The sequence below is a fragment of the Pelodiscus sinensis genome, chromosome 4 (genome assembly GCF_049634645.1).
Source record: "Pelodiscus sinensis isolate JC-2024 chromosome 4, ASM4963464v1, whole genome shotgun sequence".
NCBI classification, from domain to species: Eukaryota; Metazoa; Chordata; order Testudines; family Trionychidae; genus Pelodiscus; species Pelodiscus sinensis.
In genome coordinates this window covers 78,012,252-78,084,340 of record NC_134714.1, presented here as the reverse complement: position 1 = coordinate 78,084,340, position 72,089 = coordinate 78,012,252, and the positions used below count along the sequence as shown (strand labels likewise).

At 41.6% G+C, this 72,089-nt stretch overlaps 2 long non-coding RNA genes across 3 annotated transcripts; both read left to right on the top strand.

Annotated features, from left to right (window-relative positions):
- Positions 1 to 26,140: 26,140 nt before the first annotated feature.
- Positions 26,141 to 37,234, top strand: LOC142828991 (uncharacterized). Of its 2 annotated transcripts, XR_012903202.1 has the most exons (5): positions 26,141 to 26,548; positions 27,709 to 27,775; positions 28,828 to 28,973; positions 31,058 to 31,170; positions 36,652 to 37,234. It is a non-coding gene; the product is annotated as an uncharacterized LOC142828991 (long non-coding RNA). The 2 variants fall into 2 exon arrangements; XR_012903203.1 differs by lacking the exon at positions 31,058 to 31,170.
- Positions 37,235 to 56,257: 19,023 nt separating this feature from the next.
- On the top strand, positions 56,258 to 64,489 carry LOC142828990 (uncharacterized). Its single transcript, XR_012903201.1, has 3 exons — positions 56,258 to 56,538; positions 57,221 to 57,314; positions 61,133 to 64,489. It is a non-coding gene; the product is annotated as an uncharacterized LOC142828990 (long non-coding RNA).
- The last annotated feature ends 7,600 nt before the right edge of the window (positions 64,490 to 72,089 follow it).

Here is a 72,089-nt window from a genome sequence, read left to right as displayed (position 1 = left end):
TCATTTCCCTTTGCTGAACAAACAAATCTACATGGCTTCGTCAATGGAGCCATGTAGTCTAGACGTACCCATACATATTATCATATATATATATATAGAGAGAGAGAGAGAGAGAGTTTAATACACACCCATCACAACAGCATCTGAACTGGGGTTGGCTAGAACACAAGAATTCCATTTCAAGAAATAATATGAGGATTCCGAATTTGCTTTCATTCTGCATTGGGGTGAAACTACATTTTGTTTATTTTATACACACACAGACTTTCCTTCCTACCTGTATCCATCAACTCTCCAGAGTATATAGACAATAATCCAGTGATTAGTGCACCTGAGTTGAAGGCCCTGATCCTAATAAGTCTATTGTCTTAAACACAAGATCTTCCTTCTTCCATTTCTTCAAGATATCTGGAAAAGGCCAAGCATCAGCTGTGCAGGACTTCTCCACCAAATTGGGCCAGTTTTGCTTTTGGATAGATAGGATGTCATATGTATCAAAGTTGAAACTGGGAGATTCAACATACCTCCCATATGCTTTGTTCCTACTCGCTCTTCAGTAAGCCTTCCAAAGCAAGGACTGTGATCACCTTACCTTGCCAAACCACCCTTTCCAAGCTGATGTCTGACAGCAGCCATTTTGCAATTGGAGTCACGTTCTCTTTACACAGGTGATGATATTGTGAAAATACCACATTTCCGGTCATCAGTGGCATTTAACATCTATAATCTACTTTTTGATATTAGCATTAGAACAGTCTCGGACTATGACTTTGGAGAATTAACACAATGGATCTGAATCTTTCTCTCATAGCTTTTACTCTTGTAGAACTCCGCTGGTGTCAATGAAGCTACTTCTGACTTGCACCAGAATCAAAAAGAACAAAAACGGACTCGTTATATCCAGTATGTAGCCCCTGAAATTGAAAGGTTGATAAAGAATGAGAGTTCTTTTGGAATCTGGACCAAATTTAGAAGATCCTTTCCTCCACTTTTCCTTCCACTGTGAAATGAAAATTATCTTACCCTACTCTGAAGGATAGGAGACTACGCGTGTTCTGCACTGTTATTTTGGTTTTGTTTCTATTAATAATCCTACTCTTTGCAGGTAATGGGATGAAGTGTAATTACAGTCTTCTAAGACTCAGATGGCTTTCAAATATGGTTTGATGCAAACAGTGCCTAAACATACTCCTTACACAAATATGTAGAACACCTGATGTGGCTAGTGCCTTGCAAGACTATATCCATTGTCTACACAGGATTTGGAAATAAAAGCTAGATAGCTGAGGGTCATTTTATGACTTTTCAGGCTCTATAGGCAGGATGGACAAAACAACCAGAAAAACGGTATCAGATGACATTAATACCCTCAGTAGCATGAGTGCACCTGCCATTTGCAATTTAGGGGTGTTCTCTTATCATGATTGATTTTGGCCATTCAAAGAGCAGTTACAGTCAATACATGCTTTCTATCTTTCTGCACTTAGTAAGAAGAATGAAGATATTTCTTTTGGGTGTGGACCTTGAAACTGGTGGATGTTTTTATCCAATCAAGACCAGTTCACTATTTTGTACTTTACAATATAGTTCTCTACCACTCAGAAGTGGAAGACACAGTAGAATGCTATTGCCCACATATTAAGTGATATGTCATGAATGGAGCACGTATCCTTACTCACTCTAACTACAAAATATTGTGCATTACAGTATACGGACACCAAATTGAGATTCCCCATTAGTGTATCTGACAACTCAAAGAAAACAGGAAAGTGAAAATCTACAAGCGCCAACACTGTGTTCTCACATGACTCTGTCTCTCTGAAGTCCAAAGGAATGACCCCTCTCCCCCCAGCAGAATATGTTCTTGAAATGTATCTGATCTAAATACCTCTGAAGTTAATGCTAGTCTTTCTTTTGGCTTCAGTGAAAGTATCTTACTCAGGTATCCTCAGTAGGAAAGAGGTACTTTTGCATAAAATAGTCCTATATAAACAGCTCCTTTTAGCATGCTGAAAATTGATTTTAAATTTCAATGGCTGGTTTGTGTGGACTTGCTTTTAATATAAAAGATCCTGAAACAACAGATGTGTTTCTAATTGCATTCTTAAAATGAAATGTTTTTATTCACGTTCTGCAGCTCAGGAACAATTCTTCAGCAAAGGGCACCAGCTGCAAAACAATAAAATGAGCTTTAAACATTTATCCAGTGATTGGCAGTTTTTTTGCCCCCTTAGACTTTTTAAAGTTCATATTTATTCATGCAATAGGGGAAGTTTAGACATTTAAAGTCCTTCTGAAGTAAATTGAACAAAACTATTTTGGGCAAGATTTAGGCCCCTAAAGAAGTGCCTTGCATGAAAGCCTACTATATATCTGCAGCTCACAGTGAAGTCATTAAGAACTACAGGCACTTTGTGCATTTAAAAACTAGGCCCTAGGTATTTCAGGTTGGGCATTTATATATTTAGCCACCCAAAATTAGGGGCCACATTTGAAAACAATAGAAACATAACAATATAGTCACATGCCATTAGCTAAAGTAGTGTGTTGTGTTCAGTGTTGGGAAATGCTTCTTGGGCAGAACTCAAAGAGAAGAGTGTATTTTTCATTTGAAATGATCTTTCTATAAAGTTTCACACAAATATCTAAATTTAGAGGGAAACTGTGGGGAGTAGTTAGGATGTTGGGTGGAGAATTAGGGAATTCGGGTTTTCTTCCAAGCTTTACTGCTATATAACTATGGAAATATTACTTTCCATCTTTGTGCCTCATTTCCCCACCCTCCTCACTATCTTAGCCTTGTCTATATAGCCTGTAATGTCTTCAAGTCGGGAACTACCTACTTTTGTACTGTACCTAGTACAACAGTCACTAAATCTCACTTGCAGCCTCTAAGCCCTACTGTAGTATAACTAATGCCTGTACACTGAAATATTGAACCCAAATTCACACTTCCTCAGGCACAGTGAAAGGAAGAGAAGTCTGTATTGTGTCAACATGTCTGGGGAAGCATGTGATGAGAAATCCATTTCTGATAATAAACCACACAAGGAATACTGGGAAGCAACACGATTCTTAGCACCATCATGTTACCCCAGAAAAAATTTCAGTGCAAAGTTTTTCGCTCAATGGCCTTATATTTTCTTTGCATCATCAAGCATTTGCCAAGGTGGTTGTCAGTTTTCCATGTTCATGGAACTGAAAGGGACCTCAAGCGGTCATCAAGTTCCGTCCGTTGCCCACAAAGTGTAATATACTGGGTCAGTCTGGGCACTGATGAAAGCATCAGATCAGGGAACATTGCTTAAAACCAGGGCTACTTAGAGTACGTCTACACTGCAAAGCTATTTTGGGATACCGGAGAATCTCAAAATAGCTATCCCGTTTCTTCTCCCTGATATCTGAGGGTACGTCCCGGGCCGGACGAAGGCATGGGCGAGCCGGGAAGCTGCCCAGGGCGCCAACCGATGGGGGGTGTCCGATGGCAGCTGTAAGGGGCACGCGGTGCCTCTTATAGCTGCCATCAGACACCGCGCGCCCGGCTCCCCCAGTGCCGGCCAGCAATGCCCTTCCCCCCATGGCTACGGGGCCCTACACAGCCCGGCGTGTGTGCCAGCAGTGACAGCTGGGCCGTGCTTGCGCCATGTGCCCTAGGGGCGGGCCCCGGGCTGCGCGCCAGTGGCCATAGCTGGGCCACGCCCTGGGCTGCGCGCCAGCGGCTGTATCCGGGCCATGCATGCATTCCCAGGTCACCAGAATACGTTGGGCCAGCCCTGGGTATGTCTACACCTCAGAGAAGATCAAAGCTGCCGCTGTCGATCTTCTAGGGTTCAAATTAGCAGGTCTAGTGAAGACATGCTAATTGAAATGAGAGGGACACTCTGGTTGCCACTGCTGGAGCTCCACAACTGCTGCTGCAGTCCTCAAGCTCTGTGGCCAGGTCCAGAGTTATGTGGCTTCTGCTGTTGGGCCTCTGCTACCATGTGGCCATGGGGGCCAGAGCTCTCTGCTGCACTGCCCACCCTTCAGTGCTTTGCCCAATGGCTCCTGGCTGAATCTCCATACCCCCTTGCTACTCCTGCCCCACAGCTTGACCTCCCTGTTCTTGGGCTCTGTGGTCCAGGAACATCCATGGTCCTGCCTGACCACAGAAGTTGCTGGACCAGAGAGTCCCGGTTAAGGGAGGTACAACCTGTACTATGTTTACATCGCCCACATTTTCCTTGTATACTCCTTTGCCCCACAGTTAAACTTCAATTTGCTGGTATCCTTAGAGCCATACATGTTATCCTTTATCATAGCAATATCAGCAGTATGTTGTTTACGACAGTTATGGGCTATGTGGATTTTGTCTGCCTAGTTTGTATGACAGGCTTTGTGTGAAGATAAATGCCAAATAGGTGTCTAAGCATATGCCAAACAACATCCTAGCCTTAGAAAATGGCTTTATACAGTGCAGAAAGCTACTGATTTCTATCACTGTTGGACAACAGCTGTTCTGTCTGCTCTTTCAGTAATGGCATAGGAAGCATGACAAGTGAATTTATTAGTGCTAGAACTACGTGAATATCTCCCAACTACCCCTCATTATAACTCCAGTACGCTAGACAACGTAATCCCAAATTTACCTTCATTTTACATAAAGCAGCTGTAATTTCCTTCATTTCTGTATATTCCCAACCCCAGAAATGTGGTATCATTAAAATTAGAGAAAATGTTTATATCTTAAAGAAACTAAATTATGCAATTATACCACATTATTTTAATCTTCTGCCTCTGCTCTTCAGTGTTGCTTCTTTTTTTTTTTTTTTTTGGTGTGTGTGTGTGTGTGTGTGTGTGTGTGTGCCAGTTTCAGCATATTTTTTTAATGCTAATGCTGAAATTCTGAGCTAGGTTTGTGTGGCAGTAAATTGCCATAGTGCTGCATTTACCTTCTATGTCTTCTGAGGATCTCAAAGCATTTTACAAATATTTATTTTTTTAAGCTTAACTGTAATTCTGTGAGTTGGGATGCTTCACACGTTGTGAAAATGAGTCAGGACATTAAGTGACTTGCCTGTGGTCACATAGTGAGACAAAAGAGAACATTAATAGCTGAAGAAAAGTTCATGGTGGATAGGTCTACCAATGGCTATTAGGCAGAATGGCATCCTTAGCCTCTGCTTGCCAGAAGCAGGGAACGGGTCACTTGATAATTACCTGTTCGGTTTATTATTTCTGAGGCACCTGGCATTGACCACTGTCGGCAGACAGGATACTGGGCTAGTCAGACCTTTGTTCTGACTGAGTATGACCGTTCATATGTACCTAAGAATTCTGAGTCCTAAGGTGAAATTGTGGCTATGCTGAAGTTGATAGCAAATTTCCAACTGATTTCAGTGATTTACAATGTTGCCTCCAGCCCACCTTCTGAACGTTAGATTACGTCAGACGCAAAACGGTTCCGAGAAAGTTGTTTTGTTATCCCCGAGTAAGCCTAAGTTTATGCAGTGCTGAGAACTGCTGTGGTTCTAGTAGTGCCGCCCCAAGTACAAGAAGAAAGTTGTATTGCGTCTGGACTTAAGGCACCTAAGTTTATGCAGTGCTAGGAACTGCTGTGGTTCTGAAGGGAAACGTGTTGTTTGCTGCCCCTAAAGAGAACAGTGTTGTTTGCTGCCCCAAATATGGACGAGGTCCATAATGAGAGATGCATCTAAAAGTAAGAAAATTTCTGTGTGAAAAGCATGCTGAGTGTGAATGTAATGAGTAGAGTGTGAATGCCGCTGCCCAAGTCTCTGAAAAGTAAGCTGATTCCAGCCGCACCAGGGCTCTCCCACGAGGGAGTTCTGAACGCAAGGGGGGTCAGCCGAACCTCAAGACTGAGCAGATATGTAAAAGAGTAACGATTCCCCTTATTTCATGAGCTGCTGATAAAGTCTGACACTCTAGACCCAGCAGACCCCTTCTTTGGAGTGTGTAGATTTAGTTTCCTATAAGCCACTGAACAGACGGGGAGTGAACAAGATGCTCCCCTTGAATGACTAAAATAGATAAAGTCAGTCTAAGCATACCCCCCCAGACTGCTAAAAAGCACCCCTGCATACTACATGTACGTGCATTATAGTCCAAAAACCTGTAAGCATTTGACAGATTGACAGAGAAAGAAATTAAAGCCCTGAAAGATAAGATTGAAGCTCAGAAAAGCAAAAATCCACCCTGCAGTGAGAAATGTAACTTACACGTAAGTGCACAGCATCTCCCAAGCTTAGAGGGGAATTTAGCCCAACATTACCCCCTCTACTCCTCTCTATGCCCAGCCCTATATGGACCCTTACCACACATTACTGAAGATAGAGAGGAGGCACAGAAGATAATTGAAAAGTGTCAGATCTTCCCTTTAGAAGAACGGGCTCTAGTTACAAATCTGTCCGATCCAAAGCAAAACACTGAGTTTTAGAAAAGACTTAACAGCTTGTAAGAAGTATTCCTCCAAATTCTCAAAGAAAGAATGCCTGCCGACCATCAAGCCATATTAGCCCTAGGCATTTTAGTTAGAAACATATACACAGAACACAACGCAGGAGTAGGAAAAAGCTGCCAAGCAACTTTAAGAGATTTTCAAACCCTTGTTAGCAAATAGATAACTACAGCCTCTCTAGCTAGAATCGCAAGCTACCCAAGGATGTTTCACAATGCACAAGTGGGGGCTGTCCAGAACAAAAAAAAAACAGTTAAAACCTTTCCCTCACACACTGTTATAATTAGCTTAAAGGCGTGGGAGGACATAACCTAAAACCCACCCTAAAAGCCAACTAGTGAGAATTGAATTTAAAGATGTAATCACTAGAAGCTAAATCTGCCCTAACAAAGAGACACATTCTGCAACATAAATCTCCTTACAGAGCATGGTCAAGTGATCCACCCCAGAGTCAGCAGCATAGATCAACTGCTGCAGCATAGATGTTATGAAAACCCTATACTGAGAAGTTTAAAATTAGTAATAGCTGACTGCAATAATACACATATAGATTTACCTATTGAAAAAAATTAAGAAGTGAAGAAGATAATAAAAAAGCCCACCCTCCTTACCAAATTAATACTAGACAAACATGTGTCATTAAGAAAAGTTATTTAGCAAGAATCAGGACAGATCATAAGAAAGAATTAAGCGATTATTGTAATATATGAAAAGAAACCTGCTTTAAAAAGTGGCTCCTTGTTTTTTGCAGCCTTTTTCAATAATCCAAGCAAAGAAACAATCAAATGTAACAATTTAGCTACGGACACTTTTGATAAATCTGCAAAAGGAAAATAAAGAATTCTATTGACACTTAACTAGTTAACTGTATAAAAGAATAAAATCTATACATTCAATCCTTAAAGTTAAATTTACTCTTTAAGAAAACAATCTTTGTTTTAAGAATCCAAGCCCTGAAACTTCACTGTGTCTCTGTTCAAAGCTGAGTTGATAACACTTTTGACTTGCTTTCAAATCCAACATTATATGTGAATACAAGCTACCTAGCTATTTAAAAAGAATATAAAACACCTGTCCCCTCAAGTAAATTGTCCAAATACAAACAAAATATTTATAAGCGCCCATTTAACAAAATTTAATGTCAATATTATTATTACTATAGTCTTAATAAGTAACACTGTATATGATTCTTTTCAAGAAAAGAAAAGCTTTTTGCTTGCTAGAACAATAACTGACCAACACCTTGTGCTAAAGAAAAGCATTATAGCTTCACACATTAAGCCTGATCTGTAGTACAAGAAGGAAACTGAAGCATGCCACTGTTGGGGAGAGCTAGCAACTCTAGAAGTAATTCGAAAGAGTAGAAAGTCATGAGTACCGATGAAGCGCTCTTGTTCTCGTAAAGTTATAGCTCATTCGCCCATGGAAGTGGAAAAGAACTAGCTGTAACAGGTTCCCCTAGCAGATCTTAAGCAGTATTTTAAGTTATAATAAGCCACTCCGACGAAAGTAGAAATATTTTCTTGTCTTTCAGATCATCAGAAAGCGCTAGTGCCAGCTGAAGAAAAACAACAAACAACAACAACAACAACAAAAAACCATGGTTCTGTGTCATGACATAATAAGTTTGTGTTCTGCCCAAGTTTGTCTTGTGTGTCTTAATTGTAATACGTATTGCAAATATTGTTGTGTGTAAGATATTGTTTTAATGAAAAGATAATTTGAGTAAAGCAAAAGCATTAATTTAAACCATCAAAATTAATAATTAAGCCCAATCAATTAGCAATCAATTGGCAACTTTAAAATTCAGTGAAAAGATAATAGTTTAGTAATTGTTTAAGCTAGGAGAATGTTAACAAAGTCTCCACAAGTAAACAAAAAAAAAAAACTAGAAAGAAGCAAAGAGTGCATCACGTGAACAGAAGGACTGAAAGTAAAGTACCAGCCCTCTCCCCCACCGGATTAGTTTTGCTTTAATAGCTACACAAATGAAATATTTAGCTTCTGCAAATTTGCACACCAACCATAAAAGTAGTTTAGCCAGAAATAATAAGAAATCTATAAGTAACAACACAAGCAAGTGAGACATCAGCATATTTAAGTAAAGATGCCCACAACAATGAAGAAACTAGTAACCTCACCATTGCAATAACAGCTACTTGCCCTGCTACTCATTAGTGCCTGTTGCCTTAAAAGGCCTCAAGAATTATAGAATTGCATAAGTTCCTATTAACAATTAAACATCTGTGAACCATGCTTAGTCCTATAAGAGAAACAGTGACTAGTCAATGTAACCTCCTTCAAGTCACATACATAGAACAAATAGTGATAGAAATGTAGCCGTGTTAGTCTGGGGTAGCTGAAGCAAAATGCAGGACAATGTAGCACTTTAAAGACTAACAAGATGGTTTATTAGATGATGAGCTTTCGTGGGCCAGACCCACTTCCTCAGATCAAATAGTGGAAGAAAATAGTCACAACCATATATACCAAAGGATACAATTTAAAAAAATGAACACATATGAAAAGGACAAATCACATTTCAGAACAGAAGGGGGATGCGAGGGGGGGGGGGGGGGAAGGAAGGAAGGTAAGTGTCCGTGAATTGATGATATTAGTAGTGGGGAGAGTGGGATGTTTGTGAGTTAATGGTATTAGAGGTGATAATTGGGGAAGCTATCTTGATAATGGGTAAGATAGTTCAAGTGTTTGTTCATTCCTCTTTGGAGAGTATGGAATTTTAACATGAATGACAGTTCAGAGGATTCCCTTTCAAGTGCAGATGTAAAAGGTCTTTGTAGCAGAATGCAGGTGGTTAAGTCATTGAGAGAGTATCCTTTCTGGTTAAAATGACAAGAAACTGTTTTTTCTTTGTGATCTTGTCTGATATCTGTTTTGTGGGCATTAATCCTTTGGCGAAGTGTCTGAGATGTTTGTCCAATGTACATAGCAGACGGACACTTTCGGCACATGATAGCATAGATTATATTTCTGGATGCGCAGGAATGTGTGTTCTTGATCTTATAACTCACTTGGTTAGGTCCAATAATGGTATCAGCAGAATGAATATGTGGACAAAGCTGGCAACGGGGTTTGTTGCAAGGGAAGGTACCAGGGTTGGTATTAGTGTGGTATGTCCTGTGGTTGTTGGTAGAACAAATACACACTAATAGCAATAAAGAATACACGGCCTTAGGCCTCCCCTCATTCACACATAATCATTTTGTTTATTGTAACAACATGAACACTACGAAGACAAAGAATACACAGTCCTCCAAGTTAAAGTTTGTATAGAATATTTTAAGAAAGAAGCTAAACACTAACATTAAGCCACTGAAGTTAGACCTACTGACTCCCACTAAAGCTTACCACTTAAAGCCCAGACAAAAGTAACCCCTGAAGCATGGCTGTCATTTGTTAAACAATAGCCATTGCTAACTTGCCCTCATTTAGATATTATTAACCAGGTCCTTAAGGACAAAATAGAGCCTCCCAATTGTGCATCATGCCCTGAACAGACCTGTCCCAGAACCAGGACAACGGTCACTGGTCCTTACCTTAGTGATATTCCACACTGGTATAGACCAGCTGTGTGCTAGACTAGCTAATCAAATTAGCAAGTGCCTGATTAAGCAACGAAAAAGCTTAGCAGATACCATCGCAGATTAGTTTAAGCCTGAAAACTCTGTCAGCAATACTTATGTCATAGTCCAGAAATTATATAAAATCCAAGCTAATAGATGCAGTAATATCCAGAGCCCGTAAAGGCCTAGACACCAGCCAAGCCAATCAATTGATCCTAAATAGTTTGAAGGATCTGTCCAGCTCTGTGTCCATTTCACTAAACCTAACCAGATATTTAGACCAGAGGTTAATTAGATTGTTAATTAATGGAACTAAATTAAAAGAATTAGAAAGCCAGTATTGAAGAATAAGATAGCTTTGACCACCCTTATAGTGGTAAGTCCCCATCTCCCCTGTGCCTACCCATAGGAGTAAAGAAGTAGAGAATCCATAAGGACCCAAAGGCCCACCTAGACAAAGCATAGTATAACAGTTTGTTTTTAGCCCCTCTAAAGATTCCTCACTCAGATCAGATCAGAATAGTAACCTCCCTGCCTGTACCAAAGCAAGAGCATATAGATAGATCAAAGGCATCGCTTATTCTGAAAGTGTAAGAGCCTTCCTATACCCAAAGATTGTTGCACCCACTTTGATAAGGAAATTTTATGTACCTGCCCATTTAACATCATGACGAATCTGCCTAAGTTTACTGTGGTTGTCTCAAAGAAACAAAAACATTGAGCTAGTCCAAATAAACGGTACGTACTAGTGTTTGACTACCCAGACAGATCACTCCATCCTGCCCCTCTATATATCCGTCTGTGTGTATAACAGCCCCTCGCCGGATGATCCTGACCATTAATAGAATGCAGCTCTATCGCACTTCGGCAGTGATAAGTAACCCAACATGAAATTCTGAGTAACACAGCGGAAGTAAGTACCTAGAGGAGGGTTTACTGGCCCTGCAAGCGAAGATCGAAGAGTTAGTAGCCAATGCCCAAAGATATGTCGAGGCTAGCCGTCTGAAGTACACACAGATAGGGAAACACCGTAGACCATGCCAAACACCTACCTCTGCAGCACTCAACCAAGCAATAGAGGTCAAACCTATAATCATGGGCAGCGCCAGTAAAGCGATGAAATATCTTGAAGATAGAGTTGAATAGTGTTTGTCAAATTATGTAAGAAGTTTCGATTATAACATTTATAACAGTGCTGGTGCTGTACTCGTACTTCCAGAGTAAATTAAAACCCCTTAAATTGTATTTAACCTTGTAGGTTAAAGAAAACCCCAAAGTCAAGAGAAAGGAACTATAAGAGTAAACTGAGGCTGTCCATAGTATCTTGCTGAGAACTGACAAACTCAAAGTATTAGGCCAGCTTAAGAAGTAAAACAGTTCAACAGTTACTGTGACCCTGGTTCCCCTGGCAACCACATTCCAAAAAAGCCTCACTTTGATAAAGCTAGTACCAAACAACCAAACAACCACGCGAGATTGTTTTTACAATTTGCTTTATTCCTAGGAAATAACCTTGGTTCCAAAAGAGCTAGCTAGCTTTTAGCTCAGAGAATAAAGACTCGTATGTCCATCAGCGAAAGACTGCTCTAGAAAGACCTTTACCAAGTTTTGCTAACCACCAACACCGCTGTGAAGTGCCAAGAACTGACTGTTAGCCAATGCTTCTCACTGCAAAAAGATCCCTCCATCTCGAAATGATCCTACCCCGATTGCTGATAAGCCTCTCTTTTCTGGTCCTGCTTTCCTACATGCTGGACACCAGAAGAACCAAAATATTACAAAGTGATGTGCTGGTAACCTCTCCCCTACATGATGCTGAACCACGACTGTTTCAAAAAAAAAAAGAAGAAGAAAATAGTGTTTCCGCTCTCTTACATACAATATATTAAAGAGTCCACTCCTCTGACACTGCCAAAGCCCAAAGATTTCTGACTAAAAAAAGACATTAAGAACTGACCTTAGTGAAAGAGGCGAAGTATTGTATATTGCCAAGGAGAAACTTGTAAGAGTAGTTTAGGTTTCTCTCTTTGATCTAGACTCTGTGCTTATAGACAGGTACCATCAGCACGTACCTGCCCTCCCTAATTTAGTTACTAATTATGATATGTTGTATGATGTTACTAAAATTATAGAACAGTCCCATCATAGAATTATATTGAAAATATTAATGATTATATTGCTTTTGCTTATTAAAAGTTTCATATTTGATTGTTGTTGTAAAAGATGTAGTAATAAAAATAGCTTTTATGTTTGTACTAATTATGTAATATTTAATGAAAATAAAAGTTTAAAAAGATAGTTGTGCTGTAAGCACAAAAGGGGGGATTGTGGAAGCAAGAAAAAGGAATAAAGGAATTTGTGTGCAGCCATCTTAGTCTTGTTAACAAGAGAGCAAGAGTCAGGCTAAGTCTGTGGCCTGACAACGCGAGATCTGTAATTAGACGCTGCCTTTGCCTCTCGCCTCCATACGGAGATAAAGATAGAATGCTGACTCTGGCAGAGACCTTGAGATAAAGAGCATCTAGGTGGAACTAAACAACTGTTAGCCATTGGTGTTTGTAATAGGAAGGAGACTAATTGTTATTGTTATTATATCTAATAGACAGTATATAAACTGCTTCATAATTGCTTGTATTCGAAGATCTGCCTCGGAGGGGGGGAGCTTCCCCCCCTGTCCGAATCAGTTTTTCCCTTGCTGCAGCTCGTAATAAAACTGCCTCTGGCTACTTGTTGCTTACAAACTCAGAGTGAGGACAATGTTTTCTTCCACAAAACCATACCTCTGATTTAAAAATAATCCCTTGCTCAGATGTGTAATTTGAGGGCAAGAGTACCACATTGTCCCTGGTATGAAATATTCTTCTACTGTAGAAGCAGAAATAGAAATGTTTTATTTCCCAAATGCAGTCAGAAGCACATCTGTCATTCCCAGGTACCTATTTTTGTAAGTGTTCATAAACCAAATCATTCTATTATAATGTACCCGACCTTCTTCCCCTCCCCCCACAAGCTATATTCAGAGTCTATAGCAGAAAATCTCTCATTAACTTTACAGCACTATCTTTTATTTCAAATCCTTGTCAATCATATTACAATCCTGAAAACTGAAATATCTTAGAGAACTCTCTCACACTGGAAAAATCTATTTGGTGTACTTATTAGACTATAATTGTCAACTGAGAAGTGCTGGATCAAAAGTATTTGTTTTTTTAAGTCACTTTTAATACCAAAAGCTAAAATCGGAGACAAATTCAGTCTAAGGTCATGAAAATTTCCAACTCCGATTGGGGCAAGCAAATAAAATAAAAACCTGGCAAAATAAAAACCCGTAGAAAGCATGTAGAGAAAACAGAAAAAAATAAGCCCTCCTTTGGTTCATAAATGTAAAAGGAATTGATGAGCCAGCCAGTGAATTTCATGAGACATGCAGTGTAATCTCCACATCAAAAGATTTTCACATAGGTTTGAAACATTTGCTCAAATTCCTAGGTCCTGATCAGGCCCCACCTGCTCCATGGCAGTATCTCCCCGCAAAGAAGAAGTTACTCACCTTGTGCAGTAACGATGGTTCTTCAAGATGTGTGTCCCGTGGGTGCTCCACTGAAGGTGTCGGGCTTGTCCCGGCGCCGCAGATTGGAGATCTTTTCTAGCTGTAGTTTGCTGGACCGTGCATGCGCGAAGTGCAGCTCATGGCTTTTTGCGCCGTTTGAGCGTGAGCGGTCTGGCTCCTGCCAGTTCCTCCTGCCTCTTGATCTGAAAGATATAAAATAGAGAAACTCCAAAGAGGGGAGGAGGGCAGGTCGTGGAGCACCCACGGGGCACACATCTCGAAGAACCATCATTACTGTACAAGGTGAGTAACTTCTTCAAGCAGTGTCCCATGGGTGCTCCACTGTCAGTGAATGTATAGCAGAAGCTCGCGAATGGAGGAGGGTTCGGAGCTAGTATGCCGTAGTCGTGGATAACACTGCTGATGCCACTGCTGAATCCAGTATTAAGATATTGGGGATGGCGTAATGTGTAGTGAAGGTTAAGTTGGAAGACCATGTAGCAGCTCTACAAATCTCTCTCAAAGGAACTCCCTTGAGGAAAGCAGTGGATGTTGCAACAGCCCGAGTCAAATGGGCCCTCAATGTCGATGGCAGTGGTTTGCTCCACAGGTTATAGCAACTCCTTATACATTGCACAATAATGGAGGAGATGCATTGCACTGATAATGGGCGGCCTTTAGAATGGTCCGCTATTGATATTAGTAGTGTGTCTGCCCTTCGAAAAGGTCTGGTTCTCTCGATATAGAAGGCCAGTGCGCGTCTGACATCCAAAGTGTGTAGACACGCATGCTCGGGCAAAGGGTGTGGTTGGGGGTGGAAGATAGCCAGAACTATAGGTTCGTTGATGTGAAAACGAGAGATCACTTTGGGGAGAAAACGCGGTTGCGGTTGCAATATCACCCCTTGGTGAGTGAATATCGTATAGGGAGGAGAGGCTGATAGAGCAGCTAGTTCCTGACTCTTCTCATGGAAGTAATTGCTAGCAAGAAAAAGACCTTCATGGACAGGTTACGAAGACTGCATGTTGCTAGTGGTTCAAAGGGTTTGCCTGTCAAAGTATTCAGGACCATTTCAAGATCCCAAGGATCTGCAGGTTGGGTATAATGTGGGTACAAGCTGGCCATTCCTTTCAGGAACCTTTTCATTGTCGGATGGGAGAATACTGAACATCCCTCGAAAGGTTGGTGAAAGGCAGTTATTGCAGCGACATGTACCTTAATGGAAGCGCAGGTAAGGCCAGAATTTTTGAGGTGCACGAGGTAGTCTAGGATGAACCGTATGGATGCAGAATTCGGATCCAGGTCCATTTGGAAACACCATGATGAGAAGCAGGACCATTTTGAGAGGTAAGTAGTTCACGTAGATAATTTTCTACTGTTTAGTAATATGTGTTTGACAGATTGTGAACATGCTACTTCTGTTGGCTCGTGTGGCCTATACGGGGGAGGTTGCCAGAGAAAAGGTCTTTGTTTTTGGTAGGGGGTGTATCATTTCCGACGGTATGGTGGTGTGTACATGCCCAGCATTTTTAAAGTGGTCCTGGAGTCTTTCCCCGAGTGGAGGAGTTGGTCCATCTTATCGGAGAAGAGATTGTCTGTCGAAGGGTAAATCCTTGACTTTCGATAAAAGGTCCTTGGGGGCAGACGACTGCTGCAGCCAAGATACTCTGCGCATAATGACCGATGTAGCAGTCATGCACGCTGCAATGTCGGCTGTATCCCGGGCAATATGTAGAGCCGTTCTGGAGGCTGAGGAGCTCTCTTGTATTACTGACTTCAAGATGTCCTCTTTGGCCTCTGGAAGGTGCTGAAGCAGTGGTACAAGTTTGGTGTAATTGTCGAAACTGATTCGCCAACAGTGCTGAATAATTGGCCATACGCAGAGTGAGTGTTGCAGAAAAATATACTTTGTGGCCAAATAAGTCAAGGCGCTTACTATCCCTGTCTGTGGTGGTAGGCTTATATTGGGGCATCTTTGCTTTTTGCTGTAGTGCATCCACAACCAACGAATTGGGCTGTGGATGAGTAAAAAGGAATTCCATTCCCTTAGCGGGGATGAAATACTTTTTATCTGCCTTTTTATGTGTGGGTGGGACGGATGCAGGCAGCTGTCAAATATTGTCAGCTATTTCAAGAATTGCTTAATCTAACAGCAGTGAGATCTTGGGCTGGTGAGACTGCTTAATATTACGGAGGAGGTGGTGTTGTTTCTGTTGCACATCCCCCATCTGCATGTTTTGGCTCTCTGCCACTCTCTTAAAAAGCTCTTGAAACTGGTGAGGTCAACCAAGGGTGAGGTGTCTCCTTGAAAAACAGTGTTGTCTGGGGACGATGAAGATTGGTCTGTAGGCGATCAATCAGGTTTGGGACCTCGAGTGGGAAGAGGTTGTTGAGTGTGAGAAGGAGACCCGGACAGAGCTAGTGGTCTTGAAGATGTGGGAAGAGCAGAATGTTCCCGGGTAAGGGAGGAAAGGGAGTGTATCTGAGGGAACCGGTGATGAAGAGACGACGATCTATAGTGATAATAGGGCAACGTGGAGTGACAGTACCTTTTGGAATAGTCAGAATGAGTTGAAAACGTGGGTGATCTTGGAGACCGTGACCTCTCTCTATAATAGGTGTTGTAGCTGGATGACCGACAATCATGACGGTAGAAATGTCCTGATCGTGGAGAAACATGGCCAGTACGAGAGTACCCAGAGTACGCTGGGGATGGTGACCGTACTTCAGGAGAGAATTCTGGACCTGGGGACAGAGAAGGTAGTTTCCTGGTTCTGTGAGTACGTAATGCCAACAACTGTTCCGGTGGAGAGGAAGTTGGAGTGGAGAGTACTGTTTGAGGGATTATCTCCACTGGTATTGAAGAAGATAGTGACAAAGTTCCCTCTGGCACCGAGGGGTGTGCCTATTTAGAGCGTGTTGGCACTGACGATTGTGATAGGCCAGAGTGATGTTTGGAAGGAGGGGATCACCTCGTTTCTGAAGAGCATCTCAAAGGGGAAGGCCATCTCGGTGCTGGTGAGTGCCTTGCTAGAGAAGGAAGCTTCTGTACCGACAATTGGCCCAGTGCAGAAAGGCAACCTGGTGCCGGCAAATGTTCCAGTTGGGAGGGACGCTCCGATGCTGGTGAGTGCCTCACCGATGATCAGTGTCTTGGTGCCCGCGAGTGTGAAGGAGGCAAAGGACTCCTCGGTGTCGATGATTGACTTGGTGCCAGCAAACTTGTAGGAGAGGAAGGGTGCTCAGGTGTCACAGAGCATTTCTGCACTGGGGGTCGCGGTGCTGGTTGTCTTGGAGGCGCCGCATGTGCCTGGGGCTCTGAGCGGCTCTGAGCTGGTGATCATGCCAGAGAATGAGTCGGTGCCGAGGAGTGGCTCTGTGCCGCAGGCCGCTTCGATGAGCGGGTTGGTACCGGGGAGCGTCCTGCACCGAGAAAGGTTCTCAAAGCCACGGAGGTCCCTGGAGGCAGTTTGGAGACTGAGGAGCCTGATATAGAGGGGCTCGGAGCTGACTTACTCTGGCTGTCTTTCGGCTCTACAGCGGCACGTGAGGCATCTGCCACTGATGTCCCTGGCTTATCACTGACGCTCGTCCACAAAGGCGGGAGGGATCGCACTGGAGACGGTCTCCTCTTCATCTTCTTTGTTTGTTCTCTATACCACTTTGGTTGTTGGGTTTGGGGCTGCAGGGCTTTGTGAAATAAGAGGATCTTCAATTGCATGGGCCCTGTCTCTTCTTGCTCTGGCTGTGAGCTTAGAGCAACGGGGACATTTTTGGGGTATGTGGCCTTCCCCGAGGCACCTGATATACAGGGACTGTCTGTCAGAGGTAGGCATTGCCTCGCAACACTCACCACATTTCTTAAACCCAGGCATTGGCTATTTACAGTATAACTATTGAAGAATTTTTTTTAACAGCTAGAACTATTAACTATAACTAAGAAAGAACTATAACTTTTGACTATATATAACAACTAATAATAAGCTCTCTCTGTCTTTGTGAAACAGGAGTTCATGAGAGAGCAGTCAGTCCGTCCACGGCTGAGGACGGTCAGGAGGAACTGGTGGGAGCCGGACTGCCCACGCTCAAATGGCGCAAAAAATCACGAGCTTCACTTCGCGCATGTGCGGTCCAGCAGACTATGGCTAGAAAAGATCTCCAATCTGCAGCGCCGGGTGCAAGCCCAACACCTTCAGTGGAGCATCCATGGGACACTGCTCAAAGAAGAACTTTGCTTCATATATAGAGGTAATGACTTTTGACATGGCTGGCAATACAGTGAGATGGGTCATGTTATGGTAGTTTTGCCATTTCAGATGTAAGGCAAATCATTTTCATGGGACATTTTAGGACAGGAATGTAGGTACCTCATGCTCATATTCCGTGGAGAAGGATGAGATATAAAAGAGGCTAGCTATAGACAAAGAAAGATGGTGCTCATATGAGCTCCTTACACCACATTTGATCCCCGCCCCCCCAACCGCCCTTGAGGATCATTATTGCAGCTGTGTGTTCCATTGGAGATTTGGGTGCAGTGGATGCCAATGGAGCAAAGAACATGAAGTGCCTGGCAACAAAGAATGTAATAGGGAACTGGTGATAAAACCCCACTGATACTCTCTTCCCTCTGTAGCTGATCTGATTCTGCCACTGGTTGTCATTTAAGCTGGTGAAGACTCTTTTATGTGCAATTTTGTTTCTTCTCTCCTCTCCACCCTTTTACTGGCTGATTATTTTAAATTTAATCTTTAAGTTCAGGTGGCATCACACTAGAAATACGTTCTGAAATACAGGCCTGAGCTTCCTCTGTCGGAATTCTAGAATAAAGTATGTTTAATTAGTAGTTATTACACTTAAAGGTCAGAATAAGCAGACCCTTTGTAAACAGAAAACTATTCAATTCTCTCTGATCATGAGACAAAAGTCTAGTGGCTTCAATTTAATGCCATTACCTGGCAATCCAATAAAGAAAAATAATCAAAGGAGCACAACTCTATCTAGAAAAAAAATCACTGTAGTTGAAACACATTTTAAATTGTTGGGCTTTTTTGCCACTTTAATCCAAAAGACAGACTTATTGAGAATGTTTTTAACATATAGCATGTTTCATTTGTCATAAAAATGATTTTTTATATTTGAACACTTTCTCTCATGTTGTGAATTGCATGCCAGCATTATTTGCAGAAAATTGTTTACTTAAGAGCACTGCAAGATCTTGTGTCCTGTTGGTTCATGCCACTAGAATGAGCAGATATCAGGACAGTTACTATAAAAAGTAGCATATTTGGGGCTTTGTCTTATATAGATACCTATTACCCAGCACCTTAATCCCAATTTTCACACTTGCTGTCACACTATGCAGTGAATAAAACAGAGCAGAGACATGGGCAGAGAGCCAACATACATACTATGCTTTATGGGATTAGGCAAAGTGGCAAAACTTGTTGCTGTAATGCACTAGATTAGCTATGAATTTAAGTGATGGCCACAGCTTCCAACAGAATTGTTGGGCCTTAGAGTGATTTAGGGCGGGGGGGAGGGGAGGGTGAGACGGCACTTAACGCAGAAGGGGTGAAGCTGAGAGCTAACTTCCCCCAGCCAGGTCTTCAGCACTTCTATGGCCATGTTCTGAGGGTGTTGGAAGTGATTTAAACAGCCAGGTCTCCAGCCACTGCCATAGTAGCAGCATTGGTGCCAGGAGACTTGTGTCCTTTTAAATCACTGGGTCTTGGAGCAGCTGCCCTGGTGATAATCCATGGGAACTAGTTGCTAGCATGAAAGAAACAGAATATAGAGGAATAGGGCAGAAGATAGTAGCAGAATAAATATCTTCAGCTACACCACAGATTTTTAAAATACATAAATATTTAGAATTAGCCTAATAAAACCAATAACCATTTCTTAAATTATATATAAAGGCTCATTATATGTCAGAGAACAATATTATTAATAGAAGTCTATAATAAAATCTCTTGTTCTTCATAAGTTATCTGAATTTTTCAGGATAGAAGCATTTTGGAGAGTTTTACAGATCAAAACTGTTTTTGCTATATGAAAAATTGACTTGATTAGGTACAGTTAATTTCTGTACCTTACTGCCTGAAGTGGAGAACAATTAGAGATATTAATTTGTTTCCCTTTACGCTTCATTTAATACATCTCAAATATAAGACCTTACCAGGGTTTTCATCCACTGGTTATTAGGAGATTACATGTATACAGTGATAACTCAGTTTTAATTAGGCTAGAGATAAAATGGGAAATATAACTTATTTTGAACTTCAAACAGAAATATTAAATATTTCAATACAAGTTCTGCCAACAAAGTCTGGGATATTAAGGTACTTATGAAGCAAGAACTTCTGATGACAATCTTGCAGTAGTGTGATTATTTAGAGGAGAAGCATTAGCCCGTGTGTAAGGCATTGGATTGAGGATCAGGAGCGATGAGGTTTATTCCTGGATCTGCCACTATCCTGCTACATGACCATGGGCAAATCATCCATCTGGGGCCCCTGGATACTACAGTAATACACAGAAAAGTGGTTATTACTATTTATATATCCTCGCACCCTTATTTATTTAGACAGTAAACTCTTTGGGCAAGGGCCATCTCTCACTCTGTGCCTAATACAGAGGGTTCCTGAGCTTAGTTGGAGTTTCCATGTAAGATGAATAATAATTTTGGCTACCTACACACCATCAAAATGAGTACATTCTGTCAGATTGTTAATACTAGATGCAAGAATAATTATTTTGGGAAGCAACACACAAGGGGCTCGTCTACACTGGCCCCTTTTCCGGAAGGGGCATGTTAATTTCACCTATCGTAGTAGGGAAATCCGCGGGGGATTTAAATATCCCCCGCGGCATTTAAATAAAAATGTCCGCCGCTTTTTTCCGGCTTTTAAAAAAGCCGGAAAAGAGCGTCTACACTGGCCCCGATCCTCCGGAAAAAGCGCCCTTTTCCGGAGGCTCTTATTCCTACTTCAAAGTAGGGGCCAGTGTAGACGCTCTTTTCCGGCTTTTTTAAAAGCCGGAAAAAAGCGGTGGACATTTTTATTTAAATGCCGCGGGGGATATTTAAATCCCCCGCGGATTTCCCTACTACGATAGGTGAAATTAACATGCCCCTTCCGGAAAAGGGGCCAGTGTAGACGTAGCCAAGGTGGTATCAGAAAAAATTCTGAGAAATGTTGGGGAAAGAAATTTCAGGAAACTTCACAACTAGAGCAGGTTGGATTATGAATATTTCTTCTGAATTGAAAATCAATTTATTTTCCCTTTATGGTTCTTTGATATTAGAAAAAAAAAGAGGTGGGAGTGAAAGTTTATTCTTGTTTTAGCCAGAAAAGTCTTAAAGCCTTGGAGCACGCCCACAGGGCACACCTGGTAGGGCACACCTGGTCTGCAGGAAGATGGGGAGCAAAGCCTTGGAGCACGCCGCAGCGGGACAGCCCAGGCGCGCTTGGGCTGTCCTGCTGCGGGCGTGCTCCAAGGCTTTGCTCCCCGTCTCCCTGGTCTGCTGGTCGGGAGATGGGGAGCAAAGCCCCCGAGCACGCCCGCAGGGGGACAGCTCAAGCTCACCCAGGCTGTCCCGCTGCGGGCGTGCTCCAAGGCTTTGCTCCCTGTCTCTCTGCAGACCAGGGAGACAGGGAGCATCTTTTTTCGCCCCGGAGGACGGGGGCGGCGGACCGCGGCGCATCTGGGCGTCCCGTCGGTCCTGTCCTCCGGGGCGAGAAAAGCCCCGTTCGTAACTGCGGATCCGACATAAGTCGGATCCGCGTAACTCGGGGACTGCCTGTAGTCTTACTTATGTTTACCCCATGTTATAAAGGAGGGGTGGCCAAACTGTGGTTCATGAGCCACATGTGGCTCATTTACCTTTAAAGTGCAGCTCAACCCGCCCACTCCACCCAGCCTCCTCCATTACCTACCAACCAGATAGGGTGGAGGGTTCAGGATCTCTGTCTTGCAGCAGGATAGTGTGGTAGGTGTTACTGCCCAGGGAGGGGGTGGGTTCTCATCTCATGGTTCTCCCCGGTAGGGCACACCTGACAGGGTTCAGGGCTTCAGCAAGTGTGGGGCCAAAGTGCCAAGCCCCATCAGATGTCTCCTGTGGGATCACAGCCTCAGGCTCCAGCAGGTGAGCCTCATCTCTCCAACTTCTGAAGATGTCATATGTGGCTTGGCAGGCCAACAAGTTTGGCTGCCAGATTATAAGGCAATAGCAATGATTTGCATTGTCAACCTCTGTAACTGTGTAACTCAAAAAGGAAAGAAACATTCTCTAATGCAAATGCTGGCTTTCTACATAAAATGTTAGGTCCTGCTCAAGGAGAAGGCCTTTGAAACCAAATGAGACATTGTGAGATATCAAAAGAACAAAGACTTTGTTAATTGCACTCCTCAATCTTTCCAGGAAGAGGAGAACTGTGCTTGATCTAATCCTATCCTTGGGCTCTGGATACAAGGAGATAAAAATACCTGAGAAATTGGTTCTTTTTGCTCCTTGGCTGCTAAAGGGTCAAGAATCACTAAGCATAAGCATGAGCTCCCTAGCTGTTTTTTTCTGAATTTGCCATAAAGGACAGAAATTTCTTATTATAAAAAGTTTCTATCATCTTTCAGAATCTAAGACTAACTCATTTTTGTGTGTTACCTACTTAACCTTGTAAATAACACGTTTCCTATCTTAGTTAAAAATTGACTATAGATTTTTTACAAGATTGTCTGCAAGCATCATTTGAGAGATCTAGGGTACAATTGACCTAGAGTAAGTGACTGTTCCTGAGACTGGAGTAACCTGAATATTATTTGCTTCAGGGGGTAGCTGAGTTAGTCTGTACAGAAAAAAAACAACAAATGGTCTGGTAGCACTTCATAGACTAACAAAACATATAGGCTGTGTCTACACTGGGCCACTTATTCTGGAAAAGCAGCCGCTTTTCCGGAATAAGCTGCGAGCTGTCTACACTGGCCGCTTGCTTTTCCGGAAAAGCAATGATGATCTAATGTAAAATCATCATTGTTTTTCTGGAAAAACTATGCTGCTCCCATTCAGGCAAAAGTACTTTTCCGGAAAAACTGTTCCGGAAAAGGGCCAGTGTAGACAGCACAGTAGTCTTTTCCGCAAAAAAGCCCCGATCGCGAAAATGCTTTTCCGGAAAATCATCCTGTCAATGTAGACGCACTTTTCCGGAAATACTTATAACAGAAAAACTGTTCCGTTTTAAGCATTTCCGGAAAAAGGTGCCAGTGTAGACGTAGCCATAGAGTTTTATTAGTCTATAAAGTGCTACCAGACCATTTGGTTTTTTTTCTGAATATTATTGTAATTTTTAATCTATCACGAAAACAAACTTTCCTGAGTGACAAAATAGACTGAGTATTTAAATGGACTATCTGTGACTCCATGCTAAGGCTGACGTGATACTTTAGAACTTCATACTTTTACTTAATTGGTGAAATCTAATTATAGAACATACAATTCATTTGAGGTCATTCTGTTCTGATAATGACACTCATGCTCATGAGCCAAACACATAACATGATATTAACACACAGTTTAATAAAAAATGCTGTGCTCTTATATAGCAGATTTCATCCAGAGATCTGAAAACACTTTACAAATGAAGCTGACATAATTATTCTATTTTACAGATAGTTAAACTGAGGCACTGGGTTGGGAAAATGACTCACTAAACCAGTAGTAGAGGTGGATATTGAATCCATATCCATATCTGGGCCAGAGAATATTTTGCAAGTTACAGTACAGACATGAACTTGCTTGAATCCACCAGCCACTTAACTCTAGAAGATCTCCATCTTGCACTACTCAACCTGCTCTGTTCTTTGTTTTCCTTGACCAGAAAGGAAGAATAAGATTCCCTTTAAAGACTAGCATAGCAGTATAAGCTTTTACACTCTGCATGTTCCATTTGTAGACATACAACCTTCCCATACCAGAGTTAAGAATGATGTTCATGAGCCCAAAGGCATTTTGGGGGTTCATCAATATCACAGGAGTAACCATATTGTGGAGTCAGTCAATACAACTTTCTATCTTGTACGGCAGATGTATTCTAAGCCTTGCTATGGGCTCTCTCTTTCCAAGGCTTTGATAGAATTCAGGAACATATGAACACAATCAACTCTCATCTAGATTGTAATTTACACCTATGGTTTAAAAAGTTTAAAAACATATTTTTTCAAATCCCACCCTTGGAAAAATCTACAAAAAATCCTACAAAAATCATTAAAAACCTCATATATTCAAATGTTCCAAATAGATTGCTAATGGAACAATAGTATGATGAAATGAAATTAATGACTTTTACCAAATGGAATCTTGAAGTTTCAAAGGAAAATATTATTTAATTTGTGAACTTCAAAAAAAATCTTTGGCCAGCTTTAAGAGAGTAAGGGAAAGAAATGTGTTCTAATACGGTCCTCTGAAATGACCGTGCTTGACACTATAGAGCTAAAATGACGTAAAGTCAGGCAGGCAACCTGTGAGAGCAGATAAAGTATGTCTCTGAGGAATGAATATATAGGAAGATAGTCAACAGAAGAATAAATGTAAGCATTCATTTAACAGATTTGCATGTTTTCCTCCACTAAAATGAAACTATTCTTTTGACTTTCCAATGGGCTTAAACTCATCTGGAAGATGCTGACCCATTTCTAAGTACCTAGAGGATAACAGAGCTATAAACAATAGTCAAGATGGATTACTCAAGAACAAATCATGACAAACCAACCTAGTTTTCTTCCCTTATGGGATTACTAGCAAGATAGCAGGAAGTGGTAGCCATGGCATCTCTTTATTGAAGTAAGGATTTTGACTGTCAAACATGACATTCTCATAAGCAAACTAGGAAAATGTGGTCTAGATGAAATAACTGTAAGGTGGTACAAAACTGCTTGACAGAATATACTCAAAGACTAATTCTCAATGGTTCACTGTTGTACTGAGGGGGAAGGGTGTATCTAGTAGGGTCTGCTCTGAATCCATCAGTTCCCTTTTTGACTTGGATAATGTAATGGAGAATACTTACAAATTACATCAATCTGGGAGAGGTGGCAAGAACCCGAGAGGAAAGGACTAGAATTGATCTTAAATTAGAGAATTGGTCTGACATCCACAAAAATAAATACAAAGTACTATACTTGGGAAGGAAAAATCAAATGCACAACTACAAAATGGAAAGTAACTTGCTAGACAGCAGTACTGCTGGAAAGAATCTGGGCATTACAGAACTTCACAAATTGAAGACTAGTCAACAGGTTAGACCTGTGGAACTCCTTGCCAGAGGAGGCTGTGAAGGCTAGGACTATAATAGAGTTTAAAGAGAAGCTAGATAATTTCAAGGAGGTTAGGTCAATAAAAGGCTATTAGCCAGGGGATAAAATGGTGTCCTTGGCCTCTGTTTGTCAGAGGCTGGAGAGGGATGGCAGGAGACAAATCACTTGATCATTGTCTTCGGTCCACCCTCTCTGGGGCACCTGGTGCTAGCCACTGTCGGCAGACAGGGTACTGGGGTAGAAGGACCTTTGGTCTGACCCAGTACGGCCGTTATGTTCTTATGTTATGTTCTAGACAAAATATGCATCAAAGGATGGCGTGGGCATACTTGGGTATGCACTAGATGGTTCCTCCAGATCCCTTCATCATCCATTTCTATGACTCTGAACTAAAAATAAAATCCCCCAAAACCAAAAAACCAACAAAACAAACAAAACCTTTTTTTAAGCTTCTCAGGAAGTTTCTCTTTTTGGCTAGAATGAGGTGTCCTGTGATACGTAGGATGAAGTTTTAAACACAACTTGTCACTTTTAAATTTGGAAGCAACTTTGCTGTTGTGTTACAGTATTTAGAAAAGTGTGGTAGAAGGGTTTCTGTGTAATTCAGGTTTTGAAATATCAGAATAATTAGAGAAAGCCATGAGACTGAAATCTTCAAGTCTCTCTCTTGTGTGTTCATCTGTGTGTCTATATTTAGCCGATTCTCAGCTGGTGAAAATTGTCAGTTTCCTTTGGCTTAAAGCAGAACTTGCAGCTTTGCTGATTTACACCATCTGATAATCTAGCCCATTTTGTATGTGATATACAGTAATCTCTTTTGATGCATAGGCTATACTCCTGCTGAGTAGTTCTTAATTTATATTTCCCTGCTTGTCTCTGTCTCCTCCAGCACAGGTCCCTCCTTTTTGCATTTTTCCAGCTTATTTTACACTGTTACCCTAGAAAAGGGGGGCTATATTATAGTTTGGTTCAGTGGGTTCCATTTTGAAAGAGACAGTTCCTTTTTCTCTACATGATGGAGGTTTTCCCGCTCAAACTGTTAATTTGCACACGGTACTACCTTGTGCATCCCTCTCAAACAGGCTGTGCACCCGTTAATATCTGGTGCACTCAGCACCAAAAGAGGTGCACTCAGCACCAAAACCGCTGCCCACAGCCCCTAGGAAGCTGCACTCAACACCTAGGTTCATTAGCATACTTTTCCTGCCTCTGGGCCAATAAAAGCCCTGAGCTATCAAGGGCTTGGGTCCTTGGATATTGCCCAGCCTTGGATCTACTCATTTGTTGCTCCTCTGTATTGTTTGCCTGAAGCTTGGATACCATCTATGTAATCAGAGGCCTGGACTTTTGAACTGTGCTACCCTTGTGTGGTAAATACTCACAAGGTTTTCCTGTTTGCATTGGTCACTGGAACCGGGACTCTCTTTTCCTATCATCTTCATTGGATTACCCGCCTACTGGATCAGACGGTGTTGTCGAAGGACGGATCAGACTGTGTCCAGAGGGGATTCCTTTCCAGATCAAGGATCCATATCGGGGTCGTCTCTTCACAGAGGACTCACTACCATGGGATCTCCCTGCTTGTCCTCCCCAGAGGCTTACAAATAGCCCGAGGGTTGAAGGTCGCAGGCATCAATCGTCTGAGGCTTTGTATATACCTTATGTATCTAGGGAACTGTTCTATCTCCTTTCTTCGGGTTAGGGAGGGTTGGTTTGTTGAAACTTGCTGTTAACTGTATATCTGTTCCACTATTCTACTCAATACATGGTTTGGCCCTAAAATTGTGTATGCCTGATTTGTGGCTAGTGATCCACCGGTGATTAGATACGGCTCTCAGATCAGATCTGTCTTCTGCGTAGGGACTCCTTCTCCCTGTTTTTATATCCACATCATTGGCCACCTTTATTCTAAATTGCTTGTCCACGTCCCTAGGGCAACAACACCAAGTCATACAGCTGATGCTAGGCACATAAACTTGCTCAACTCCTTCCTCCTCACCACAGCTGGCTTTGGCATTGCTCCAGGTTTTAAGATCCTCATTGCTTCTAACATTGCTGATCTGGATTTCTTTCTCTTCAAGGGCCCAGAGTGTGCTTTTCATTGATTCAAAAGTTCTAAAAGCTTACTTCTCTCTTTTCCTCCTTCACACAGTCACTATATCTGAACCTTAACATCATGTGAAGTATTCTGCAACAAACACTGCACATTGACTAGCAAACAAGTCACAGAGCATGTCCACAGAGGGACACTGAAAATGTTTTTCCCCCTTTCCAAAAATACTTATTTATAAAACCACTTTGCAGAAGAGAAAAGAAAAAACACCTCTGTTTATGTCATTCAGATTCCCAGATGGCTAAATTTCTCACAGATTTTGATATTTTCTTACACTCAGGCATGGGAGGGGAGTGTATGTGTGAGAGAGGTGGAATCTTTTTTTCCCTTTTAATGAACAGATAAATGTGGTTCAACCATACCGATTTCAATAGCAGGCCTTTATTTTCCTGGCATAAATATACAGGCCCTAGGGTATTCTGTCACTGTGAAAACTCTTAAGTGCTCCCTTCTCCCAAGACTTCTCTGAAAGCCTCATCAGGCTGTCTTGTACCTACACTAATATTAATAATACATTATATCAAAACGGGTCTAGGAGGGAAATGTGCTAAGAGAGAGCGAGAGAGAGCAGAAGGATACATCTTAAAGATGGCACCATACTTAACACAACTGTTTGAATCCTCTTGACTCTTTGAAAGACATTGCTTTACTTTATCATACCTCTCTGTTTAAAGTATGTGTCTTTTTTTTAAATTAGTATGTGACAGTCTCAGAAGCAAATTAATCCACACACCTGTGTGTGTCTGAGTTATCTCAAGGAATGGGTGAGTCATTTCCTGGCTCAGGCCTCCTCTCCCTTGCTGGTACTGATACTCCCTATTGCCACTGTTCATCAGGAAAAGTTATTCATTAAACAACTGTCAGATGATAATAGTATTGAGGGCCACCACATCTAGTAGGGATTTAGATAGATAAATAGAACTTAGAGTAACTTCTGCTTTGGGAGGAATTTCAGTAAATGGCCTAGAAGACAGACTTGTAAAGTTGGAAAAGAAAACTACTAGTTTGAGCACAAGACTGCCCCACCCTCAGTTCTATCACTCACTCTGGTCTTGGCAACTGATGTGATTTTGATAGGTTTCCATTTACTTATTTGTAATGATTTGTGATAGGACTGCAAAAAACAAATTTCAAACTATGCACAACCAACCTGATTTGTGGTTATGTTGCCAAGTCCAAAATGAAACCAAAGTGGACATGAGGTTTGAAACTAGAGGGGACTTGATCTAGTAGTATGATGTATGGATTGTCACTGAAAATGGTGGGTCTGCATTGTATTGACCAGAAACTAGATTGAATAGGAAAGGTTTTTTCCATTAAGTTTGAGATTTTGGGTACATTTGGTTTGAGATTTTGGGAAACCCACATTTTCCACAGCTGTAATAATGCTTCCCAGTCTCCTAAAATTATTATAATGCTCAGTTACTCCAAGTTTGTAAAGTTCTTTGAGATCATTGGATAAAAACAGTGCACTGTGTTACTGTTTTCTCCTAATTAGTTCCTTGAACCATCTATTGCACCAAATTAATGAACATGCTAATGATTATTAACTTTGCCAGAATTTAATGAAATCTCAGGCTTTAGAAAAGCTTCACAATCATCCAGAATTTGGCGCGCACTCTGGTCTCAGATGGAATTAGCAGCCAAAAGATTTTCCAAGAGCTGTAATTTCATTCCTTCATTTTAGAAAGTCTTCTACCTTTATTAAGATTAAAGAGTCTTTAATATTTACTCTATTTGCCCCCCACCCCTGTCTTCCCATCCCCCACACGTAAGGAGGCTCCTAGTATAACAGATATGTTTCCTTTTACGTTAGTCTTGCCAGGAAATCTATTTGGCATGATTTTGAGGACAGCAAAGATGGCAGAAATCTCTCTTCCTTTTGCAACATATGTCTCTGCATCATCCCACCGCCAAGAAGTCTGCTGCTGCCAACCCATCCATCACCATCTTACTCATAAGGTTCAGTTTTCTTTTGGTTCTCGGTATATCAGCTCAGTCAAATGGTTTTTCTTACCTGTAGTTCTTCCACAAACTAGGCAAATGGGATAAATGAGTAGGCAGCAAAGATTACTTCATTTTTGAATGGGAGAAAACTAAGAGAGATAACATATAAGCTACTGAATATTCTGGACTCAGTCAGCAATATTTACCAATATTTTATGCACATACCATCATCATTACTTCAACTAGGAATGTAAAATCCTGTTTAATCATTTAACTGGATGTTCGGTTAACCTAATGTTTAATTGGTTAACCAACTAAGTGGGATCCCAGTCAAGGACAGCTGCATCCTGGTCTAGGGCCCAGTAGGGCTGGAGCAGCCCTTTGCTCACGGCAAGTCACAGTGTGTGTGTGGGGGGGGCACGAATTAACATTTGAGTTCTGCACACATAAGCTGAGTCATGTCAGTTTTAAACTATATGTTTTTGGGGATATAGACCTTATGTCCAAAGCTTCTTTAAATGAAATAATATGAACAGTATGAAATAATAAGTGTTTATTATATGTACTCCAGTAACACACAATGTACAAGGCACTAGTCACAGGTGCAAGGCACAGTTGTTTAGATAACAGACTTTATTAATCATAATAAAAATTATAGTTAAATAGAGAAATATAACAAGGAGAGGTGGGGAAGGGGAAGAGAAACAGTGGAGTCTTGTTAATGTAACCACAGCATAGAAAGTTTCAGCATGAGGTTTCCCAGCACGCAGTGTGTTGTCTTTACGATTCTCATAAACTACCACTGACCTTTTGGATAAGTCTAATTACACGTACTCCACTCACATGTAAACCAGTAGAATTTTCATATTGCTCTGAACTAAATAGACTCACATGGGGCCTGCTTCTGGCATACTTACTAAAGCCAATGGAGTGACACTAGCTTCAAGCTGTTGTATGCGAAAAGAGACTCTCATCCACTGTCAACAATTGCAGCTCCCTGTGGTTTGACTGAACTGGTAACTCAGAAAACCACCACTCAGGCCATATGTACCATTTGATTATACAATGGTGCAAAAGTCACCATCATCATTCTCCCTTTGAAAAGTTTCTCTGCCACTTGTTTTTGGTCCCAGAATGGGCTAGAGGCATTGATGTGATTCTGCTGCAGTGGGTCTTTCCACATTTTTGTGGTTCTGACACACAGCCTAGTGGAAGAGACATGGGCTATTTTTGAGTAGAGAAGAGCTAACAGTTGCCTGCACAGTAACTGAATTGACATTTAACTGAAAATGAAATCCCGCTGTTCTAAATATGACATAAGTCACAACCCCTTCCCCCTCCCCCAGCACTTCGCCCCTCATTTCTTGGTGAGAAGGAGGAGTGTATGAAGTATTTGCTGTTAATCTCCTCTATTTTAGAGGAGGAGTTTGTCAACACCTTCATCTCTTGCCAGGGGGCTGCAGCCATCATGCATAGTAACTAGCACTTCTTAGCTGTCATGGAATGCTCAAAATACATGTAAAATTAGATGTGGGACTTGAGTAAGAATGACTATTTGTGGAGGTTTTTCTGGATTCTTCTTTCAGTAAAATAGAGTATGAAACAGATTCACCATTAACTTTGTAGCTACCCATTTATTAGGCAATTCTATATTAACCCCATTGGATCTGCTAGCATCATTCCACTGTTCCTATTAGGCTACCCTCAACTATTAATATTCTGTTGAAATTAAGGGACAAGAAAATGTATTCCTCGGGCAATTCATATGGAGCCTTCCATACTTTTGTTTCCAAGTAATATCGGTATAGTTCTAAACACCCGGGAAAGACTGCTGAGGGGGAGCAGTGTATAGCCTCCCCAACTTCTTATTCTGCTAGGGATAATCCCTTCACTGTGGCTTCAGGACTATTTCCGATCCTTGTAATCCACAATGGTGTTTTCCTGACTGCAATACAGGGCCAGTTTACTATAGGTTGGCTATTGTTACCGTCTGATACATACTCAATGTCTAGGTGAAACAAATGGATGATCTCAGTTTGGATAGAAGTTTGTACCATAAACCGCTACTACTAACATGTCACTAATTTATCTCTTCATAGATAGTTGCAGAGGAGAAGATGCAAAGGCCAAAAGAACTAAGTGAACTATGAAGGTTAAATGACCATTGCTGCTTTAATGATGCTCCCTTCAAGTTCAAGCGAAAGGCACTTTGGTGGGGAACGTTGCCTGTGACTTGTGTTTTCGCTGGTTTAAATATAAATACAAGATGTCAGGATTTAATATCAAATTAAATAAGATTTGAAAAATGTTAGATTGCACCTTATAAAGTCAGCAATGCAGCAGATATGATGTACCTCAGAAGTTTGAGGGGGTTTTTTTTGTGCACCCTTTAATGGGTGTGGCATTCTTATTTGAACAGTCTTGCTGATACTGTAAAATATATATTTTATATTATTCATTAGCATTATTTGAAAACAATACTAAGTATAGAATAAAGGTGTAGCTGGAGGCATCAAATGTAGACAAGAGACAGAAAAAATATATAAAGTACATGTCTAACATTACTTAATTCCCTAAACCAATAATGCTCCAGAGTAAGGCTTTGAAGCCCAGGGAAATGAGTTTGTTCAGGTTATGAACTATATAGGTGCTGCAGGAGACAGTAGAGGTGACTCAGTAGGTGGCACTCTTCCGAAGATGGCAGTATTTGAGTCCAATGCACTACGGTAGGGGACACTGCATTCCTGGATGTATCCCGCAGAAGAGTTGTAAAGTCAGGGTACTGACTTCTTATGGTCACTATGGGTATGATTAGACTGTGGGAGGTGAGGGCGGAGTCAGGATATGTTTGCTCTTCCGCTTTTTTTGTGGCTGAGCAAACATGCTCTTTCGGAAGCCTCTGTATTTTTCCATTCTACGAGGAAGAAGGGGGCTTCTGAAAGAGGGTTTTTCCCCCCATCATTTGACCCAGTCAAGACGGGCCAAATGTCAGAAAAGCCTCTTCTGACAAAAGAATCAGAAAAAGATACTTAAAATGCGGAGCGCATTTTGAGTACCTTTTTTTCTACAAAAACGTGTAGTCTAACTGTACCCTATTAGTCTCCTGGCATTTGTAAGCAGTAGAATTCAAAGGAAGGAGCAGCTGAGATTAGAATCATAGAACACTAGAACTGGAAGGGACTTTGAGAAGTCATCAAGTTCACTCCCCTGCCCTCACGGCAGGACCAAGCATCATCTAGATCTAGATTAGAACTGAATCTCTGAATCCTGTGCTCAGGTCACTTAACTTCACCAGTCTCTGTCTCTCAAATATGATGCTAAACAATGCAGGATAACATCCTTAATATACCATAAACTAAGTGTTGCCACTGGGGTGAACATGGGGTACCCACTGGAATCAATGGGAGCCAGGTACATACATTGGAGGGAAAAATTCGGGTCAGTAAGAAAAATGTTCTAGGTAGTCATTAAGGATAAAAGTGAGGCTTTTAAAAGATAAATTCCTACTCCATTGTTTCAATTGAGCTGTGCTTGACACAGGATCCAAGAGATTATGGCAAGGGACAAAGTAGTTTAATACCACTTTTGTTTTCCCTATTCTTCATAGGGCCAGATTGGTCTCTGGCTCAAGTTATCATAATCCAATTCACAAGGAAAGATTCCCTCACCATCTGTGGAACAACCTGAATTAGGAACGTTGCAGCATTATGTTCTAGTGAGGTGAATATATTAGTAATAACTGGGATAAAATCCAGTTATTTATTGCTTTTGTTGCTGAAACAATGAATAAGTAATTTGCTCAAGACCAAATTTTCTGTGCCTTAGTTTACCCATCTATAATTAGAGATTGCCACTAACTGGAAAACCTAGATCTAACTGTAAACCAAGAACTGAATGCCCTTGAGCAAGGGGGAAAGATTAGATTTGGCGGCATGTATCACTCCCCTATATATTGTGTATGATAAATTACCTGTCTAAGGGTATGTCTACTCTACAGCACTAATTCAAACTAACTTAATTCGAATTAGTTAATTTGAACTAAGCTAATTCGAACTAGTGCATCTAGACCTAAAAATTAGTTCGAATTAGCATTTTGCTAATTCGAACTAGCATGTCCACATTGAGTGGACCCTGAACCGAGGTTAAGGATGGCCGGAAGCAGTGCCGGCAGGGCATCAGATTAGGACTTAGAGCATGGAGCTGCTGTCTCAGGCTAGCCGAGGGCTGTGCTTAAAGGGACCCGCCCCCCACCCTGGACAGACAGTTCTCAGGGGTTCCCCGCTCGCTTGTCTAACTTGATGAGGGACAGCAAAGCAGTCCTGGCTTGGAGTGCCCTGAATGCCCACACTTGGCACATCACAGCACCCGGCCATTAGCCCAGCTGCACTTGCCGCAGGCTGCCATCTGGGGGGGCAATTGTGGGGCTGCAGGAGAGCTTCCACCCTGAGGAGCCCACAGAGCCACCCCAGTCCTCTCCATCAGGGGCTTGTACCCCATTCCTTCCTCACTTCCTTCCACTTACCCCTCCCTAGCCCCCCTTCCTGATGTACAAACTAAAGGACACGTGTTCAAAAATAGAAACTCTCTTTATTGAACAAAACTCAGGAAGACTGGGAAAAGGAGGTGGGAGAGGGGAAGAGAGAGGGTGGGAGAGGGGAGGAGGAAACCTGGGAGGAGGGAGCTGGAAGGGGGAAGAAGGAGAAGGGGAAGTATCAAACTATGGTACACCATATCTTCAGTACTGTGTACAGATGTGATCTCCTCACCCCAGAAAAGATATTTTGGTCTTGGAAAAGGTTCAGAAAAGGGCAACTAAAATGATCAGGGGGTTGGAACAGATCCCATATGAAGAGAGGCTAAAGAGACTGGGACTTTTCAGCTTAGAAAAGAGCAGACTGAGGGGGGATATGATAGAGGTCTATAAAAGCATGAGTGCTGTGAAGAGGGTGCATAAAGAAAAGTTCTTCATTAGTTCCCATAATAGAAGGACTAGAGGACTCCAGATGAAATGAATGGGTAGCAGGCTTCAAACTAATGAAGTTCTTCACAAAGCAAACAGTCAACCTGTGGAACTGCTTGCCGCAGGAGGCTGTGAAGGCTAGAACTATAACAGAGTTTAAAGAGAAGTTCCATAAATTCATGGAGGTTGAGTCCATGGAGTGGTTTTAGCCAGGGGATAGAAATGGGGTCCCTGGCCTCTGTTTGTGGAAGGCTGGAGATGGATGGCTGGAGATGGATGGCACGAGACAAATGGCTTGGCCATCCCCTCCAGGGTACTTAGTGCTGGCCGCTGTCGGCAGACAGGCTACTGGGCTAGATGGACCTTTGGTCTGACCCAGTACGGCTATTCTTATGTTCTAAGCTCAGAGCTCAGGGTTGGGAGTCTCACTGAACCACCCTGATTTTCATGCAAACCTGCTCCTGGGTGGCCAGGCTGGCAGCTATCCTGCCCTAGATGGCCACTTTCCTGTGCCTAGTGCGGACGTCGTGGATGAGGTCCACGATCTCTGCACTAGACCAGGCGGGCGCCTGCTTCTTGTGGCCCCGGGCAGGCTCCTGGGAGCCACCAGCCTGGTCCCGGGAAGAGGGGGAGGGCTGGGTAGCAGTGGGTGGCTGGCTCGTGCTGTGCCAGGTGCAGGGTCTGCTGGCTGGGTGCTGGCAGGCTTGCACCTGGCACGGGTACCGTAGCCAGACCGATCCCCTTTAAGGGCCCCCGGGCCAGGAGGGGGGCAGAAGAGTTTCTCTGGTGGTGCCCAGAGTGGCCACCAGGGAAAGCTGGGGAGGGCTAGCCTCCCACTAGTTCGAATTAAGTGGCCACACAGCCCTTAATTCGAACTAGGCATTAGTCCTCGTAGAATGAGGTTTACCTAGCTCAAACTGAGCGCTCTGCTAGTTCGAATTAAGTTTGAACTAGCAGTTTGTATGTGTAGCGCCTATTAAAGTTAATTTGAACTAACGTCTGTTAGTTCGAATTAACTTTGTAGTGTAGACATACCCTAAGTTTTTGCAGTTGTTTTTGTAAAAATTCAAGATTTTTGGATGAAAGTCACTATAGAAATATAGATTATATAGAAGTAAATTTAGAATTCAATATGCGCAATATTTATTCATGCAAAAATGAATGTGATTATTAGGGAACAGGACTTTTGTTTTTAAATGAAAAAGTATTTACATTAACGATTTTGCACAGGAGCTTAATCTCCACCAAGCTGAAGAAGTACAAACTCCTTTGAAGCACAGATAAGTAAGAGAAGAGTATCTGGAAGGGTCAATAGTTTAGCAACGTGATAGATATAGATGCGACTTGAGCTCAATAGCCTGTAGACTTTGCCAGAGAACAGATGCTGCTTTCACAGCTTTGCATCTTTGCCCAAGGTGTTCAAGTTTGATGTCACTGCCCCTGTGACTAAAAAGTAGACAAGTAATAAGAAAGAGGAGTGCTCAAATCTGCCCCTCCCCCCACACACTATAATTAATTTTCTAGTTTAAATTAGAACTTTGTATTTTCTGACACAAAATTATCCAGGTGATTCATTGAAATAGAATAAGGCTCTACTAAACAAATATCAAACTGCTGATTAGGGTCAAAGCTTTTCAAATATTTGAAGATCGTCACAAGTAAAGTGAAAGCTGCAGTTTTGACAGTTTTTGCAGAGAGAAAAATCTCATCTCTCAGTGCCATGTGTGACTTTACTTATGGCCAAAGGTAGCTTCTGTCTCCTTTCTGCTGTGTGAAATTGCAAAGAGGGCATCAGGAGGAGAGGAAAGTTAATATTTAAATTGAACTTGTTGCTGTACATCATAACCTCCCCTTCCGAATTTTATCTGCCTGTCTGACTAAGCAGTTATATTTATACTTTTTTTGTAGGCTAGGAACATGCAAAGACTTACACATTCACTTGAAACATGTGAATATCCCCATTTGAATTAAATGGGACTACTCACATGCCTGAAGTTAAAAGTGTGTGTAAGACTTGGTCTAAATTACATGGTAGAATTTGTCTTCACCTAAATTTGCCAAAGTAAGTACCCTGCTATACTGAGTTACAATCTCCCTGAGCAGCGTGACATGATCAATGGCTCATTTAGTGCAACACAGTGAATATTATATTCCTTAAATTGACTGTTACTGTTCTTCAAGAACCATCCCACAATGCACCACACTGACCACCATTGTGAAGTCTGCTGCCCAGGGGTCAGGTAGAAGAGAAGCCGCCCCTCCCTTTTAAGCCCCCATCAATTCTTTGAAATTCCTTTTTCTGTTTGTCTAGCTTGGTGAGCACACCAAGCAGCCTAGACTGTAACCACCCAGATGACCATGCTGGCTACTTGCTGCAGACATGCTCCTGCCTGGAGTGCACAGGAGGCAGTGGAACTCCTGCAGCTGTGAGCAAGAGCTGTGTAGGCACATCCCAATCCAGTTATAGAAACATGGAAATTGATTAAACAGTTCTGGCATCCAGCTCCATTGCCCCACAGAACTAGAATCATGCAATCAAGCTATTCACTCCTCTTTTCTTCGATCTTAGAGGCCACACTTACTATGCCTGGTGTTGCTTCTGCCTGGGATTGATCAAGTCACAAGAATGCAGTGCTTACAACTTTGGGGCACCAGGAGCATGATTTCAGCTTCTTAAATTCCAGTTTCCATTGTGAATACTCGGATACTGATTTCTCTGTGTTGTATCTGCAGTTTCTGCCATTGAAGCCTTCAAGGCCTTCCCTGCCACACCCAGAGAATTTAAAGAGGAGAGAGAAGAAAACTCAGGATGACACATTGCAGGAGATCCTGCAAGTCCATGCTGCATCAGAGAATAAGAACAAGGCTTGGAATATCACCCTGGCAGACAACATGGACAAGGATAGACTGGGGAGGAGAAAGGCACAGGAAAAGGAGAGGGATGCACACCAGAAGATGTTTGCACATCTCAGACAGTGAACAAATGCTATGAATTCTGATGGACCTACAGGTTCAATAATCCCATGCTTGCCTTTATCTGTAGCCCACAGAGAACTCAACATACAGACCTTGCTGTTCCTCCCCTTAATAATCCATGGGGCATCAGCAGTCAGCCGTTACCACTTCACCTGGGCAGACACTAAAGACAATCATTGCTTCACATACACTGTCCTGTGACAAAGCCACAGTTGGTGTATATATACCTGAAATGGAAATGACTGTTCTTTACCCTTTGTAAGTTCCATTTGCTTGATTTATTAAGTTTTATTTTTTAATTGTCTGGTTTGTGTTACAGAATAAAAATCCATTTTTGGAACACTACATCTACATTAGTTCACAGCATATGCCAACTGGTGCAGAGCAAGTCTGACGGTGACCAATTTTCTGTTCCTGCAACATGTCAAACACTCCATCACATCATCCCCAAACACTGTAAATAGGAGTATCAGTAATGTTACATATTCCCTATATGCACAGCCATCACTACAGGTTGAACCTCCATAATCTTGACTTCCCGTCTGGCAACACCTCTTGTTCATCATTGGCAACTCCATAGGCAAACTCTTGGGGACAAAGCAGTGGGCTGGGACTGGGAGTATTGCTAGACTATGATCCTGTGGGAGAATAGGGTCACCAGGGAAAGAGGAGACCCCAGCCACTGAAGGAAGAGTGGAGCCCTGGGTGACAGACACCAGGGGAAAAGTGGAACCTCTAGCTGCTGTGGGGAGACTCGAGCCCCAGAGGGAGAGTGGAGCCCTGAGTGGGAAAGCAGAGTCCCCAACCATCAGGGAAAAGCTGAGTCCACCCTCTGGTGGCCAGAGGGGGAAGCGGAGCCCCCCAGCTGTGTTAATTTCCCCCATCCCAGTAAATTCCCTGGTTCAGGACTGCTCAGGTCCAAACTCCAAGAGGATTCTGGGGTCTGTTAGAGAATCTGAAGAAGCTACTTATGTAGTTGGCTGTAGAAGATTCATACCAAGCTGCAAAAAAGCAAGGCCAGGTGCAACGCATTAAAGCACCACACCTACATTAAAATGATCTTGAATTGTTTCCGTCTATGACAGCAAACTAACCACCAGGGAATCATATTGCAGCTCTGCAAATATTGCAGGATCATGCTTCATACGCTTGCAAGGCTCATGACTACGTGGTGGCAAAATGCACAATGGAATACCTACTGCAGTGCTCCGACCTCTGCATTAGTGCACGTGATCTGGGTGAGGAGGCATGTTGCCGATACAAAGAGCCAAGTACGTGCACACACACAAGCAATGGAATAACTGCAGCAGCTATTTGCCCACATAACTTAAATCAACATACATCTGTAGTGCTGTCAGGCCCTAAGTCTTTTCAGGGCTATTGCTATAAGGTAGAAAAGGAAGCTGACAGCAGGAGCCTCAGAAATACATTGAATCAGATTCAGTGACAACCAGCTCAGTGAGGTGTAGATTTCATCTCTTTGCAGCATCCTCCAGCTGCTGCTGCCAGGTAGGGATTGCTACTGCTTTCCCCACTTGAGGATACTGATAAAAATGGTAGTGCAGTTTTAGTTTATGATGAGGGCTCCCCAAACACAGGAAATAACAAAATCACAACTGTATAATGGTTCTTTTCAAGTTGAAGGATCCAAAAGCCTTTTATAAACAGGGCAAATTCACTCTCTCAAACTGTGGGTGATATGGAGCATGTGTGATAGTGTGCACAAATATCATACAGCTTCTTAGGAAAGAAAGTGAAAAATATCTTCCCATGTACCAAATTGGGCAATTGACTTATTTGTGCCACCTATGAAGTATTAGCACTGTTTCCTGCAGCAGTTGAATTTCCAGTGGAAGTGTCCCATATAATTAGCCTAACCACCCTCAGTTTGTCATATTTAAAGAAACTTTACCCCAAGTGTTTGCCATGTAATTGCTAATTGATTATTTTATCAAGTTTGCTTGTATTTCTATACATACACCTACTTAGGGCCAGTCTATGGGTACCCACTAAGTATCTGTTATATCAATACCATGCATAAATGTGTAACAAACAGTGTAACCAAGATAGAATATGGATTCTGACAGTGAAGATCAAATCAGGGAGCCAACAGCCATGCTGGACCTTTGGGCAAGATGGGGGTGGCTCAGTATTCCCCGAAGGGGCAAGGCCAGGACATCCAGCCCCCAGCACACCCACCCGCCTGAGCATGCCATGCCTCTCCCCCAGCCCTTAGCCACCCAGAGCATGCTATGTGGTACTCTGGTAGCAATTTAAAGGGTCCTTTGGCCTTGCTGGATTCTAGGACAATTGCATGCTTTGCCCTCCCAGTCAGCTGGCCTGAGATCATTACAGTATCTAAAGCACTCAGCATTGGTCTAACTCTGCTCCTACTGAAGTTATTGGTAAACTTCCCATGGGTATTAATTAGGAATTTAAAAGCCTATCCCATGAGATTAAGCAGATGCAGGCACTTTTTCTTGTCCCTGAAAGTAAGATAGCCCAGTGAATTTTACAAGACTTTCCAACCTTTTCAGCCTTGTTCAGCAAAAACTTTGTGTATAGTTAGTAAGATTGTTTTTGTAATCATTAGTGGCCTTTCACTGGCAGTCCTGCCATCTGTGATTAAAACCAATTCACATTAAGATTTTGGAACTACAGTATTATGTGGTCAACATGATAATTCTTGGGTGCCAAAGAAAAAGCCTAGAGGAGCAGAAGAACTGCTGTACTGAAATTGTCAGAGAGGGGGTGTTTTTATTCCTGCTAAAAATTCTCTATAGCTAAAATGATAAGGAACAAGGCATATGTTAAAAGTAGAAGTTATACTTTACGTTTCAAATGCTTGACTCTTTCCTTCCTTCGGTTATAAGCAGACTGAGATCTCTGTATTCCACCTCCCAATTCCTGATCAACACTGTTTCATGTTGGATAGTAACTGAGTCATGTTAACACCTTTAACTCTCTGAACTCTTCATTCCATCTAAATTAATACAACAGGCCATAGCTGTACCTTTGATGCAGTTTTGTTTGTTTCCAAAGACTGTAATACAAGCCCATTTCCTGAACAGAGGAAAACCCAAACATGGGATAATGCTTTTGCTCATATCCCCAAGCCTCTGAGGGTATGTCTACACTACCCTCCTAGTTCGCACTAGAAGGGTAATGTAGACATACTGCACTTGCAAATGAAGCCCGGGATTTGAATTTCCCGGGCTTCATTTGCATAAGCGGGGAGCCGCCATTTTTAAATCCCCGCTTGTTCGAACCCCGTGCAGCGCGGCTACACGGGGTTCGAACTAGGTGTGAAACGAGGTGTACCGGTAGTTCGGAATAGGAATCCTAGTCCGAACTACCTAGTTCGAACCCCGTGTAGCCGCGCTGCACGGGGTTCGAACAAGCGGGGATTTAAAAATGGCGGCTCCCCGCTTATGCAAATGAAGCCCGGGAAATTCAAATCCCGGGCTTCATTTGCAAGTGCGGTATGCCTACATTACCCTCCTAGTGCGAACTAGGAGGGTAGTGTAGACATACCCTGAGTTACCAGTGTGCCTTCTAAGTTATGCAGCAGCATAGCTTAACCAGTGATTAATCAGCCCCGCCCAGTCAGAGGCTCAAGGCCCCAGCCACAAAATTTTTATCTCAAGGCTTCTCAGAGAGCCACAAACATTTTAGCTGTGTAGACCTTCCTTTTCTGATTTTATCTCTCTTGCACAGATAGGCATCTATTCAATCAATACCTAGCAAAACCCTTGCATATATACAAAACAGGACTATGTTGCACTTTAAAGACTAACAAGATGGTTTATTAGGTGATGAGCTTTTGTGGGCCAGACCCACTTCCTCAGATCAAATAGTGGAAGAAAATTGGCATGACCATATATACTAAAGGATACAATCAAAAAAATTAACACATGAAAAGGACAAATCAAATTTCAGAACAGAAGGGGTATTGGAGGGGAAGGTAAATGTCTGTGAGCTAATGATATTAGAGGTGATAATTGGGGAAGCTATCTTTGTAATGGGTAAGATCATTATCGTCTTTGTTAAGACCTAGATGTAAAGTGTCAAATTTAAGAATGAATGACAGTTCAGAGGATTCTCTTTCAAGTCTAATGTTAAAATGTCTTTGAAGCAGGATGCAGGTAGTTAAGTCCTTGAGACAATGCCCTTTCTGGTTGAAATGGCAAGAAACTGTTTTTTCTTTGTGATCCTGTCTAATATCTGTTTTGTGAGCATTGATTCTTTGGCGAAGTGTCTGAGATGTTTGTCCAATGTACATAGCAGACAGACACTGTCGGCACATGATAGCATAAATTATTTTTCTGGATGAGCAGGAATATGTGTCCTTGATCTTATAACTCAATTGGTTAGGTCCAATAATGATATCAGTAGAGTGAATATGTGGACAAAGCTGGCAACAGGGTTTTTTCCAAGGGAAAGTTCCAGGGTTGGTATTAGTGTGGTATGTCCTGTGGTTGTTGGTAAGAATCTTCTTGAAGTTAGGTGGTTGTCTATAGGAGACTATGGGTCTCTCTCCCAGAGCCTCTCGGAGTTTAGTATCTTGTTCGAGCATAGGTTGTAGTTTATTGATAATGTGTTGGATGGGTTTAAGTTGGGGGCTGTAAGTGATGACAAGTGGTGTTATGTAGTGCACATATAGGTCTTCCTGAGGGGTCTTGGATATGCCTTAGTTTTGTATAGAGACCACTATTATTTCATTAAAAAATTAGTTTAAATGTCTCCACTATTGTAAATGAAATATGATGGTTTTGACTACCACCTTCCATGAGGTTTAATCCAAATAAAAAGCAGGTAAAGTTACAACAATAGCCACAGTCTTCAATTATATCTTCCGGTTTTACTATGTGCCTTGAATAAACCAAATGCAGAGTCACATCTCATAGGTATCTGAAACTACTGATATATTTCAAGGGTTACCATTGGGCATAGTTTATGCTTTCATGACACAATTATTTAGGATATCTGAGTTTAAAGAGAACAGTGGAGAACTCCTGATCTAATAATCCTGAGCATGCTATCAAATAGGTTGTAGACAGAGTGGCATAATGTCAGTCAGATGAAACAATTCAAACTAAATTTAGAACAGGAAATTCCATGGCAAAATATAACAATGCAGATCAGTAAATTGTTACACTGCTGATTTCTGAATTAAGATCTAAAAATCCTTCTGGGCAGCTTAGCAAGGACTTCAATAAGGCTCACTAACAACCAAAAAGTTGAGTAAAATATTAGTGAGAAATGTACTACATGCCTCATGCTGTTTAATGAAAGATTAACAAGATTTGAGGGTCAAATTAGCCTACCAGGTTACACCTGTGGTCAAGACCAATTTAGTATCATGTCCTGCTGACATGAAGGAGGGGGAGTCAATAAATATAGGACTGACTCAAGCTCCAAGAGGATTCTGGGGTCTGTTAGAGAATCTGAAGAAGCTACTTATATTGTTGGCTGAGAGGGAACTATATAAAGGAGCAGAAATGCAGAGTAGCAATAGAAAAAACAATCTGTAGGTGTGTGAGAGACAATGCTAGGAGGAAAAAATTGGAGTAGTCTAGGGAAGTGACAAGAAATTGTAAGGGACAATTGTTAGCTACTGGATTCTTGAGCTAGAAGCCCAGAGGAAAGGTGGGGGTAGATTTTATGGTTCCCCAAGAAGAGGAGGAAATATAAGCTTTATAATTAAAACAAAACTGAAAACTTTCAGAGGGATGTTGAAAACAGGGCTGGCTCTAGGCACCAGCAAATCAGGCAGGTGCTTTGGGCAGCACTTTGCCAAGGGCAGCATTTCAGGTAAGCAGCCGGTGCTGCCCCTGGCAATGCCTATCCCCGCCCTGCCGATTTAAAGGGCCTCGGCCCAGGAAATGCTGCAGCTGTGCACAGCCAGCTGGCAGCACCAATGCACCCGGAACCTGCTGGCCACCCCTGTCTCCTCTCCTGCTCCTCCCTTCCCCCGGCAATGCCCCGCCCTGCCGATTTAAAGGGCTGTGGCCCAATGCTTTCTGGAGCCTGTTGGCCTCCCCCTGTCTCCTCTCCATGCTGCTCCTCCCTGCCCTTGGCAATGCCCAGCCCCGCCTGCCCTGCCCCACCAATTTAAAGGACTGCGGGAGACATCGCAGCTGTGCAGGCAGCACTGGTACTATGTGCTACTGACCCCGGAGCCTGCTGTCTGCCCCTGTCTCCTAGTCCTGAGTCCTACTCCTCCCTGGTGGCTGCTACCTCCTCCGAGAGCCTCTCCACTCCAAGCCATCAGCCACCTCTCCACCTGCATTGTAGGGAAATCCCAGGTAAGGGATTTCCAGGTGTCCAGTATTTTCACTTCCTGTCCAGTAAAAAAAAAAGTCAGAAAATACAGGACACCTGGCAAACCTACAAACACTCAGCCCGCTGGCCCAGCGCCCGGCCTATCCCTCCAGGCCCAGCTCCTGACTCCCTCAGCCCCACGGACCCTTTGAAGTCTGTTCCTAGTATATTTCTCTTGTTCATGTTTAAAGTGCGCACACGCACACACACTTTCATAGATATTTCTTTAAAGAATGAAACTTCGTTGATCTGGGTAAACTTTTGTATTTGATGTCTAAGGCAAGCTTCATTCCATAAGGTATGTCTAAACTACAGCGCTAATTCAAACTAACTTAGTTTGAATTAGTTAATTCGAACTAAGCTAATTCGAACTAACGGATCCAGACTAAAAAACTAGTTTGAATTAGCATTTTGCTAATTCGAACTAGCATGTCCACATTAAGTGGACCCTGAACCGGGGTTAAGGGTGGCCGGAAGCAGTGCCGGCAGGGCATCAGATGAGGACTTGGAGCGTGGAGATGCTGTCTCAGGCTAGCCGAGGGCTGCGCTTAAAGGGTCCCGACCCCCACCCCGGACAGACAGTTCTCAGGGGTGCCCCGCTTGCAAAGCAGTCCTGGCTTGGAGTGCCCGGAGTGCCCACACTGGGCACATCACATCAGACCGGCTGCACTTGCCGCAGGCTGCCATCTGGGGAGAGGGGTCAATTGGGGGACTGCAGGAGAGCTTCCACCCCCAGAAGCCCTCAGAGCCAGCCCAGTCCTCCCCATCGGGGGCTCATACCACATTCCTCCCTCACCTTCTTCCACTTACCCTTCCCTAGCCCCCCATCCTGATGTACAAAATAAAGAAAACGTGTGGTCAAAAATAGAACCTCTCTTTATTGAACAAAACTGGGGGAGACTGGGAATAGGAGGTGGGAGAGGGGAAGAGAGAGGGTGGGAGAGGGGAGGGCAACTACAATGATCAGAGGTTTGGAACGGGTCCCATATGAAGAGAGGCTAAAGAGACTGGGATTTTCAGTTTAGAAAAGAGGAGACTGAGGGGGGATAGGATAGAGGTCTATAAAAGCATGAGTGGGGTGGAGAGGATGCATAAAGAAAAGTTCTTCATTAGTTCCCATAATAAAAGGACTAGAGGACACCAAAGGAAAGGAATGGGTATCAGGCTTCAAACTAGTAACAGAAAGTTGTTCTTCACAAAGCAAAGAGTCAACCTGTGGAACTCCTTGCTGCAGGAGGCTGTGAAGGCTAGAACTAGAACAGAGTTTAAAGAGAAGTGAGAGCAAGTGATGGAGGTTGGGTCCATGGAGTGGTATTAGCGAGGGGGTAGGAGTGGTGTCCCTGCCCAAAATTTGTGGAAGGCTGGAGATGGATGGCACAAGACAAATGGCTTGGTCACTGTCTTCGGTCCATCCCCTGCAGGGTACCTAGTGTTGGCTGCTGTTGGCAGACAGGCTACTGGGCTAGATGGACCTTTGGTTTGACCCAGTATGGCCATTGTAAGCTCAGGGCTCAGGGTCGGGGGGTCTCAGTGGACCCCCTTGATTTTCATGCACACCTGCTCCTGGGTGGCCAGGCTGGCAGCTCTCCTGCCCTAGACGGCCACTTTCCTGTGCCTAGTGTGGAGGTCATGGACAAGGTCCACGATGTCTGCACTAGACCAGGTGGGTGCCCGCCTCTTGCGTTCCCGGGCAAGCTCCTGGGAGCCGCCAGCCTGGTCCTGGAAAGACGGAGAGGGCTGGGGGACATCGGGTAGCTGGCTCGAGCCGTTCCAGTTGCAGGGTCTGCTAGCTGGGTGCTGGCAGGCTTGCACCTGGCACGGGCATCGTAGCCAGCCCGTGCCCCTTTAAGGGGTCCGGGGCCGGGAGGGGGGCAATAGAGTTTCCCTGGTGTTGGCCAGAGTGGCCACCAGGGAAAGCTGGGGAGGGCTAGCCTCCCACTAGTTTGAATTAAGGGGCTACACACCCCTTAATTCGAACTTGTAAGTTCAAACTAGGCTTAGTCCTCGTAGAATTAGGTTTACCTAGTTCGAACTAAGCGCTCTGCTAGTTCGAATTAAGTTCGAACTAGCGGAGCGCTAGTGTAGCATCTATCAAAGTTAATTCGAACTAACGTCTGTTAGTTTGAATTAACTTTGTAGTGTAGACATACCCCATATATAGTTGTATTGGGCACATACAACTCTCCACTCCCTCTAACACCTTATAAACTTGAATATATAATGGCTACTAACAAGGTGGACACAAAAATAATGTGCACATGCACACCCACTGATCTCAGTTTATCTGATAACATAGATGGGTTAGAGCTGCATAAGGAGCCACTGCATTCCAAAACAAATCTAGTTTAACAATATAAATATTTATTGATTTAGTTTAGGTGTCTTATGTGCTATAGTTATCATAATTGGTTGACAAGTATGTTAACAGAATGGATTGCTGATTGTAATTGGTTTGAAGATTAAGTATAGGCATAAACTACTTGAGTTTGATGTGGCACAGGTTCTCCCTCCTATTTTTGGTACTTAGTTTATATTTCCTTAACTAATTGTGTTAATAGTTTTTCATGCATTCAAACCACAATTAAAAAGTAGCCTATAAGAACAATAAAGTAGAGATTTAAGGTACATTTCCCACTCTTGAAAAAGAGCTTTTTGTGAGCTGGAAATCTTGTCTGTCACCAAAACAAAACAAAAAAAATCGTTAAGTGCAAACGTGTAAAAACCAACAAAAAAGGGGGGGGAGTAGCAGGGCAGCCAAACATTTTTTTCTTGGGGCAGCAAAAAACCTAGAGCTGGCCCTGGTTGAAAACCTTGTATAAGGGCCATGATATGTGGCTGTTTCTGTTCGGTCTTTTCTATTTTCCCTAAAAGATTCCAGATCTGAAGAGTGACTCTGACTGGAGGAGTGGGCCACAAAAGATGCAAATGGTAGTAAAACCAGGTGTAGGGGAAGGTGTTCAAGTAGAAAAACGATTGCAATGTAACACGTCTTCTTTCAAAGGGTGCTCTCAGAGTGAGTTCTCACCACTACTATTTAAAATGCAAGTATCTAAAGTCATGTTCATGCAGTCTTGGTGGGATAGGTAAAAGACATTCAAAACTCCCCTGAGACTAGTTAGAAGAATCATGGTCCAAACCAGGTTGTTGTTTGGGGCCATTCATACACTGTGGCTGCATCTAGACTGGAATGATTTTGCACAAATCCTTTTAATGGAAAAGTTTTTCCCTTAAAAGTGTTTGCGCAAGAGAGCATCTATACTGGCATGTGCCTTTGCACAAAAGATTTGCTTTTGCGCAAAAACATCCGTGCCAGTGTAGACGCTCTCGTGTGCAAGAAAGCTCTGATGGCCATTTTAGCCATCGGGCTTTCTTGTGCAAGAGGGCCAGTGTAGACAACAACATTAATTTCTTGCGCAAGAATACTTGTGCAAGAGAGCCTATCCCTGAGTGGAGCATCAGAGTATTTGCGCAAGAACCACTGATTTTGTACATTACAAAGTCAATGTTCTTGCGCAAATACTCATGGCCAGTGTAGACAGGTGGCAAGATTTTGCGCAAAATCATGCCAGTCTAGACGCAGCCTATGGGTGAAAGGCATTATTTTGCCATAAATCTTCAGTGGGGAACAGCCCTTGTCAGGGATTTCCTCATAAGTTTTACCACCAATAAAGAGAGGAATCATTTGTACTCTACTATAGTTAAAAAGATTAAAAGAAAATAATCAGTTCTCCTCACTTACTCATGAAACTAAAAAAGACCTGTTTCTTTTTGCAGAAATAAGGTATCGGATTATTCCCTAATTTGCATGAACATTTCAGGAGCTACTGAGTTCTTGCTTTAAACTATTCTGAGACGTTGTCACAGTTTGAGGCTGAGATGCACGTAAATGGGTCAGCAAATGACCTTCATCTTATTTAGAAACACCAAAATCACTATGGCTAATTTTAATCACTTTGGAGAAGCTCTGAAATCCTATCACTGCTGCAAGTTGCGCAAAGAAATAAATCAGCAAGTGACTGAATTAAATTGCTAATGCTGATATCAGACTTTTGCCCATATAGCTAGTATTGGCATGTTCATAGAAATCAAACAAAAATATTATCTAGGTCAAAACAAAGCAGGCAAACCACACTTCACCTGGTATAGTGGAAACTGTAATACGTGGTTTTTTTCAAGCTAACTCTGAAAGTGTGTATTTGTTAAAGAATCATAAAAGTATTTCTTCATTTTTACAGGCCTACTTTGTTTAGAAATTTGTATTATTATTTCCAGCATACATATGTATTCTCAGGAATGAAAATCTAAGCTACTTGAGTTCCAGACTGTTGTTCATATGCAGTGTCTGTGGTTTTAACTGTAAAATTAGTATTCCTCAAATGTAACTGCTTGTCAAGTGATGATAATCAGACTTTGGGGGATTTTCTCCATCTACGTACACTGAATAAAATAAATCCCTAGTGTCCGTTATCTCCTTCTCTGAAAGCATCAGGAACTTAGGAACTTCTCGGTAGGTAGCAAAGATTTTCCCATTTTACTGACAAACCTTTTCTTGGGTCACCTTAGTAAATGCAACTGATCATATTTTCCCCTAGTAGTGAAGGAAAGAGTAGAATCAACTGCTGAGGTCAGTCTGTGATTGTTCACTACATCTTAAAATCTTCTGTGACAGTGAAAGTCAGCTCTGTCACATGCTTTGTACAAATAAATATTGTACGGTTTAAATTACAGATTTGTCCACATATATCAGGTCCAAGTGACATAGTTCAACTTGTGTCCACACAGCAGAAAATCTACCATAACCACAACAGTGCCTATTTTCCACACTTTCAAACAGTCACCAAGGTACCCGGGGAACCCTGGGAAGCTATCCTACAGTGCTTCCGGTGATAAAGTATCTAATACAGGGGTCCAGCTGGTTCAACAGGGTTCAGGTAGGCCTCAGGAATTGCCAGGCACCAGTAGAACCTTGGGTTCCTCTAGGTCAGAAAGTAGCCCTGCTGGCTGGCTTAGCCAGACCTTGGCAGCCCAGGCAGGGAAACCTTCACTGGCCTGAGGGAAGGCGCCTGTGGGAGGCCCGGGCCAGGTCTTAGCCTCATCAGCAAGGAGCTCTGGACAGGCTTCTGTTTCCCTCAGAGGTTGGGCCCCAACTGAGCTCCCTGGCAGAGTTCTTATAGTCCTAGCCATGCCCCTTAGCTTCCTGTCAGATGAGGGGTCAGGGCTAGGCAGTGCACAAAATGGCTCCCGGGGGTGTGTGAACATGAAGTTCACTTTCAGGGGAGGTGTGAGGGTAAAAAGGTTAAGAACTCCTTATCTAGTGTATGTCCAGAATGTTGCCAGGAACTCATGAGGTAGTGTGTTCTGGTATGGATAATTAGAAAAATCAATTACATACGTGATTTATGGGGTCCTGTCCACACAATATAAAAGCAGCATGCAGAATTGGCAAACAGGAAGGCAGCCATGTGTTTGGCCTTCTTTATAGCTTCTGCACTGATAAATGGCATGCTTGTCAGTTGAGTATTAATTATATTAGGAGTAGACACACAATGCAAATGTGCATGTAATTTTATGCAGGTAGAACCCAAATGAAATATACAACAGAGTAACTTTCAAATCTAGTTGTGGAACAGCCTTTAGAATTAACCTGATTGCTAGTCATACCTGCTGTATCTGGGGAAATTGGGAAGACATATGTGCTAAATGGTTACTTGCTTTTTTTTTTTTTTTTTTTTTTAAAGGCTATACTGAACTCACTGATCTTTGGCATTCAGGAAAGAAAACGGAAGATAAGACTTCCTGAGCATGAGTGACATTGTTATCAAGAAACACTGTGAGGATTTGTGGGTCACAAAGGTGATCTCCTTTTAAAGTTATAATAAACTGTCCCAGGTGTCCTGCTGATAAGGTTAGTGTGGAACTTTTTGTTAATGTACGCAAACTGATGTTCTGGTAGAAATTTAGACATGGAGAAAGATTTTCAGAGGTTTTCTGTGAGAAGAAACTTTAAGGATGACAACTTTTTGGTAATTAAAGCTCTGCAAATCAAATAGAAATGTCATGAGACCTCACATGATTAACATTTTATTAATTTGTTTGCCTGTTCACTTCGATTTCTTATCTGAACTCCCAAACCAAAGTATTTTCTTGTAATGCTTCTGGTCTATTCAGAAAAGTGATCATAATGAAATTTTGTCAGAGACTTTGTTTTGAGAGAGGGGTGTTTTACTTAGTCCCCTTTTCAAATGAGAATTAGGTCCAAATCCTTAAAGGTATTTATTATAATAGCACCTAAGCTCATACAAAACACTCTATTAACGAAGGGTATGTCTACACTGCATTCCTCCTTTGAGAGAGGAATGCAAATGCAGCCGAGCTAAATTGCAAATGAACGGTTTTGAATTTCTCATACTTCATTTGCATAATGACGTACGGGCGCTTTTTTGATATACCCTATTTTGAAAAAACCCCTGCTATCTAGACAGGGTTATTTCGGAAAAAAAAAAAACCCCAAACCCTTCTTTCAAAATAACTCTTACTCTTTAAAAAATTAGGTTTAAGGGTTATTTCGAAAGAAGGGTTGTTGGGTATTTTTTTAAAATAGTATCGGGGGTAGCCGTGTTAGTCTGAATCTGCAAAAGCGACAACGAGTCCTGTGGCACCTTATAGACTAACTGAAGTGTAGGAGCAAAGACCCACTTCGTCAGATGCATGTAGTGGAAATTTCCAGAGGCAGGTATAAATATGCAGGCCAGGATCAGGCTGGAGATGACGAGGTGGATCCAATCAGGGAGGATGAGGCCCACTTCTAGCAGCTGATCTGGAGGTGTGAATTCCAAGAGAGCAGAAGCTGCTTTTGTAGTGTGCAATTGTGTGTCCAGGAAGATTGAAGTGTTCCCCTACAGGTTTTTGTATGTCAGTACAATTGCAGATCTAAAAGTAGCCATCCTGCAGCAAAAAAACTTCAGGACCAGACTTCAAAGAGAAACTGCTGAGCTACAGTTCATCTTTAAGTTTGACACAATCAACTCTGGATTAAACAAAGACTGTGAATGGCTCGCTAACTACAAAAGCAGCTTCTGCTCTCTTGGAATTCACACCTCCAGATCAGCTGCTAGAAGTGGGCCTCATCCTCCCTGATTGGATCCACCTCGTCATCTCCAGCCTGATCCTGGCCTGCATATTTATACCTGCCTCTGGAAATTTCCACTACATGCATCTGATGAAGTGGGTCTTTGCCCACGAAAGCTTATGCTCCTACACTACATCTCTATCACTATCCTACACTTCAGTTAGTCTATAAGGTGCCACAGGACTCCTTGTCGTTTTTTTAAATAGGGTATTTGAAAAAAGCACCCGGACACCATTATGCAAATGACGCATGAAAAATTCAAATCCGCACTTCATTTGTAATTTTGCTCAGCTTCATTTGCATTCATCTCTCAAAAGAGGAATGCAGTGTAAACATACCCTAAGTCTCACTGAAAGTCGGAGCAAAATGCAGGACAATGTAGCACTTTAAAGACTAACAAGATGGTTTATTAGATGATGAGCTTTCGTGGGCCAGACCCACTTCCTCAGATCAAAGTCGGAGAGATTCCATTTCTTAAATGCCTAAATCATTTTTGAAAATAGGACTTAGGTGCTTTTACCCTTAAGTCTTAGGATTAATTCTTGGACTTGGCTTTGATCAGCACAGGACTGGCAGTGGTGAGGATGTGTGCAAAGGAGTAAAGGTGGTATGTGTTTCACATTGCTGGTGATACCCTTATGCATGGGCTGTTCTGCGGTCTAGGAACTGGTGGAGTAGAGCTGTACTATTGCCATCTCTCACCACTTAGCCACTTCTGTTATGTCCCTTCTATTGGAGAGGGGTAACATAGAGCTTCACTGGCTTTTTATCGATCAGGCCTAGGGACTTTTCCCTTTATGACAGTCCCTTTGATCTACCAGACAAAGTGATTATAGAATCACAGAATACTAGAACTGGAAGGGACCTTGAGAGATCATCTAGTCCAGTCCCCTGCCCTCACAGCAGGACCAAGCACCATATAGATGATCCCTGACAAATGTTTGTCTAACTTGCTCTTAAAAATCTTCAATGAAGCCTTGTTTTCCAATGCTTTACTGTAAATTTACTTGCACAAGAACGTGCGTGCAGTGTAGTCGCTCTGCAAGTTTTTGCAACTGTTCTTGTGCAAAAATGTAGACCTAGCCTTGTGTTTTGCTTACAACACTCCAGTTTAATATATCCCAGAATGATGTTTGCTTTTTTGCCACAGTGTCACACTGTTGACACATATTTAGTTTGTGGTCCACAGTGACCCCTAAATCACTTTCAGCAGTACTCCTTCCTAGATAGTCACTTCCCATTTTGTATGTGTGAAAGTGTTTCTTCCAAAGCAGAATACTTTGCATTTTTCCTTGCTGAATTTCATCCTGTTTACCTCGAACCATTTCTGCAATTTGTCTAGATAATTTTTAATTCTGCCAAAGTACTTCAAGTACTTCCCAGTTTGGTATCATCCACAATCTTTATATGCATACTCTCTATGCCATTATCAAAATCGCTGATGAAAATATTGAACAGGACTGGTCCCCAAACTGATCCATGTGGAATCCCATTTGTTATGCCCTTTCAGCATGACTGAACCATTAATAACTAGTCTCTGAGAACAGTTAACCAGTCAGTTATGCCCACACCTTACAGTAGCCCCATCTACATTGTATTTCCCTAGTTTATTGATAAGAAAGTCATGGAAGACTGTATCAAATGCTTTACTAAGGACTACATATACCATGTCTACTGTGAATAAGGGAAATTTAAATACTGATGTTTATAAAAATCCAAGTGTTTATTGGAACAGAACCAAAACTCAAAACTGGGTTCTTCATTCAGTATAAAATAAAAATTACAAATTCTGCAGAGTTAACTCCCTGCACTCTTTGCTGTATAAGCTGGTTTGGAGAGAGAGAGGACTTCTAACGGAGTCCAGCTATGACTGGTGAACTTAAAAAGCTTTCAGTTCTGTTATCAGTCTGATAGCTGTATCTTAATTTGCTGTCAGTAAAATGCACTTTATTTATTTAATGTTCAAGTGCTGTACTTTTTCTGATGAAAAGATCATTTTAGAGGACATATATCATTCTTTACCTTATTTCCATGCTCACTGACATCCTTGACATTGATTTGAAAAGCCTCTGTAGATGTTGCCAGATAGTTGGCTTTTGAAAGCAGCAAAAAAAGTACGACTCAGGTAACGATTTCTGTTTATCTAACTGGACCACTCAAGTTGTATTAAAAAGTTTCTTGAAGAATTGGTATATTGCACAATGTTGCTGCTGTGGGTAACTTGTGCAGTACATAAAGCTCTAGTTCCACTGAGTGGAAAATGAAATTTTCCTATGTGTGTAACTTACCTGCAAAGTGATTGTTTTCCACATATAACTTGTGTGGTGTTTGTGTAATCCCCAGACGTACTTGTTAGCATAAGTGTTATAAACTGACTGTACCATAATTTACATACATTTGAGTTTTAAACCTGCTAGCATTTTGGCACGTTTTGGTAACTCTGGGGCTTTTACTGACATGCAAAAAGGTCTGCAGTACCTGTGCCTTATACTGTAGTGCCACATTCTGCTTTTCAACTCAGATGCTGAGCCTTATCCTGATGCTTTTTGCTTATGAGATGAAGCCACCACAGCTCAAATCCATGAACCTGAAACAAAAATTGAGGTAGACTTTTTTCCTTATAGAACTTAAATCACAGAACAATTTTGTGCAAGAAATTAGAGGGGAGTGTGAATTGCATGAGGGAATCATACCATCATTTTTGGTAGCTATTCTAAAATTTCTAAATGTTACTTACTCTGCTGAAGTCGTGTGTCCAACATGTTCTTCACACCTATGTCAACCTAAATCAAATTAAACTGAAAGAATCCATGAACCACATACACTTTGGCTCACTTCAGAGCTTGGTCTTCACCCTATAGAAACAAACTGAATTATATAAGGATTACTGAATACTTCCTGCAAGATGTCTGTCTTGTTTTGGAAGAGAAATTATACTGTATCTGCAAAATGAAATAGCTGTAATTTGTTACTCATGAAAATGAATTGTGTGAAATGAAATAATGGAAGTCAAAAAGCCAAATGAAGCCTTCTGATTTAGCATATGGCAATAGCCTGAGCCAGTAATATCATACCCAGAGTACTTCTAAATATTATCATTCTCTGTATATTTTAATAAATATTCAATTAATCAACCTTTTGGAGTTACTGCTTTATCAAGGGAGTAGATATAACATGTAGGGAAAAAAACAATACAACATAACAGAGGATTGTATCCTCTATATAGTTCTAGTTTTTAAAAGTCAATTTAATTCTGGAATTGGGGAACAATATTCTATGGTCTGCTATAATAGAGATGTTCTCATTCTCTATAATCACAGAATACTGTTTAGTTTGGTAGAATGATGCTGGCTTCTCCATTTTGCATCAATAAACAATACCTATTAATGCCTGTTGAATTGTTTTGAAAAGGATATATGAGCAAACTGGTTTGGATAAAATAAGAGCTGGCTGAAACTTTGTCTGAAATTAAAAGCAAATCCAAGCCAATTATTTTAGGAAATTGGAAAAAAATGTTTGGGTAACTCCTTCCCAAATTTTATTTTTTGGGAAAAAAATCATTAACTTCTCTACTTCCTCTTTCTGGATGCAGAAATCCTGATTCAAAATTAGAAAGATTGTCATCATGATAGTTTTGTCCCAGCTAGGAAATGAGAAGCCAGAACTCTCATGAAGGAATCTAAAAATCAGTCTCACCTAAATAGCATTTCAAAGAAGCTGTGGCTCAGTGTGACACCCACTAGGTACTTCTCCACAAGCAAATGTCATGATCTTTTAAAACTAAATGAAAGTGTTATTGCATTTTGCAGCTACTAGGATTCCCTTCGTTTCATTAAAATGCACCTGCCTGGGCTAATTATTATCACATACCAATGTAAAACAGAAGTCCACACTGAAGTCAATAAAATTAGAAAGATGCCCTCTATTACAAATGAGACCAGAATCAAACTTGCCAGATATGTTTTGCCACTCTTTAGTTGAGGAATATTATCATAAGACAAGGACTCCGAGTGAATGATGCAAGAATGGAAGCTTTGGCTGGTCCAGGGATCTAGTTGTCTAACTCACATAACAATTCACAGTTCAACATTCCTGATGGAATTAATTTACAATAAATAAAGGCATTAACCACATGTGTGTGGGTGGAGTTTTTTTTGGTGGGGCAAGGAAACTTTGGACCAAAATTAATAATATGTAGTTGCTAGTTGGTAAGAACAAAATATCTCCCCTTCTCTCAACACTACTGCAGTTTATCAATGTGTATGGCTGTTGTTTTTTCACTTCTTACTTGTTGATGCCAAATGTGAGGATGATAATCTAAGTTTCTTGCAATAAGTTGGCATACTTTCATGTTTGCATTGCATACTTCTTGAGGCAGCCTGTAGTGTACCTGCATGTAGCAGTGAAAAGAAGGCTACATTGTTGGTATGGTCAGTGAAAGGCTTTCACTAGGGAGGCAAAAGAAAAAAGATTGGAAACACATCTGCAGGAGTCTCACCCTGTTGCCAGAATCTGGCTGACAGTGGCTGACAGTGGGAGGCAGCAGGTTACTACACAGCTAAAATAGCAGTTTAGCCAGGGGTAGGAACTATTTGGGTTAATAGGGATCTGTGGGGCTGTATCCCTGGATCCATATTCACAGGAATCTGGAGTGTCTATCTGCGATATCAGTCGTTTTCAAAGTATGGGTTGTAACCTAGCACTGGGTCGCACAATGTCAGGCACTGGGTCACCGTGCTGTAGGTTGACCCAGTGAATAGTGGGGTTTCTAAGGCAGATGATGCTGCATCCTGGAAGTAGCCGGCAAGAGGTCTGCCTGCTAGGTGGAGGAGGGGGAGGCACAGGCCTCTGTGTGCTGCCTCCACTGTGGGCACTGGCTTCACCCTCTCATTGGCCAGTTTTAGGCCATTGGGAGCTGTGGGGGGAGGTGCGATCTGTACCCGCAGGCAAGAGCAGGATTCAGAGCCATTTACGTGCCTCTGCTTAAAATCCAGACCTGCTATTGGCTGCTTCTGGGAGAGGCAGGAAGCCTGCATTAGCACCCCTGCTGCACCACTGACCAGGAGCAGCTGGAGGTAAACCTATGCCCAACTATGAGCACCAAACCCTTTCTCCAGCACTGAGGCCCCCAATGAGAAGCCCCCTCCAGCATCCCAGACCACTCATTCCTCCCTGAGTCAAAAGATATAATTATGTTGGGTTACAAACATCAACAATTTTCTTCAAGTAGGCTGTGAGAAAAAAAGTTTGAAAACCACAGTTCTACGTGCTTAAGCTATTCATCAGTGCTGCTATTTATACCCATTCTATAACGGGGGAAGGCTCCCATAGACTCTACACAGTGCCATAAGAAGGGTACAGTTTAGATGTACCTGAATTGTAATGACAAACATTGACAACTTCTTTGACTTTGCTGGTTTTTAATCCAAAAATTCCATGATAAATTGCATGTCAAATTGGATCACTTCATCTAACAGTGAAATAAGTTACCTTGGGAGGGAATGAAGCAGCCCCAGAGGCAAAGGGTCTTGAATAAAATAATAATAAAAATGAAAAAATCTCCCCTTACACTGTGAGAGAAATTCTAATATTCTGCATTCTATTTCTGGCCAGGTGCATCTGTGGAAATGCTGATAGTTTGAAGAAAATTCTTTTAATTTTTTTTTTTTTGGAGTTAGAGAGCAGGGCAGATAACATTTCTTATTAGACAAAATTCAAAGTTACATAATAAAAAAAAATCTCACATTCTTTACAATCTCATCTGCTTGCAAGGATTAAAATGTTACCATTTTCATAATGGCGGTATGACGGGGCGCCTCCGCCCCGCACTGGAACCCCTCCCCCAAATGCCGAATCGGGGAGTGTGGGGAGTTGCAGACCAGGTGCAGGGAGCCCCGGGAAAGCCCGGCTGGGGAATGGCCGGAGAAAGCATGGACGGCAGAGCGGGAGACGCGGCCCGTCAGCCGCCAGGGAAGCAGGTGGATGACGTCACTTGGGATGTCATCCCAACGAGCCAGGAGGGGAGGATTGGGGACGCCAGGGGAGGCAGAGCCCTGGACGCCATGGTGGGATATTTAAAATGGTTAGGGAAGCCCGAGGGAGGGAGGAACTGCAGGAAAGGAGAGACGGAGAGCGGAGAGGGCAGACGCCTGAGCAAGCGACGAGTGGACCAAGGGGAGTGGACAACCAGGGTGAGCTTTAACCTGGCCCCACCGGGTGGACATGGATGTGGAACTGGGGAAGAAGTGGCTCAGGGCAGGGTCGTGGACCCTGTAAGTAGGGGGGGGGGCAAAATCAGATCCACTGGCTTTTCAGTAGCTTATGTTTGGTATGTAAAGACGTGTTCTTCAAATTGTCCCATTTTTCTTTATGCTGTCATCCTCTCCTCTACCTTAGGGCCCTGGGCCGGGGTTTGGAGAGAGGGAGGGCCCAAATCCTCTTCCCCAGTACCCTGGAAGCGAAACCCGTCTTGTACGGGTAAGCAAACACCTGGGGTGACCCATAGAATATAGAAATAAAGCAAACCGTGAAACCGCTACTGTGCACAGAGGTTTAAACTGGTGTTTGGTAACAGAGGAGAGTGGGGAAGACTTGAACCCCATGAGGGGAACTCATAACAGAAGGTCAAACATTCAGAACAGAGAGAAACAATTCCTGTGGGACAATCAGCTCCACTTGGAATGGGGTGTCCTAGTTACTGCAGCTGGACAGCCCATTGTTATACCTCCATTTTGTTTAATGGCATTCACCATGGAAGGCAGGAAATCCATTAGAAAAGTAAGTTTTCAGAACTTCTAGAGTGAAATCGTTATTCCTCTGAAAAAAAATGACAAAATTCACATTGGTTTCAGTATGGCCACGATTTTGTTTTAGATCTGCATACCTTGTTGATGTGAATGGTTTGGCAGCAGTGGCATGGAATGAAGAGAATCAGCAAGTCTTATTTGCTCTGGATTAATCTTAAATGGTAATCTTTATTTGAGTTGTAGATCTAATTATACTTTCATTTGATTGGGAAAGTCTTCCTAGCTGGGAAATGTTTCCTTCTCCCTAATTAAAGATGACAAGGAAAGAATTCCCATAGGGCAAGGAATCTATAATGCAAGCCTCTGTTCTGATTCATTTTACAAATAGGCTACGTCTAGACTGGCATGATTTTCCACAAATGCTTTTAACAGAAAAGTTTTTCCATTAAAAGCATTTGCGGAAAAGAGCATCTAGATTGGCACTTTTTGTGGAAAAGTGTCCATGCCAATCTAGACGCGGTTTTGCGCAAGAAAGCCCCGATCGTCATTTTCGCCATCGGGGCTTTTTTTGCGCAAAACAGTTTTTAGCTGTCTACACTGGCCCTCTTGCGCAAAAACATTTCCGGAAAAGGGCTTTTGCCCGAACGGGAACATCAAAGCATTTGCACAAGAAGCATTGATTTCAGACAGTAGAACGTCAGCGCAAGAAGGACTGATTTCAGACAGTAGAACGTCAGTGCTTTTGCGCAAAATCAAGCGGCCAGTGTAGACAGCTGTCAAGTTTTTGTGCAAAACTTGCCAGTCTAGACGCAGCCATATAGTAGAGTGCAGCACCCCCACACAAGGCTAGACACTGATCTCAGCCACAAATCTGGAATAACACCACCGATTTTAGACATACACAAATTTCTTCAGATTTACAGTGGAGTAACTGAGATCAGTATCTAGTCTAATTCTGCTATTTATTATCTGTAGAGGAAGCAAAACAGATCCTGCTCTCAGATATTCTGGGGTGACTTTGCTGGAGCAAAATCAGATCCAATGGCTTTTCAGTGGCTTATGTTTGGTATGTAAAGACGTGTTCTTCAAATTGTCCCATTTTTCTTTATGCTGTCATCCTCTCCTCAAGAACTTGTTCTGCCAGCAACTGTCTTTTTCTGTTTTCTCCACCTCCAGTTCGTTGTTACATGTCACCAAAGAGACTGAGCCTTTTTCGCGCCTCAAAAGCAAACTCATATTTCTGGTAAACCGATATGACATTAGTGCTTGTTACTGGTAGTTAGAGATTGCAGACATAATCATGGAACGTAACAATCATTTTACAAAATAGGTGCAAACCAGAATTATTGTACATGGGGAGCTGAATAGTGCCTGTTCATATCATATCATGTCAGCCAAAAAGTGGTTAGATTAATAAATAGTTTATGCTGGAAAAAAGAAACCATAAAGCAATTGGCACCTATACCTGTGAGAATAGCTTTTGAAGTTGTACTAGCTATGCTAAGAATTAAATGGGTCATCAGTCATTTTACTACAGATTATTAATGCTCAGGAATGGGGTCAAGATTAGAGTATTTTTCCATCTCTGTAAGGCATTCCAACTAAGGCTTTCAAAAGGCTTCATGAATAATTAAGCAAGCTATGCAGCTCTTCATCTTATAAATGGGAAACTAAGTCATAACAAAGTTGCACTGCTCTGCATCAGTCAGCAATAAATGCTATATGTCTTCCTAATTCCCAGTTCTATAAATCTGTGTATAGAATCTATACAATTATAGGTAGAAGGTTTTTAAACAAAAGGAAGTATTTCTTCATGCAGCACATAGTTAACTTGTGGAACGCCTTGCCAGAGGATGTTGTATAGACCAGGACTTTAACAGGGTTCAAAAAGGAACTAGATAAATTCATGGACGTTAGGTCCATCAATACTTATTGGACAGGATGAGTAGGAATGTTGTTCCAGGCCTATGTTTGCCAGAGGCTGGAAATGGATGATAGAAGGAATCACTGTTCTGTTCACTCTCTCTGGAGCAGCTGGAATTAGCCACTGTTGGAATACAGGATACTGGACTAGACAGACCTTTTTTTGACCCAGAATGGCCAATCTTATGCTCTTAACCACGAAATGTTCCTATTAAAATGAACTGCTTCTAGGAATGCACCTCTTTCCCCACACTCCATTAAAATAAATTATTTTATGATGGTTAAAGTTGCCTTTCTCTGCAAGAACCTAAACGAAGACTTATGATATTAACAGCTATACCCTGTATTTACTTTAGTAGTCATGCTGCCTTAGTAACTGATATGTAAAAAACAAGTTTTCAGGGGAAATACTGGGGCTCACTTTCATCTCTGCAGACCTCTCTCTCCCCCCAAAGTATTGGTATATTCTGCAGTTAAATTTCACCAATTCAATAACAAATGTGAATGCCTGGATCACTGTAACTATCTTATCATGTATTCACTGGGCAGTCACCTTAGGCTCTATAGTCAATCTTACCACCCAGGCAAGCTTGGTGATAAATGGGCACTTACACCAAATATCACAAAACATTCAGGTTTCTCCCAGTACCAATAGGACAGTTACTTACCCCACGTCAATCTGTACCTTAGACCTAACACTTACACCTCACATCATCTGTATTTAACCCCATAATTAATTAAAATTTAGAGTTGCCTATTTGATTGCCATTTTCCTGGAGGTCTCATCACATGACATAATCTTTAATGCCTGGAGAGACCAGGCCAAACCTAAAGGCTTATAAACTAGAACAAGGTCATAAAAGAGTTATTTAGAAGTTACACGAGGCATAAAGGATCTGCCGACAAAGGTTTTCTGGGGTCGGCGGATCCCCATCTAGACTGCCGGGCTGTGCCAACAAACAGCTGATCAGCACAGCGCAGCGGCCATTTTGATGTAAATGAAGCGGTGATTATTTAAATCGCCGCTTCATTTCCCTTTGCGGAGTAAACTCATCTACATGGCTCCGTCGACAGAGCCATGTGGTCTAGACACGCCCTAAATGCCAAATACATTGCCATAAGACTAATATATCTCTTTTGAACAAAACTAACATACAGGAAACATACAGCTGCTTTCTAGCAATGAGTTTGTTAGTTCTTAGCTAACACCTATATCAGTAGCCACAGCTGGCATTTGGTACACCAGCATCTCTCATAGAATCAAGAACCTAATGTAGTATGTTATTTACAAACATGGGGTATGTCTACACTGCCACTCTAGTTCGAACTAGGGTGGGTAATGTAGGCAATCGAAGTTGCAAATGAAGCCCAGGATTTAAATATCTTGCCGGGTGCCACCATTTTTAAATCCCCGTTAGTGCGGACTCCGTGCCCACGGCTACACGCGGCACGGAGTAGGTAGTTCAAATTAGGCTTTCTAACGAGGTGTAACGGTACTAACGTATTTAAATCCCGGGCTTCATTTGCAACTTCGATTGCCTACATTACCCACCCTAGTTAGAACTAGGGTGGCAGTGTAGACATACCTAGGCAGACTCTAGACTGAGTGTGGTGGTTGTTCCCCAAGAAGAGTTTAAACAGCTACTTTAAACACAGCAAAAAGCTAAGCAGTGGAACTCTCTGATGTGAGATATCAGTGAGTCCAAAAGACTGGCAGATTCAGAAAGGTATGAGTCAATTTATATGGAAGCAAGGATGGTCCATAATTGTATTAGAGTAGATACACTATATGCAACTCATGCTTTATGGAATGAGCTAGCTACTAACTGATAGTGAAGGAGATTTCTTTTACAAACAAGATTTTTCCATATCCCACTTTTTTGCCCTGTACATGTCAGAAAAGTTTGCATGGAGGTTTACAGACTTACTGTTGTTAAGTGTGGGGGAGCTCACTCAGCACTTAGCCTCACTTAATACACATGCAAAACCACTTCTCACACTTGTATTGGCACCCAAACAGCTTTACACTCCCTTGAAATTATTGTGGGAAATCACTAATTGTGTGACATTAAAACCCTGACAGGTGATGACTAATGTTAGAATTTTCTTCTTCTAGCTTCTTAAGTGACATTTGTGCTCTGACTCCAGGAAAAGAGAGGATTGAAGTTAGGGACCTGTTGCCACAACACAAGTCTTTCCAGAGTTGAGTAGCTTCCAGGCTTTTGTGAGAAGATGAAAAATTTCAGCAGGACCATGGACGTTGCTAGAATAGAGCCCATCCATGCAGCATCCGGCAGCCATTCCAGCAGCCCAACCGGTGCTCTCGGCCCCACTGGCTGCAGAATCCGTGACCACCCAACCCTGCAGGCTCCGGCAGCCCCAACAGCTTCCCAGTGCCATCAGGTGCAAGTTCTGGTGCCCTAAAGGCTCCACTGCCAGACTGGCCCCACTGGATGGCTCTGCTCCCAGCTGCCAGCAACTTCTGCACTGGGAGTCTCTATTCTAGCAACATCCATAGTCCTGCCAGACTTCGGATGTTGCTGGACCAGGGTGTTCGGGACCGCAGAGATTCAACATCTATTGCCAATTTTTCAAGTGCTGTTGCTTGAATTAATCCCTTTAAAACATGCATGTTGGCACACACATTTATGTGCCCTATCTGTAGCTTTCTTGCATGTAAATATAACATAGGTGTACCAATTTCAGTATATTTGAATGTGTAAAGTCTAACAACACACATTTATTTTATGTTCTTATGTCCAAATAAATAATCTTTGCAAAACTCTTAAATTACCTGAAAATGTACACAACACAGGAGAAAAAATCTCCATTCAATCAATCACAAAGCTGGACACTTGATACTGATACTATGAACAAACTGTAACTGTGAAATTTGTCTGGTTTCTGTGATTTACACTGGGCTCTGCTTGAATATGTTCTAATACCTTCAGAAGAGCATGAATAAAGCAAGCAATATTTTCCTTCTTAATCAGCAGTTCTTGTGATGAATATTGGCAAACACCAGGAAGCAAGATGTCTGACAGCTCAAGGATGTCTCTGATACTGTATGTTATGCTGGACACAGTATTTAACATATGAATGGATGCACAAATGACTTCCTGAAATATTGTACTATCTGTTCAGCCATCTGAAACTAATATTGTTATGCACACACATTAAAAGGAAATGGGCCTCTTCTTTGCTCAGTGCTGTGTTCTGAGATTTGCCACAGCAAGAAGCATTTTTCATCAAGTGCAAACTGGAAAACATATTTCCAAATGGCAGTTTTAATACAAATTTACTTTTTTTTTAACTCAGCCTGATATTAAATGAATCTAGTGCTGTTAAAATGTGCTGGACTGGCAAAGCTGAGTAGTGGAGTTTCCCAGACATATAACAAATATGGAGTGTGTCCTCAGTTACTAGGCACTCTTTAGCTCAGTAGTGGACATATTTTGAAAGCTCTGTCTCCCTTCAGGGACATAATTAAATCAGTATTCCCCTTGTTTGGCCCCACCTTATTTTAGGACAGTTTGAGGGTAGGGAGACCTACACTGTCACTATCCCATTGAGTCCCTCAATGCAGCACACATCACACTCTGGAAAATGTTAAGTCAAGGCATTGATCCATAGATATGAGATCTGTACAATGAACTCTGTTGAGAATGTCTGTACTTCACGAGTATCATACAACAATGGGTTAATTCCCAAAGGCCTACTCATGTTATCCTTAAAGCACCTGTACAGCAGAATAAGGGTACTCACTACCCAGTCCTACTAATTCACCCCGTATTGTTCAGTGGAATTCTTTTTTTTTTCAACATACATTTTTCAACATACATATTCATCAGCATGTGGCTGTTATGGGACTGCTAGCAAAAGATGCCCATTAATGTCAACGGGGATAATATTTTGTTCAGTATAGGCCAGTGGGCACATAAGCACTCACTGCAACCGATAATGTATCTTGTATACTATAGAACAGTCATCAAATGGCCATTTCTGTTTTGAGCCTTGCCTGAAAGAATGATTTATAGGGGAGAGAAACTGTTTCCTGTTAGCAATTACTTCATCATCAGTCATCTACAACTTGCCATTTCAGATCCCGGTAGCTGTTATCTTGTAAACTAATGACTTCATTTAGTATACCATCTATAGGAACCTAAAAGTTTTCTGAAGATAGTAACTCTGTACTTTAGCAGTTTGAAAGTTTCAGTTAGCTCCTCAGCATTATGGTCATTATCCTGGTCAATTGCCTGACTGCCCAATTTCTATAAAGCAATGGTTTTGGGAATCACCTCCTTTCCCTACCCCATGCTTTCCAGAACTTGCCACATTCCTTTAGCAGCATATATGAAGTAAGCCACAAATTTTCTTGGTGTGACTGGATGCATATTTTGTTTAAACTTAATTCATTTATATTAGGATTTTAAACAAAGTTAAATGCCAGATCCAGACCCTCAGTTCTCGATAACTCCTGCCTTGGCTGGAGTTTGAACCTGAATACAAGGCAATTTACGTTGACCTTACTCTATATTAAAATGTATCTCCTGCTGATGTAGGTCACCCACTACACAAACTTACTTCACCTCTGCGAGAGGTGTAGCACTTATTTTCATGTACATAAGTCAATGTAGTGTCAGTGTAAGCAACACAGTGTCTACATTTGATTGTTCCAGCTGTCAGCGCCACACAGATCACTGCTGAACAAAGGAGCTAGCATGGACATGCAAAACCAGATTACTGCAGTGGGTGTTGTCACAGCATGTCAAGGGTTCCCCGACCCTGTACCTCCATTCGCAGCCAGATGTGACTCTCAGCCTGCAGGTAGAACAGAAGTTGTATTGGGTCACAGGGGCATAGCATAGCATAGAATCAACGTTAGCACAAGTATCAAGAGCAGACAGTATTGTTAATTTTGGGAAGAAGGGGTCCTAGATCCTTCCCCGCCCCCTTTCCTGCTCTAAGCCCTTTCTCTCATCCTAGCCCAGATGAGACTGACTCTTCCTGCAGACCCTATCTCCAGCCAGAAGTCAGCCCTGTTTCCTTTCCCCGGGCAGGAGTTATCTCCTATTTCTGGGCCTCAGGTGTCTGGGCCCAATACACAACTGGAGTGAGTCATGCTTAGCCTCTCCCTCCTCATGCAGAGAGTGCTGCGATGCCTGGTGGAAACTGAGGTACACACACACACACAGCACAATACAGCAAAGAGCAAATGTAACAACACTCCCACTACATCACAGGTGTATGTAAAGGTCAACTTACATTTATAGTGTGGACTGTCCCTCAGTCTGTGCATGTATGACCAATGTCCTTGCAATGGGCTGAACTCAAATGGCTGATCTGAACTGTGGAGAAACGTGTCTGAACTTTTCATCTTGAATCTTTCTCTAACTAAATGAGAAATCGTTCGGTCCCAATATGCCAAAGGAGGAGTTAACTTCGTAGACAGAGTTATGCTGCAGAGAAAAGTGAAAACTATGGTCTATAGCTGAAAATCAGTTGGGATGAAAACATAGAAAAGTCTGTGTAGTATTTTATCAGCCACTTGCCTAGTTCTGTAAGGAGCTCCATAAATAAATTAATATAATGTGGAAGATGAATCAATTTTTGTTTTGTTAATTTTTTTACTTGATTTCTTCCCTCTGAAAACCATGTGTGTGGGTGATGGCGAGTGTAGTAAAATTGTATAATCTGAATTCATTAATACTCCAAAAAAATTTAGGCTACTGTTTGAGTAAGCCAGAAAAATGCAGTAAGCAATGGTAGCTCAAATGTGTCAGGAGTCTCAGGACAGACTTAATATTTTTTTCATTGTATCTAGAACTTCCATGAAGCTACATTGGTGAAATATAGATATATCAGATTTCAAATTGTCAATAGTGTAAAATAGCTTATGATTAAAACATTGTAAGTATAATAACAATAGATAATAGTTCTTGTAGTATAATGAAGCATTATACTACATGTGGTAGGAGGAACTTTTCTTCCTTTAAACCAGCGTTTCTCAAACTGGGGGGTCATGAGCAACTGAGAGGGGGGGTCGTGGCAATGGAGAGGGTGGTCGTGAGCAACTGAGAGAGGGGTCGCAGTATCATAAGTTTGAGAACCCCTGCTTTAGACTACATTGGACATTTTTACGAAAGAAATGGGAATCAGAGGTCCAGGGTTCTAATAAAATACAGGACTATGTAGCACTTTAAAGACTAACAAGATGGTTTATTAGAAGATGAGCTTTCGTGGGCCAGACCCACTTCCTCTGATCTGAGGAAGTGGGTCTGGCCCACGAAAGCTCATCTTCTAATAAACCATCTTGTTAGTCTTTAAAGTGCTACATAGTCCTGTATTTTGTTTCAGCTACACCAGACTAACACGGCTACATTTCTGTCAGGGTTCTAATACAAACTCTTCTGTTTGATTTAGAGGTAAAATATTTAAACTCAGCACCAGATTTTCACAAGTCTTCTGGAAGCACCAGTCCCAGTAGTCTCAATATCTATTATTGCAGACACTCAGCAGTCACTTCACACATTATTGAAATGCAGCCACTTCTGAAGTGCAATGTGTCAGTCACTTAACAGAGTAGATTGTTACACAAACCAGTCTGGAAAAATGGGATCATGGCCAATTTTCTGTGGAAAGTAAATAAAGTTGGAAATAAAATAAGTATTGATACAGTATATATTGATACAGCTTATGCTCCTACACTTCAGTTAGTCTATAAGGTGCCACAGGACTCCTCGTCGCTTTAGTATATTTCTAGTTTAAGGTGCATGTGGCTTCCACTATTTCTTTGTGTGTGTGTATGTGTGTGTGGGGGGGAGGGTGAATGAGGGGAAATATGTGGGAACAAGGACTCTGTTATTCCCAGGTACAAGGTGAAGAAGGTAGGGTTCTTTTTTTCACTTTTAAAAAAAATGAATATACCTGTCATATTAAAGTTGCATGAAGTGAATGTAATTATGGACTTGGAATCTTAAACTTTTCCATGAAGAGGACAGCTGTCTGAGAGAGAATTACAACTAAAGAGGTTGCATTAGAAGTTCTCCCTAGAAGCATGGAGCATTACAGTATTGATGCTTGTCTAATTCCAGTCAAAACAAACTCCCACACAGTTGTGAGGAAAAGCAGAGATTAAGTGTCTGATACTGACTCATAGATGTGGAATGGGGGAGTAAAGAGTGTCATATCAGAAGACTGAAAGAGTCTTTGTCCCCGAGGTAATAGGTATATTATTCACCATGTAGTTGGAGCGAATTAGCATCCAGTTCAGTGAAAACCAAGTATCTGATTTTTTTAAAGATACCACTTCATTCCTATGTGTACCAACTAGATACACATTTAATTTAAAAAAAACCCACTTTTTTCTCAAAAATTCACTCTGATTAAATATATTCTTTTCCTAGACTAGATACTAAAGTGATTTCATCATTATTTTGATAATTGTTTCCCTAATCCTCAGTCATTTACTTTTCTAGATCATATAGCCTATGTTTTACATAATGTTGTTTTATCTCATTACTTCCAGCACATACATTTAGTGTCAATTTCAGTTGAATAATCATCTTTTCTAAAATTTGTTCAACTTTCAGTTTTTGCACTCTTTATCATGAATAAACTATTCACTGTCCAAATGTTTATGGATGAACATACAACTCCCAAAAAGCACAACAAATATTAATGTCTATAATAATAGAGTAACATGCCTGCTGGGTGTGGTTCTTTGCCTCCCCCCTGCAACCCCCCCCCCCCCACCTTTTGGCACCTCGGCCTCCAACAGATTAATGAGTCAGCTACAGCCTCATTAAATCAGTCTGCTACCAGTAGCCCCTTAGCTAGATGCTATACAAACACAGAGAACAAGAGACTCATGCCCCAAAGAGCTTACTTTCTAAATATAGTGGTTAGCACAGCTATTGCTGATCATGTGTGGGTTAAGCAAATTAAAAAAAAACCTTTTTGTCTAGCTGTGATAACAGAAGTTGTAGGAGTCACATAATTAGAGACATAGTCAGAATGAAAAAGAGAAAGCCCTGATCTAAGAACAGGAAAAAACTTTATAGGAATAAGGTCTTTTTTTCCATTAGGGTGTGTCTACACTGCACCCTTAGCTTGAAATAAGCTACACAATTTGAGCTATGCAAATTGTGTAGCTTATGTCAAGTGAATTTTGAAATTTGAAATTTAGTGCTGTCTACACAGCGCCAAATTTCAAAATAGGGCACTATTCCAAACCATCCCTTAATCCTCATGAAATGAGGTTTACAGTGGTGTTGGAATAGTGCGCCTGTTACTTCAAAAACGATGTCAAAGAAACAGGTGCGCTATAAAGACTCAGAAACACTATTTTGTGATACCAGAAGTAATCCATTTAGTTAACAGGAAAAATGTTACCACCTTCTGGGCTGTTGAAACGGAATCCACCAGAAAACTTTTTCCTTTTGTTTTACTGTGAGGGTATGTCTAGACTACATGGCTCTGTCATCAGAGCCATGTAGATTAGTTTACTAGACATAACCAAATGAAGTGGCAATTTAAATAATCGCCACTTCATTTAAATTAAAATGGCTGCCGCACTGTGCCGATAAGCTGTTTGGTGGCACAGCGCTGTAGTCTGGACGCTTCGCGGTCAACATCAAAGGCATTTGTTGACCTCCCTGTTATGCCTCGTGGGGTGAGGTTTACCGGGGAGGTTGACAAATGCCTTTGATGTCGACCGCGGAGCGTCCAGACTATAGCACTGTGCCACCAAACAGCTGATCGGCACAGTGCGGCAGCCATTTTAATTTAAATGAAGCGGCGATTATTCATTCAAATCGCTGCTTCATTTGGGCATGTCTAGTATGGCAACAGAGCCATGTAATGTTTAATTAATTTCTGTGCCAGATAAGAGCCTGGTGCAAGGATGGAGGATGGCTGGCTTACATATTTTCTATCCTGGGACTCTTGGATCAGCATTGGAACAGATTAGATCATGTCTAGAGATTGACCTATGATGTAAACCTCTAGTAGCTGGGTCCCACTGTGTTTGTGGAATAGCTGTAGGATTAGTGGTGTACATGCTATGCCTCCTCCTTTCCTTGCCACTGGTGTCCATGCTATACCTCCTCCTTTCCTTGCCACGCTCCTACAACACTATCTCCACTAGTACTGTCATAGAGTATAGGGTATGTGACCAGCTAAAACATTTTCGCATCTTCCTGAAAGGCTTCCTATGTTTTGAATATTCCTTGTATTGCTTCTGACAAACTTACTTCAGCATATGTGCTTCAATAACCTGTAGTTTGGAATAGCATCCAGAGGAGACCTCTTGATTGCAGGATGGATTTCACTTCCTGCTCCAGCAACATACCACTCAAGACTTGTCTCCAATATATGATGAAGTGACGCTGCAGTGATCAATCCACCGATCGTCAATTTATCACATCTGCTCTAGATGCGATAAATTGATCTCTGAGCACACTCCCATCAACACACCCAGTACAGAACAAGAAGAATAGCTACCATTGATGGGACAGCAACCTCCACCAACCTTTCTTCATGCAAGAAGTATGTCGACTTCAACTATGCTATTTGCGTAACTGAAGTAAATCAGCAGAGGTGCATAGTGTAGAAAAGGCCTCTGTCTTCATGTGAGCTGAGTGAACTTCATTTTGGTCCTGCACTTGTATGGACTTAGGAATAAGGATAGTTCTTTTAATACCTATTTCTCATTTGTAATTCTCCCTTTTTTTAAAGTTCCACAGACCCAATCACAAAGCATAAACAATGCTCTCTGATACACTCACATCTCTGATAAGTCATAGAAAAATAGTTAAAAGTGAACAATTTGCAAATACTCCTTAGGATGAAAATTGTTTGTGCAAACAATTAAGAGAATACTTACGTGTATCAAATGTATTTGAAGAACCAAGAGCGCTTTTGAACTAATTACAGTTGGAAAGGAATACATGTCCACGATTTATTCACACTATATTTTCAACCAACTGTATTTAGGTGTTTTTCATTCTGAATCTAGAGTAGATAGCACTTATTTCTCATTTTAGATTTCAGTTATCATATCTTATATATATCATTATGAGGCCACAGATTTCATCTCTTGCCAATCCAACAGGGCTAATGTCGTTAGTCTGTGTCATGCATAATTTTATGTTCTTACAAAATGGAATCTGAAATGAACATATGCACTAGAGCATTCAGAAATGAAGTTTTTGTCTCACTTGAAAAGGTCAAGTAGTTGTAAATCATTGTCATAATTGAAGCAGCATAAATGCACAGAAGTGTCAGTGGTCCAGAACCACAGTACATTTAATGGCTCAATAATCACACCAAGGGAGTTCTCGAGCCCTAACAAGGCAAAAAGCTTTAACAACTTATCAGAATTATAGAATAAAATTTTTCCCTTAATTAACAATAACACACTCTGGCATCCTATGAAAGAATTAAGTGTAGTTAATATATTAGGCATTGAAACGGGAATTGTTACAGGTAAGTTGAAAAAGCTCTTGAATTTCTGAATAAGGGGAATTCTACTGTTATAATGGGCAGATGTTTAATGACTATTCTCAGCCTCCTTGATCATCTAAAGAAATGATGTCACTATCTTTATTCTCATTTGGGTTTTGAAAATGTTCTGGTACCTTGATTAGATATTCAAAACAGAGAATAATAATTAGCATTAATACAGTGTTTTTAATCTTCAAAGCACTGTACTGTTTAATTCTTTAATCCTCAAAAACAAATGGAGGCTGAGAGCAGCTACATGACTTGCCCAAGTGCACAGAAGAGAAAGCCTCATTGTTAGTGCCAGGAGTTCCTGGCTCCAGATCCTGTGTTCAAATCAGTACTAAACCTTTGCTTCAGGTTAAATCAAAGGAAATGCTTCCCTATGAAATATATGTTTAAAGTTTTCCCACAGAATATTGTTGTGGCCAATAATTCAGATCCTTTCAGAAGTATTCAATACTTACTATGCATTACCATAGCCCCTTTATTTCATATAAATTATGCATTTTTTTGTTAGCTGAGCACTAGCTTGGTTCAAGAAAAAGTATCACCCTTTTTACACCTTCCTTTGGAACTGGTCAATGTCAGACATTAGCTACTTGAGAGATCCAATGAGACTAGCCATTTGTCTATTCTTGTGTTAATATTTTTTGTGTTACAGTCCTGGATATCTTGAGGCATTATTGCTCGACATTGGAAGGAAAAAAATTAAGAGATTGTTTTTCTGGAAATGGCATCCGAGAGCTTAATGGCTAGACTCTGTCCAGCCCTTTCATCAATGACATAAGCAGCTTTTCTTTTTTTTTTTTCTTTTTTTGTGTGTACCCTTTGCGAAAGGGCCAGCCACAGTCCAAATACCATTGCTCAGGGGAGTGAAGAAACTGATATTTTCTGGCATGTCACTGGTACCCAGATCAGTATTTTAGTACTTAATTGTTATCCTGACCTGTCAACTTGATCATTTCTATTGGTGTAAATTTAGCGTGACCGTGCAGCTTATAATGTAAGTGAAAAAGTTTTTAGTTTGGCCATGAATCCTGTGAGATCCTAAATTAAGTTAATGTCTCTTCCCATTTATTTTAAGGACATACTACAGAAAGGTAATACATTAAAAATTTACAATACATAATGATAGTTACATTGTTAAAACAAAACACTGGTTAGAAATTATGGGTTTTGTTTGGAAACAACATGTTCTGCTCTGTGCTTCTATTTATCACAAGAACAAGACACTTGCTTCACTGGATTTTATAAAGCATGCAGCTACTTGTATAATGCAGTGAAAAGATGAGCAAAACAATTCCTTTATGCAAATATAAACTATTTTAGTTGTGCAGATCAAAAACTTTACAGGCTGTATTTTCCATTGTTTTTTATTTCTTCTGTTGATTTTGCTCTGTTGAAAAATTAAATAGTTCATTTCAGGAGATTTTGTTCTTAAACACACCTAATTTGCTTTGTCTAGGCAAGGTTCTATCAATACATTTATGCTGCTTTTCTCAGGATTGAATGACATAATAATTAAATGTACAAAGCACAAATTAATAACCATACATGAGAGCAAGGTGAACAGCAGTAGTCAATTCATTCTGATTATTAAAGGATATAATTCAGTCCTGTACAGATGATCAGTACAAGGCATGTGCACCACTTTAAATTGCAGTTAATCCATTAAAATAGGGTATAAATAAAATGTTTAAATTGTCCTTGGCATTGGGCTAATTTGGAGTAAAGAGTTAAATTTCATCTTATGCTCATTACCTATGTGTCTGTTCAATTGGACTATTCTCTTTCTCATACACATGCACATGCAATCTTACAGCTTTAAGACCAACTTCAGCCTCACCATAAGTAGGTGTATTTACCAGAGACATGTGTTTTGTTATTCCAAATCAGAAGGTGAGCCTTAATTTTGAATCAGGTGAAAGTGAGATTGATTACTGTCTCTGTCTTGAAGTCTGAGTGGGATTATAACAGTAACAGAAAGAATGTCTTCTCAGGATTTCCTTCATATTCATTTCAATAAAAATGTAGCGGTAAAAACAATCACTCTCAAAACCTGTGTTTAATGTTACTCAGAACACTGTTTACTAAACCAAGACCTGCATTCTGTGTTTGATGTCACTGAAAGCTGCAAGTGATTCCTACCTTTTGAAAACAAACGTATGTTTTTCAGATTCCTTATCATAATAGGTTTAGGTGCCTCCCATCTAGCATCCAATTTTGAAAATGTTAGCCACACCTTTTCCTGCTTTGCTATGATATGTTTTGATGATAAAAAATTACTTGCCTTGAAATTTTAGTTTTCTAAGTATTTGGGTTTCTGTTGTTAACACATTCATGATTATTAGCATATTAAAGATGGTTAATGTTCAGATGATGGAATCCATCAGCAGCAAACCAATCATTTTATTTCAACAATAAACTTATGGAAGTTAATTGAATGTAGAATTAATGGCCTCTACCCTTGCAATAGTAACTCCATTTATATTTTATTCTTGTGGTAAATTCACTTAATCTCTTTTTTATACTTTTTTTCTCCAATATAATTTACAAGAAAGACCTTT